The following is a 60,948-nucleotide window of genomic DNA, read 5'->3' on the forward strand; positions in this document are numbered from 1 at the left end:
CCCCTCAAAGAATAATACATTTTTAATGCTGTTATGACTAGTGTTAAGGTTAGGTGCAATACAAATAAATATATATTATATAAGATGCAACCCCCATATGCTCTTGATTGCTCGTGTAACCTCATACAAATATATCCACAAAATTCAGTGCAGCAACATTTCATACTCATATATATATTATACACACAAATGATAAATTACAACATAACAAAAGCCTTGTATTTATAACATCACACTTGTATTTTTTCTTTCATTGCACTGCATGCGGTAATTGGTTAATGCTTTCTCCAGTATGCGTTCCATTAATAACCTCTTCAAACTCATTGCAAAAAAACTCTTTATGAAATATGTTCATCTTCAGCAAACACTTGGAGCCGACCACACCACTCCAGGAGGCCGAGCTCTGGCCTGCCCTGCTGGATGAGGCTGAAGTGCTGAAGTGTGCTCGGGAAAACAGCCAGCAGGTGATGCGAGTGCTGACAGCCTACGGACAGGCATTACCATCATCATCATCATCATCAGGCCCTCGACCTTCAACACAACACTCCCCTTCCCCTTCCTCCCCACAGTGTGCGCCGCATTTGAATAATACATTCTCCTCTCCAGCAGAGACAATCCAGCCTCCTCCTAACCAGAGCTAACAAGTACAGTGTCTGCTCCACGGTACCATTCATGTTTACTACAGACCCCAGCACCAAGCACAAGGATGTCAAATGCTTTTTTCTCAGTAATGTTGACCAAGAGTATTTCATCACTTGCCATTGCCAAATGCTGCACACTTCCTGTTAAAGACTGAATGTTGTAACATTATTTTTGCAATCTTGCAAACACATACATGCAAAGGAAATAGTTGATGTGACACGCAAAATTATAGACTGTGCTACACAACACCTGCAACAGGTCTGGAAAGATCAAGAGATCACAGAACGCACTTTACAGATTACAGGGGAAAAAATTTGAGCTAAAAAATCTTTTTCTTTTTCAAAAAGACATTTTTGGAAGAAAAAAAAAATTATTATTATTATATATATATAAATATATATATATATATATATATATATATATATATATATATATATATATATATATTCTTTTTTTATTATTACTATTATTATATATTTTTTGATTTATTAAAATCTAAATAAATTTCTTACAAAATAAGATGCCATTAAATACAATGAAATACCTTAAAAGAGTCAAATGGGTTTTAAAGTGTTGAAACTAGGAAATGGTTAATTTCTTTTAACAGGAATAATCATGCAAGGAAACTTTTGCATGCAAAATTTGGGACAGATAAATTGTTTGGTTCTGGCTTTTTTTTTTTTACTATAATGAACTGAATATCTATTCAAAATATTATATCAAAATGAGGTCATAGTAGAGATGGTCAAGACCTCTGAAGTGCGACAGGTCAAAATACAGTTTGATGTTAGCTATATGTTTTCTAGTTTACTTTTATGTAACATAATACCAAAAAGACAAAAGTTTCAGTGTGTACAGTATTGATGAAGTGTCTTGAAGCTGAGAAGTCTGTCATGCGATGCTTAGTCCCCAGATCTACAGAATCAAGAACTGTTTCACTTTATTTGAATCCTTTGAACAAACATCACCCATAAGTCACCATGCCTCCATCCAAATGTTGTATTACACAGCAGGGTTAAACCAACAACCAATATTTCACTCTGTTTTACATTTTAGTGTATATTATCACACATTGTTCATGTCACACGCTGACCTTGTTTACAATCACAGAATCGAAGACAGAACTGATCGAGGTTGTATGATTGATTCAAAAAGCAGCTCTATTCATGCTGCATGAAGTCTTCAGATTTAGACAAACCACTTACAGTAACTATTGCACAAGAGGAAATACAATCAATTATAATTTATATATTACTTCAACACATCTAAATATGAAAAATATGAATACCCTGAGTTTAAGAGAAATGTGTACCCAAGGTCACCAAAATAGAAAGAGAAAGCCATGATAATATAACGGTTTCATTTTATTATTATTATTATTATTACATTTAATGAATATAGTTTTAATAAAATTGCTATTGATATTTTTAAAAAAATGAACAGTAAACATCAGTTTACATATGGTGGATTTATAAAAATAATTTAAGTGCCACAGGCCTGTATTTTAAACCTTTTCTTTTTGTTTTCTTTTTTGTATAGGGTTCTTTTTTAAACAATAATATGGCCAAATAAAAAGTTCTTCTTAATTTTTCTGGTAATCAGATAAAGGCATAAAACAGTAATTTAATTGATATTAATAAAATGAAAAACCCTTTTCTTTTTTGGCAAACAAAGTGCTGCACAACAGAGGTTTAAACAGTGAGTTTCACCATCCACCATTCATTCATTGCGGATATTATGCCCCCTTTACGCGTGATATCAAATGCTTCCACAGATTTGTAGTATTACTATAGAATTTTACCTGAGCATTGCCAATCACGCAAATTGTCGACAGTATCTCCGCCAACACTGAATAAATGAGTGACAGACTTTATGTTGTAACATTGCGCAAGGTTAATAAGGATGACATCTAGTGGAGAAGACTAATGAAAAGTTTCACAATAATCAGATCTTCTTTCAAATGTTTGCTGAAATAAACACCAGAAAAGATCAATTTGCGGCTTTTGATAATCAATTTTGTTAGCCTATCTAGTTGAACCTGGTTGAACCCACTACATGCAGCGCTGCTACGTTGTTCATCAAATATATTGGGGAAACAAAAGCATCAGTGTAGAGAAGATTAAATTAAATTTAAATTAAATGTAGAAAATTTTAAATTTAGAAGCTGTTGTTTATTTCAAAATTGAAACCAAGCCTTTCACACAGAACGCATATTTATCCCATTTTCGAGAGGGACGTCTATGTTTAGAAACCCATGTCAAATCAATGCAAGTTACATTTAAAAAAAAACATGTCTCAAGACTTTATGGCAGTTTTTCCAAACCCCCTGTATCTCATGTTTTTAAATAAAGAAAGTAGCCTATACTCTTTCAGTCCTTTGTATTAAACTATACAAACAAGCATGGTGCTGTTTTTTTAACAGTTTAAGAAACTTTATTAATTATACATGGTTTATAAACATTATTTTAAAGATTATGCACTTTTTTCAAAGATAGTTGTGTTATTTTATTACAATTATAATATTTTGCTCGTTGCGCCCTCTTGTGGCCTCAGGAGAGAAGCCAAAAGCTTTTTTGAAATTATGCCTTTTAAATTCTAAAATAAGTAGAAAATTCAAACTTAGTTTTTCAGTCATTTTAGCTGCCCTAATCCATGACACTTTTTCTTTTTACATTAGATATTTTTTCATCAACCCCTTTCTTTTCATATTTGAGAGTCAGATGTGGCTTTTTCTTTGAAGTGTCATCTAAAGGGCCAGTGTCTGAGAACGTTCTCTGATGTGGATGAAGCGGTTGAGTGTGTGCTGTTCAATGCAGCTTCCAGTTGTGCACCTGTGAGCAGTCAGTCTTTCAAACTTCAGACTTTATACTCATTCTCTTGTTGTGCAACTAAGCCAACCATATTTATTTCTGTGCTGGTTAGATCAAGACTGTGTTCCTCTTTTGTATGGAACAGACTTAATCTCTCAAAAGAACAACAAACTGATGCGTTTCTAAAGAAACGTGTTTCTGTTTAGTCATTTTTCAAACCTAAATTTGAGTTGCACGTGACTTGCAAGAAACTCAATATTTCATCTGAAGAAAAAAAAAAACATTGTACTGCAATTTCCATGCTTCATTAAGCCACATTTTCAACTGTGATGATAGTAAAAAAGGTTTCTCCAGAACCAAATGAGCACATTAGAATGATTAGAGTGAAAAGGTTTGCTAGTAACCTGGAGTAATGGATGCTGAAGATGATGGGGTTTTGTCATCACAGTCAAAATTAGAATTTTAAAATACAAGAACACACAATTCTAAAATGTATAAAGAAAAGAGTTATTTCAAATAGTAAGAATAATTCAGAATAATTCAGAATTTACTATATCTTTTTTGAGAGGTATCGATTCGATCAATTAAATGTTACCTTGGTGAACAGAAGAACTTAAGACATAAAAATCTCCAATTTCAAACTCTAGCAAGTAAAAAAAGGCAATTTATAGTGTTAAGCAACTGAATATTAGCATAAGAACAACAGTATTTAAAAAAAGTTGTCAGAAATAAATGTGACCAGAAATGTAAATATGTATTGTATTGATATAATACATTCAAAAATGAATGATAGCATCAGCAAAATAAGGACAGAGTCAGTTACCACATCCAAAAAAATAAAAACTCTACAGAAGCCATGACAAAGCTCAACTTAGCAATGACAGAGCTTCTCATCGACTGACTGTACGACACAATTTCACCATCCAGCTAGATTCATAAACAATTATCCCATCAAGTTTGGTCAGAAATCTTGGAGTAATCTTTGATAACCAGCTGACCTACAAAGACCAGATTGCAAAGACAGTCTGCACTGCACGATATCAGGAAGATCATGCCCTTCCTAATGAAGCATGCTGCACAACTTCGCATCTAGGACCTTGTCAGAGCTGTTCTGGCTGTACTTCAATTAAATGCAATGATACGTCTACATATGATTCAGAACGCAGCCGCATTAATTCTTCAACAACTCAAGAGAGCCCACATTACACCTCTATTTAACCCTCTCTGCACTGGCTATAGGTCGCAGCTCAGGACATTAATGCTTGCATACAGAACAACCAACACTCTCCTACTTTCACTCGCTTTTCCAAGTTTACATTCTCTCTAGAGTTCATAAAGTGAGCCATGCCTTGTTTATACAATCTCAGAAATGCACAGTTGCATTCCAGAAAGTCACTCACTGTTCCTTGCTAGCAGAAAGATCTTCACACACTTAGTCTGGAATGCCATGCAGCTGAAAAACAATTCCTCTACATGCTTTCACTTTTTCTTTAAAGGTGCCACAGAATGCATTGATACAATTTTCAATTGTTCTCTGCTCTGCACAGAGTGTGTTTGCAAAGTTTTATCTTAAAATACCGCACAGATCATTTTTATAGCTTTTTGAAATTGCCACTTTTAGGGTATATCAAAATGCTGTTTATGTGTATGTCCCCTTTAAATGAGCTGGCCCTCCCGCCTCCCTTCCTGTGTTGCCAAGTCCACAGTTTTCCTGATGAATTGTGCTTGTTTAACACTGTTGCCATGGGTAGCGTTTTATGTCCACGTAAGGATTTTGTAATGCTCCCTTCTCAGAATATAATAATAATAATAACAAACTTTATTTTCTATATAAACTTAATTTCTTCTTTAAATGTAGATCTCAAAGCGCAAATACTACTGTTACTGTATAAAATAATACAACAAGCAAAAATATGAAAAGAAATACAAATCAAAACAACAACAAATAAAACAATTTTAAAAATAAATAACACAAATGTTTAATAAAAATCTACCCTAAAAAAATGCGAAGAGTTTAAGCTTGCCTTATATCAAAAGGTTATGGCCAGAGTGCCTTAATAGCACTTCTTGTATTTATTGCCTATTTATGATGAAAAATCGCTTCGTGTATTCCTCATTTTTAAGACACATCGGACAAAGCTTCTGCTAAATGAATAAACATGTATGTAAGTGTTCTGGCCACATAAAATCTAAAAGTTCTTATACTTGCATTTCTCACATGAAATCTTGTAAATAATGATATCATTGTCCTTAAATGCCATACATCCCACATTTTATTGTAATATCACATATGATGCAAAAATGGTCAGAAGCAGCCTTGACTGAAGGTTATGATACATGGGGATTAACTTTTTAAGCAACCTGCCTGACATCATTGACTGGAATATGATGACATGCTGCATTGTGAAATGTGTGCAATATGCTAAGTGTTTCTCAGCATTCATTTTATTCAGTCTAAACATAACACACACACACACACACAATTTAACAACTGCAGTGTTAAAATCTTATGTAAAACCTCACTGTGCCCCCCTAAACACCTTCACAGATCATCTAGCTGCGCAAACATCTGAATCTTTAACAGCTGGCTCTTTCCCACAGAGCAGTCTGCTCAAGGGTCATGGGAGAAATCAAGGGTAAATTAAAAACCAAACAAATGCTGTCATTTAAGTAACACATAAAACGGATTGACGCATCAATGAATGTCCTTCCCAGTTCTAACGGTCAATATACTGCAGCGATGCTGACCTAAAAGATACAGCTGTATTATATGTGCAGCATCCAATCAAGTGGCCTAGTTTGTAAACAGGCTTGTTGACTCAGCAGCAGAGGGTTATGAACACATCAGCAGAACACAAGACATAATCACTGTTTTCATTATATCGTGCTGCATCACTTTTTTTTATTCTTGTGAAATTTAAATATTGCTTGAGGCTTAGGGTTTCAGATCATTGTTTAGCCCTTCACAGTGCTCCTCATGAAAGCTTAGCTATCTGTAACTAGGAATTAATTATTTATTAGCTTTTTGTCTTTTACATGATACATCACAGGGTTGGCAAAAGGTCATGTCTGTGATACATATGGAACACAGGCCTCAGATAGATAAACAATAGTTCTTACAGAATATATATATATATATATATATATATCATGCACTGAACACACTGCTTCCATTCACTTGAAACAACCTTGGCTGTAAGGAGTTGCAATCAGAACTAAAATGGGCAATATGTCAATCATCATTAAAAATCATAAGACAAATTAATTGTCTATTTACTGTCTGGAAGTAGGTCTAAGCGCTAAACAATAAAGGCCAGATGTTTCCAGTTTATTCATTGTTGTTTCACAATAGAAAAATCTATTCTATATTAACAAATTAACATTTAAATCAACTAATAAATAAATTGTTGAGAATATGCAGGTGTTATAGCTATGTGAACGTTACAGAACTTCCTCTGTCGAAAGGCCATGGTCAAACCATGTTTTTGTTACCTGTCAGGTGCTTTTTGGTCTTGTTTCTTCGATCTTCCTGTTGATTTTAGGTTTGTTTAAGCCATTGTAAGGAGATGTTAAATTGATAACACGTTAGTTTGACAAATGCACACTCACTAACAAAAGCCGCTTCATCTTCATTTGTCGCGCTCTAAACTTCCGTTTTCCCATATATGGACTGGGAACGCGCAAAATGATTGACAGGCGCCTAACACAAAAAAAAGAAAAGAAAAACACAGTCGTTTTTTATTTCAAAAGAGTTTAAAAGTGATATCTTTCAGGTAAAGACTAAATATTAAAGTTAACTTTCAAAAAAGTTACATAAAACAGATCATTATATTTCTGCATAAATAATTATAATTCATTTATAAACATTATTTCATATTGTGTGTACACCAATTACCGATTGCAATGAAATGACATGAAAGGAATGCTTTCTGAAGCGGAACGTTATTTATATTTTGTATGTCCAGCCGAACTTTAAAACCGGGTGCTATATTTAACTGTTTGCACTACTGGCTTTGGCTTAAATACTTTTCTTTTTACGTTAGTTGCGCATTTCTTACGTAATTAACGTTAGCTGTTTACCTTTGTCTTTAAACTATGTCTATTATACATTGAAAGTTGAAACTAACATGACTTTTATTGTACATCAGTTCTGTTAGTACCATGAGCACTGGCTGTGTTTCTCCTCTACTGTGTTCACTTCTCACCAGATCACCCATCAAATATCAATTACAAGTGATCTGAACAAGTTTATTCTGCTCATAGCTCCAGTTTGAATTGATGTTCGAGCTGTTTTGCCCTCGACAGTCTGTGACTTCCCGCTTCACTTCAGCAAGAAGATTGAATTGAGTGTGTTGAGGCTTCTGGAGCTGGCCAGAGATCAGCTGATGGTCGAGCTTCTGCTGAAAGAGCTCAGGGGATCACAGATTACTCCTGGGAGAAGCTCAACAGTCAACACTGGGGCATGGAGAGATGGAGAGATGTAGACAAGGACTGGACGAGAGTCTACTCCTGTGGCTGCTTATTCAAAGTCTTAAGTTTGTGTCATGGAAATCCAAATATCCAGGAGGCCATTAAAACATGTGACATGGGATTGTTAATGGGAGCAGGCATCGTGGACAACATTTTGCAGAGGCTTGTTGGTGTCTTAAGAAATAAAGTGTAATGAAGAGTCCAAACGAAGCAGAGAGGAGTGAAGGACCCTGTTCATCTCTCAAGAGCATGAAGGATTTGTCAATTATGTTTTTGTAAATACGTTGAAGTAGCTTTCTAATTTTAGTTTTAAGGAAATTTATGTTTATTTGTATATATCGTTTTTATATTTATATTTAGCTTTGAATTTTTCATTGTAGTAATTGTATATTTGGGGTGTGTGCATATTTCCCACCCGATTCAGAAAAGTCAACTTTTCACTGAAGAAATCAATATTGTCGATTGATCAGTATTACGGATTAATCCATTTTAGCCATCTTTTCATCTTTAAGTTAAAAATTAATTTGTTACAAAGACAAACCTTTAGACTACCTACATTACTTGTGATGTTTAAACTCTCATTCTGATGGCACCCATTCGCTGCAGATCCATTGAAAAGGTAGTGATGAAAGTCTAAAATGTCCACAAAACTGTTCCAAGTGTAGAAACAAACAAATCTGTGTAAAGGAAGTTTTCATTTATGGCTGCACTATTTCTTTCATACTCTCACTATGACTGTTAAAAGTGCACTCAGTCATTTTAAATTTGCGCTAAAGCAGTCTTCTTAGATTTGGAAATATACTAATGGATGTTGCATCATGCAAAACCAGTAGCAGTCACGCTAGCTGTTATTCATGATAGGTTCCAGTGCTGAAAGAAGATATTCGCATCCCAGACTATTGCGGTCTTGGAGAGGGAGATGAGGATGACATTACAATTAATGCCTGGTTTGGGCCTGGAGGGATCGTGTCTCCTCTCCATCAGGATCCTCAACAGAATGTTTTGGCACAGGTAAACAAGAAACAAATGGTTCATTTGGCATTTGAAAGGCAAAGGCTTTTGTTCCCGCTGTTTCATAGGGTTCTGGTTTTGTTTTTTGGACATCAGGTGGGTGGAAGGAAATACATCAGGCTTTAAAGCCCAGATGAAACAAAAAATCTCTATCCACATCAATCACAGCTACTGCCAGGTAGAAGAGAAACCTCATTTATGACAGCAAGTTTCTTGTTCTTAAATAGTTTTGAAATAATAATAAAAAATAAATAATCTAAGTTGTATCGTATCTTATAAAAAAATAACAATTGGTAAAAATTGTTTTACCACCAACAGGTGGAGGTTGAGAATCCAGACTTGGTGGCGTTCCCAGACTTCTCTAAAACCTCATATCAGGAGTGTGTTCTCTGGTCTAGAGATGTCCTCTTCAGACCTCAACAGCACTGGCATTATTAGAGCTCACACTGTAAAAAATGACTGTGATTTTAACGGTAAAAAACTGTGAAAATGCTACAGTAAAAACCTGTTTACTTGTTAACGGCAATTTCCTGTAAACTTTACAGGGAAAAACCATAAACTTACGTTCCCAGAATTCTCTGCGTTGCATTTTTTAATTTGATGTTTTTTCTTTGAAATAACTATGTTTCTTCTTAATTTTTTCTCATCTGTTATGTTTATTAGGTTTGTATGTTATATAAAATGTTGTTAAACTAATGTTTATTGCATATTTCAGTTAAATGAGTCTCACCATGATGGTGTTTAGTGCTTGTATTACCAGTGTAATAGAAAGGTACAAAACAGATTTCAGTGCTTCAGTAAGTTCCTATATTAATATTATATCAGTTAAATTATGGTATTAAACTGTATAAAGTATAATATAAAGTAAAACCGTTAAACCTACAACAGTGTAACTGTATTTTAAAAACATTAAACCAAAAACGGTTTTACCGTATTTTTTACGGTATAATTCTGGCAACCACAGCTGCCGTTTTTTTACCGTATATTTTACGGAATATTTTTAACAGTGCAGCTTTTCTGTCCGTTTTTGGTGGTCCTGATTTGTACAGAATAAAACATCTCGTGCTGCCAAATCTTGTATTGACTTAATTTGTATAAATGCCAAACTTTTTAATTTTAGGTTCTTTGTTATACACACATATCAATGTAATACTTACTGTAAATGATTGGGGTTTTTTAGCATTAGCATGATTTAAAAAATGTGAAGAAAAAAAAACGTGAAAATGCTACAGTACAAACCTGTTAAATGGTTAACGGTAATTCCTGTAAAATTTACAGGGAAAAACCATGACGTTCCCAGAATTCTCTGCATTGCATTTCAAATTTTGTTTGAATTTTATGTTTTTTCTTTGAAAAAAATAGGTTTCTTCTTATTTTTTTCTTGTCTGTTATGTTTATTAGGGTTGTATGTTACATATAACGTTCTTAAATTAATGTTTATTGTATATTTCACTTTAATGAGTCTCACCATGATGGTGTTAAGTGTCTGTGTGAATGACTCTCTGCACCTTCTATGTATCTTATTATTTAAAAGCTGCTTGTGTTTCATCGTGTGACTTTCTCATCACCCCCTGCTTTTGGTGGTTACCAGTGTATTACAAATGTACAAAACAGATTTCAGTACTTCAATAAGCTAGTATATTAATATTATATCATTTAAATTACGATATTAAACTGTACATATAAGGTAAAACCATTAAACCTAAAATGGTATTACCGTATTTTTTACAGTATAAAACCATTAAACCTAAAACAGTGTTACCGTAATTTTATGATATTATTCTTCCAACCACAGCTGCCAGTTTTTTTTACCATATATTTTCTGGATTATTTTTTACAGTGTATATTTCTTACATCTTTGCTTTTGTTACAATTTAATTGTAAAGGCATCCCCAATCTAACCCGGTTTCTTATATTTAAATAATTTAATTTTATAGTTATTGCTTTTATTGTAAAAAATTTCTACATGTACTGCATTATACTAACCTATACTTGTCACAGCACTGACATAATGTTGCTCTTTTGTTGGTTTGATTGCTTCTTCTTTCATCATTTGCAAGTCACTTTGGTTAAACGCATCTACTAAATTAAAGGGGTCATATGATGCGATTTAAATTTTTACTTTCTCTTTGGAGTGTTAAAAGCTATTGGTGCATGAAGTAGATCTGTAAAGCTGCTAAGACTAAAGTTTCAAACTCAAAGAGATATTCTTATAAAAGTTAAGACTCTGCCAGGCCCCCCTAAGGCCCCCCTAAAACAGCTTGTTCTAACACGCCCCCACATCTCTTTGTCACTATGTGGGAAGATTTCCATAAAATCGCCCACATGTTCAATCTAAGAAAGGAGTAACCTTTGATTCTCGCTGTAGAATTGTTGCTGTCGCTGTCACCATGTTGTTGAGATGTTGTGTGTTTCATTGTGATAGCGAATGGTTTTCGAAAAGAAGACACAACTAGAAATCAGTGGTTAAGTTGTATTTACAACACTGTTTCAGAACAGTTCAACCCAGATATTCAGATGTGTGCAGCGATTGATCCTGGGAAGGCTGTGCACAAAGGCTGTTTCTATAAAGTGGGGCAATTTTAACTTTGCAAGGACAATCTGGCACTTCTGACTCAGTCTGTATGTACATTTACATATGTAAAGAATTTGCCACTGATGATTCAAACGTGAGTTTTGAGCAGCGTAGAGTAGCACTTGTTGTTTGTAGTTTCTCTGATTACAAATGCAGACATGGTTTTATGTTTACACAGCACAATAAACAATGTGAAAAAGACAGTGTAAGTCATTATAATCAACAATTTAATAATCCTTTTAAAAAAAAGCATGACTTTTTTTAACATCTGTTCAGATATTTTATCCAAAGCAGCAATGTATCCAAGCTATATATTAAACAGTACATGTATTTCTGTATAACTTGTGGTCTTGGTTTGCTATTTGCATTTTCTATCAGGTCATCTACAGGAACAGTATGTAGGGAACTAAATTAAATGGTAAACCACATTCAGTTGCAACACTTTGAACTTTGCTTATAACTTGAAGTAATATTTGTATTTATTTTTTAAGATTTCACTGTTTTGAACAGTGCGCTTCCCTAATCTTAGCAAGTGTACAATTCTACAGAGACAGCAAATGTTTCCATATAAGAGCAAATACATTTCCATTAAAGGGCAAATCAATTTTGTTTGCTCTTGAATTAGAATTCCAACAAAAATAATATGTAACTGAGAAACAACCAACTCAATAACAATTCTTTATTAATAGAAAATTGTTTACAAAAACATCCTCATTAATGGTCAAACGGCCAGCTGCAGCGATGAATCAACAGGTTGTGAGATTACCTTAGGGAGCAATGTTCTCTTTGGATGATGAAGGCAGATTTTGTGAACTCCGTTATACTGGGAATGCTGCATTTCTGCAAATGACAAAAAGAAAATAGGAAAACATTCGAATCTAAAACATTTTGAAGTACACAAATAGTATATCTAAAATCTTAAATCAGTGGAGCGATGTTAAAGAAAAACAGTTCACCCGGAATCTCGTGAGGCCAAAAATCATTGCATGTAGGGCAACGAAGGTCACTGCGTGCTCCAAAATATCTAGCAACACACGGGAGGTGCATCATGATTCAACAGGCTGAGGTTTCACACATCTGCCACTAAATGTCAAATAAAAGTTCTTGTTTGCAGTCTGCTCTGTTTGAAAATTCTATCAGGTAACCCCTATCATAAATTCTATTATAGAAATACAATTTCAATAAATGTAAATTCAACTATTCAAGTACTGATGACTTTTTGGTCACCGAGTTGTTCCTTTAAAATGACTTCAAATTAAACCATATGACGGTTCAAATTAAATAATGGAAACCTAAAGGCTGGATTTCCTGAATAAATTAAACTTCTCAACTTTTACTCGTGTTCATGTCTTTACCTGCAGGGCAGTGTTGTGGCACACATGGCACAATTTGATGAGGTCGTGGTAGATTGTGCGCATATACTCTTCCATCTCTACAATGCAGCGCACACTTTATGTATTCTTTCTAAAGCAGCAAAACAAAATAAAAAATTAAAGTATCTAATTGCTTTGGGAGGTAGCGAGTGAGTTTTTTATAATAGCTTTGTAACTTTGATAAAAGACAACACAAGTTTTACAAATTGTGACAGTGGATATTTCCTCCCATTGGCCTGGCACATCAACAGTAGCTCTGTGGCCGATGACATTTCAACCACACCTTCTGCCTTTGGTCAGGTTGAAGCCACCCTCATTCACATATATGAAGTTGTGAGACGGTTCTCTTGACTCCAAATTCACGTTGCATTGCAAGAGAAGATATTCGTTGTGATGTAAAGGAGAATCTGTGGGCAGACAGACTTGCACATCAGGAGGTGTAGACAGACTGCATTACAATTCCTCATAAGGTCCTGCACGCAAAAACAAAGTTCTGTCTTAGTTTCCTGTGTTTGCCTTTATAATTTTGTATTTTTGCTATATCACAATGATGTTGTAATGTTTTTTTTTTTTTTTTCTCAGAACACTAGCAAAGTGTAACTGTGAATCCTATCCCGTCTTTTTCTATCAATATACCACATACAGTAATTTGTACTTTTTAAATGGACATATGGCATACATAAGAAGTGCAGCCTTCTGCAATTCAATACAGTAACTGTATTGTGTAATGTGAGTGCACTGTTATATTGACAACATGACTTAGCAGTTGACTATCTTGTTTGTGAACAATGACTCAAGGAATATTCATTCTGATGGAACTGATATGTTCACTGGCATAAATATTTTTGAGAGATGAGCTAAAGATTTTGATTAAGTTACAGGCTTTTGCAGGTAAACCATTGTGTGGTGCTGTTTGTACGATTTGTTTTGAGAAATGCATATACTTTTTTGCAAATATTAAGGATGATTCGGGAAATGCCCCAAAGCCACTGAGAAAAACTGTAAAATGAATAGCATGCCTCTTTTAACCATTTGTCCTGGACAAATTTGTTTAAGACAAGCTTTCTTTCTTCTTCGGTTTCTTTGTTCCTGAGACTGTCGGCACAATTTAAGACATCGGTGGATGAGGCAGTGTCTGCAGTCTCAGATTCTGCAATCAGATCCATCTGAACACAGAGACAAAATGTGGAGTGATGAAAACAAAACATTATTTGCCCAAAACCAAAATGAGAATAATTTTTACATTCTCATTTTAATTCTCAGGACAAATAGGAGGCATGCCTTTTCCAGCTCAAGAGGACAAAGTCCCGAACAATGTGAAATTATTAATATAAATGTGACAAATAATAATTATTTATATTATTAACAAATTAATAATATACACTGTAAAAAAATCTTTTGTTGACTTAACTCATTATTTTTTGTTATCTTTTTGCATTGGTTTTTTTGAGTTAACCTAACTAATTTGGAAAAGTTTACCTGACAAATTTGGAAAGGTTGACCCGACAAGTTATAAAGTACAATGAACTGATTTAAGTAAACTTAGAACTTAACTTAAGTTCAGCCAACTAAAGTTAAGTCATCTAAACTACATCCAGTAAGTTCAGCCAACATTTAAAACAAATGTATTGCAATAAACTCCTTAAAACCCAAACCTCATTGAAAGGAGTTTTACACCTGTCTCAATGCACGTTTTGTGGATTAATCTGTTATATAACATTAAACAAGATCACCCCACAGCATTCAATATAGAAACATCCTTCATTCCAATAGAAAATGTTTAAACATTGTTAAACGGATTATAGATATATGAATTGGCTTAATGCCATTTTAATATAAACTAAGTTATCAATTATTTATGCTCTCAAGCCTCAAATTCATCAATTAAACTAAACACTTTAAAATGCCATTCCCATATAGATACATATAGAAATATCCTGTACACTACATTCCTTTCAAAAAGAAACTCTGAAAAGCATTAAGACATTAAAAGATATATGAATTGGTTTCATACCACTTTAATCTCAACTTAGCTGATGCTTTAACAAATTCATCAATTAAACTTAAAAAAAAAAAAAAAAAGGAAATGGCATTGTTGCAGGCACTTCACCGCATTAGTTTGTTTTTAGTCCATGAACTTTTGCGGAGCAGCTTTTCCCATCAATGTTCATGAAGATCCACTAGATCACATCAAAGGTGTATCGCAGCTCTTTGGGATAGTTGATGGTTAAAGCGTAAAGCAGTCCAAACAATGTGACGAAGGCATTTGGAATGTCTTGGAGATACACAATGAAAATTTCCCCTTCCAGTATCACAGCCATATTCACAAAGTCGTCTGGGAAGGCACAATCTTGTCTGGTGTCTTCGCTGATTGACAAGATGCCCAACTTGACACTCTGAACAACATTGATCTCATTGTCAGTCGGCTGAAAAAAAGAGAGAAAAAGATTAAAGATTTAGCGGTAGACTAGAACTTTCATTACCAATTAAACAAACATTTTAATTTTAAGTAATAACGAAAACCGTGACATTTCAAACCACAGATATATTAATTGTCATTTCTATCACCCATATCGATTAAATTTGACAGTTAACGTTACTTTTTTAATACAAATATTGTGGTGAAAACTTACCTATATCCGGCGCTCTGAAGTGACGGTAAAAAGGTGAGGTAAAAATCCGGTTTGGTCCAGTTGGTGAATGAATAGCTTTTAATCAACTTGACTGAACCTGTGAGTCAACAACAGGAAGTAAAATGAGCGAGTCTTCTATGTCAAAACGCTTATTATGAACTAAAGACTTAAAACAATCCACTAGCATAATATAAAATGACACACTTACTCTGTATCACTCTATTTCTTCTGAGACACGTGTGGTCCAACATGGAAAATCCAGTTTCCGCTGGCTTCTCTCGACAATTCTCAGAGAAAAAAAATAGGCGCGTTCGACTTGAAGCAGCGCTGTATGACATCTAAGTACCGCGAGAGCGATAAGAGAACACACGGATCCAATGCATTCGAATCGCTCTCGCGGTACTTTGATGTCACAGTGATCAATTGATTCAGCGAATCATCTTGAACAGTTCATTTTTATAAATCGCTCAATTCCAATGCCAATGATAAATTGGAATCTGACCATGAATAAAAACTGAAGCAGCTAGACAAATTGTAGGTGTAATTTAATTTAATCTGTGCTCATAACTGTAAATTACAGGAATGTTTTTAATGTACACACTAAAATAAAATACATTGTAATTAATATATATATATATATATACACCACAGTAGTGATAACTACAAGACAACCATTCACATTGGCTTGAAAAAACCGGAGCAGAAAGTTTGAAATAGATTTAATGTTGTAAAGCTTGAAGATTTATGTTTAAAGCGGTTTTAAAAGCTTGGAATTCAGGGTTTAAGATCATGCAATTTACCAGACAGCAATTAGAGAGGTAAATTAAGTGTAGTTTACTAAGTTTAGTTTACACAATAAATTAAGTTAAGTTTACTGCAATTAAAGCATTAGAATTTATGTAAAACCTTCTGCAAATTGTGTGCAGTTGTTTCAACTTACATTTATTAGTTAAAACAACAGTTATACTTGTTAACTCAACAGAAAATCTATTTAAGTTATTAAATTTTTTAGTTAAAACAACAATTTTACTTGTTCATTCAACTTTCAGTTTAGTTGAGGACAAGAAAACATAAAATTTCTTGTTGTCTGGACAATCTAGTTATCTCTACACAAAAAAAAAAAAAAAACAAGTTGAAATAACTAAACTGCGGAAATATTTTTTACAGTAAAAGACAGACTTCAACTAACCAAGGAGACATGCCTTTCCTGATGCGCATGAAAAAGGGCTGAAGTTGAGTGTTGATGACATTAATGAAATCATCCAATCTGTCTGTATAGTGTTCTAGAAAGGCAAGATAGATGCATAATTTAAATAGGACATATACAGCTAATATACAATTTCCAGGTCTGACACATAGAAATCATAAATAAGAACGAATAGTTCTGCTTCAGTTTTTCAAATTTTGCCTTTAGTGCAAAATGAATACTAACATAAACAACTGATCGATCAGAATTGAGCTAAACTGCACTCCGTGGGTTTTCTTCATACCTCCATGGCTCTCACAGTGTTTGTGTAATGCTAGGGCCTCAGATGCACTGATGATGCCGCTGCTCATTATGGTCTGCAAAAAGCACTTGTGACTGTCTCCCATTGTTTAGGACATGCTGTAGAAGATATTTCTTAATAAAATTCCTCAAATTTCCCAATACTGAGAAGGCAGGTAACTTAGTTGCTTTTTAATACAAACCTTTTTTTGGCCAGACTACGATGTCGGTCTTTGAATGCTCGGTCAAACGCACACTTAATTTGATGTTGCATGTTGAATTGAGGATATTGTGCAACTTAGTGGCTTGCTGTATTTTTGTTCATTGGTCCGGTAATACAACCACAAGTTTGCATGTACACTGAGTAACACTGAGTATGATGTACTTGAAAGAAACTAGGAAACAGTTTTCGACCAGAAATAGCTAGTAAAGTTCACACATAATAAATAAAGTTCAAAGGAAAGTGACACATTGAATTAAACGTGAAACGTAAACCAACATTTTTACATTATTTTCTTGTAAAACGAGAATTGTTTTACAGTGTATATTACCACAGTCCCTTATCCTGGCCAAAAAGGCTGTAGTTCTTTATAGACGAACATCTACCAATGTAAACATCCGGTTAAAGCTACAAGCAGGGTCATGAGAAAAGTCTCATCTGAGTCAACCAGGTCTTAAAGCTGCGGTAGGTAACTTTTGACGCTCTAGCGGTTAATAAACAGAACTGCTTGCGTCTTGCGGAAGAACATCATAGCCAGAACTACTTCTCTCTGTTTATGTCTATGAAGAATCACAAAGGTACTGGGTTACTCCGTCGCAGTATCCCTGAAGCCATCTAAAATAGTCTGAATATAAACACTTATTATAGGTGCACCCTAGTGATTCAGGACAAGCCAAAAACATGGTTTGGAAAATGGATTCATGGTGTACTCGCTTATTATATACATTTTTCTACATTTTGAACACAAACCAAGTTACGGACCGCAGCTCTGATTGGTTATTTTTTACCGGGAGCGATGGAGTTTCTGCAAATGGCAATAGGACCACTGGGAGGAGCCAGAGGAGCTTGATTTTTTTCACAGATTATCTGTCTCATATTCTACTGTCAGGACATAATGACAGGTTTAACAAATATGTAAAAAATATTTTTTTACAAAAGTTCCCTACAGCACCTTTAAACACATATTGTTGTAAAGTGTTGCTTTCAATGTACCGCCACTTCGTGCAACATTCATGTATTCCCACTAGAAAACATTACTTCAGGTCACGTGCTTTGCTCCATTCAGAAGGTTCTTCTTCTTCTGTGGGTTTAATAGCAAGTTGCACACAGGTGCACTTTTAGGTGCATATCGACACCTCGTGTTGGAGTGTGAAGTGATTTCAGTCTAGACGTACATGACAAAATCTATTCTGTTCTCAAGATCAGTGCTTGAAGTGGAAAAAAAGGAGTGCCGGTTTCTCTACATTAGCGCTGTTTTGTACAACTGTTTGAATTCGCTTTATTGGTTTACATTAACGACCAAAAACCTGCTTCATTTCATTTTTAAGGTACTGTTTTCATTATAATGTACTTATTCTAATTATTATCATTCTACTTCTCCTGACATGTACCTCACATAATTTGGCTGAAAGGTAAACAGTAGTCTAATGTAACAGGACCACGCCCAAATTTCCTCATATTCCTGGAAAATGAATATATTTTCTCCATCTTTCTAAAGAAGTTGACGCAAACATATGGCTTTATCATTGTTTTGCTATGGTTTAATTTATTGTTAATGGTAATGTTGCTGTTTGAGCATAAAACAATATCTGCAAAGTTACGATGCTGAAGGTTCAATGCAAACCTAAATATCGTCTTTTAAAATTCTGGAAGTTTAATGCCTACAAAAACAGTTTGTAGGGACTACAATGAATTACTTCCCGAGTTTGTGACATCACAAACCCAGAAATTTACATACACCCCGTCCCCATGAACATGCAACAAAGGGGGGGGGGGCATGTTGTGCTGTTTTTACAGAGAAGAGGAAGAGCCATCAAACTTGGGGTGCACGAAAACATCTATTCATATATAAATCGTGATATGCCTTCTAACGATTCTAATGGATTCACAAGTTTCAAAATCAATGTTTAAAGCAGTGGTTCTTAATCCTCACTTGCAGGCCCATGCACAGGGGGGTGACCCGGAGGCTAGAGCCACTGCGCCTTTGCCCTCATCAGCTGAGGTGCCCCTTTCACCAATCCCCCCCCATCACCCCTGCTCAAAACTATCTGTCACAGCACCGTTAAAGATCCGCTGATTCTGCTAATCCACTCTGTAGCATCACTCACAATCTGTGCCCGCTCTCTGGAGAGTGGAGACCACTGTCCTCGAAATTCGTTCCATTACCAGGTAGATGCATTACAATCCACATTAGTCAGTGGTTGATTTGCTGAATAAGTGACTGGTTGGTAGTTTGTTTGTTTTTGATTTTTTGTCAGTAATGGCTCAGCCTTCTAAAAGTGCTAAAACAAATTAGCAAAAAAACAAAAAACAAAGCCTTCACAAAAAAGAAGACAGAGAGAGAGGAGCAAAGGGAGGCTGCTAAAGACAGTTCAACATTGCAAACATGAATGCAAAGCTCAAGCAAGCGAGCAGTTAAATCATCATATAGAGTATTAAACAGTTTGTCACACTTAAATTCTTGTACTTAAGTATATTTCCCATTATAATCACTCGTCCTGATACTAGTAAACTAAAACACTTCATATTTTATTAAAACCAAATTAATGGTAAGATGGTATAAATGTTATAAATTAGTTATTAGTTCTAAATTAATGTTTATTTATTATGCTGTAAAATATCAAATTTAATGTCTAATACTTATAGGGAGTGGGGTAAGAACGATTAGCCACTTTTATACTTAGCCTAAGTGGTCCTCAAGATAAGGGAAAATGACGCAGAAGTACAGTACAATAAATGATCAAAATGTATCTATGACAAAGGATTAAAAAAATATGTTTTCTTATAAAAAAGTGTTCCCATGGCTCAGTTTGCCCCAGGTTTGGGGTAAGTTGACCCGAGTTGAGTCAATGGGTAAGATTCACCATGGGTGTAAAATGACCATCTGACCAAATAATAATAACTATTACAGTCATATTTTCTTTTCTTAAAGTTAACTTTAACAACATAAAACCAACCAACTGAAGTTTTAATTTCAATATTGAATTGTTTGTTTCTGAAACAATATGTTTAACACCAAAGCTGTAGCCTTCCTAAAAACAAACTAAACAGAGAGTTTGTTAGCCATTAGTGACTAGAGTTGGAAAGATATATGTATTTATTTATTTTTATTTGTTTTCATAGCAACATTTGGCAACAGTGCCAGAACTTAAACTGATAGTAATCAAAAGAGCAAACAGACATGTTATTGCTGACAGGAAACCAAATACGGTAAGGCAAATGCAAATAAAAAAATAAAAAATAAAATAAAAAATAGAAACGTTATCAACGTTATCAAAACCATAGCATATAACACTGGTGATTTTTAGATCTTTAGAACAAGTATGTTACGTCTATGCTATTTCATATTACATTTTCAAAAAGTGGTGCCAACAACATTCATAAGGGCACTAGACAAAGTTATCATCTATATAGCAATGGTTATTAATGAAAACTATAACAGTAATAGGCCTATATTTATTGCTGAATAATATAAAAAAAATTACTGAAAAAATTATATACCCCAACCTGAAGTAATACTGCAATGTGATATCATTTAGCAATGCTCATTCCTCCAAAAAAAAAAAAAAAAAACACCTACATATCTGTCTCTTTTAAAGTGTTTAGCGTATATGATGAGTGGGGTTATTATAGCACAGTTCCCACCCAGACCACAAAAATTTTCAAACCCTGGCTACAGCCGTGGTGTCTTCCATTTCCCCAATGTGTTTCTCCTTTTCACAGTCTGGCAGAAATGATTCATGCTTGCAAAATACACGGTCACATGACACCTAAACTGTACAGTAGCCAAGATGCAGGGGGTGGGTCAACTTACCCACTGGCTCACCTTACCCCACTTGCCCCTACTTAGAGTGACCATATGAGCCATTTTCCCAGGACACGTCCTTGCCAGGATTTTTATATTGCCTAAAATATCCAGATTTTGGCTGTTTGTGATGTGCAGATTGATCATTGTATGACATTCATAAGAGCTATAGAGAGCAAAGCAGATGGCTCCTTATGCATTCAAATCACTCTCCTGGTACTTTTTGATGTCATACAATGATCGGTGCGCAGCGACGCTTCAAGTTGAATGAACGAACAAACACCTAACATGTATGTGTATGCATTGCCTTGAACCTTCTCTGTAGATCTCACCTTCTCACATGCCACGATTGGTTGATTATTTAACATACCTGCATTTTATTGGAAAAGCTACTTTGGATGTTTTAGGCAATATATAGAAATCCTGGCAAGTACGCGACCTGGGAAAATGGCTCATATGATCACCCTACTAGGGTCTTCCACTGAAGACGAAGGCAGAGGGAGAGGGAGAGCCCACTCCTATCAAAACATCTACAATAAAGTCAGTTATTACAGAGTGGCTTGGCTTTTCATTTAACTGTATTTGTAACAACTGGATAATTCATAATAAAAAGAACCCACTCTCCTTGTGCCAATTTCTTTGGTTTGGGCCACTGCCCCGCAAAATATCTGTGCATGGCCCTGCTCACATGACGTTCCCCTTCTCTGCACATGCTCTGAATCTTTGAAACATGCTATGAATTTTTTTGAAAATCATGAAAACACAATTGTGGATTTTTTTTTTTTTTGTTGTTGTTGTTGTTGTTGTTTTTTTTTTTTTGCCATTTGTGCAAATGGGAATACACAAAAATATATTTGAAGTACTCTCCCATTCACTGAAATCAACCCAGCTATGACGACATCCGCAGCTTCGAAACCCAGAAACGTGAAAAGGGTTTTTTCGCTTGGATAGTGCCCGGAGGCCATGCCACATCCTGTGAACTCGTCGTGCGACTTTATAGTCATGACTTGTCTCTGTTGTAATGGCATAAATAAAGCCACTCATAAATGTGCGTGCGTCCATTATTCACTTTGAGTCTAAAACCATCTCATACAAGTGGTCACCAAAGCAGAACCCGAGCGAAATGGAAGTTGGAAGTTAGCTTTTTTTCCCCAGCGACGGTTCACACACACAGACAGACCATACGCGTATGGCTCACTCTCCTTTCAAAATAAACTTATGTCTGTCTATGCTGGAGAATTGTACTAATAAATAATATAGCATTTTAATATATTTTCAGTTTCAGATTGAGGTAGGTTATTAATATTGAAAAAAGAGTAGGCTAAAGTTAAAGGACTTGAAATTGCATACAACGTTTATCAGTTTGCAGTCTCATTTTGCTCTTCCTTTTTTGGTCCTTGCATAATGACTTCCTTTGAGTTTGGCTGTCTCATACATACGACTGATCTTGCTTGATTATGTCTGACGTGGGATCTGGTGACGGGGTTCCGTGGAATTCTTCTGTGTTAGAGCAGGAGATCAGGGTGAGCGCGGCGTTTCTGTTGTAGCGGGAGTCCGTGGAACTGCACAGCTGCAACGTGAGTTCCAGGAAACTTCTAAACGCCCCTTTTGGCATCTTTCATGTTGCAAATAGGGAAGCATATGTCAGATGTAACCTGTATTTGTTTGTGACTGAACCCGTGTTTAACCACTGGGTACTGGGTGGTTAGTAAACTCGTTTTTTTGTTGTTTTTTACTTTGTGAAAGAGGCACGAAAGGTATGAAAACGTAACATTTTGGCTATATTTTGCGAGGAATCTTTTTTTTTTTTTTTTTACATTTATAAATAGCTTGTAACGTGTAATTGCCTGAAGCTGTATGAGGTAATATTTCTTTTTTCATGGGACGTACAGGATGTTTTCCACATTTATTAAGTGTCAGATCATCATCGCATTCATCTGCAATGGATTTAGTTACGGTAAGCGTTTGTTGTTTCGATAACATATTTTTTCCCCTCCTTTGTATACTTGGAAATAAAATCTCCGTAGTTATATGCTTATGTCTCTCTCACAGTTGTGCTAAATGTTGCTCTATACACTGTTCTTCTCAGTAGAAGTACCGTAAAAAGTGTTCAAACTTCCCAGTCGGTTTAAACGTGTTTTGTGTTTGTTTAAAACATGTTAATGAAAAGCTGATGTGGGTGTTTTATAACAAATTAAAGAAGAGTGTGCTGATTGGACGACACCAGATGTCAAATGTTTACCTTTACTTTCATAGCTTAAAATGTTGCCATGTCCTCGCTCCTTTTTCACACTATTTACTTAACTACTTTTATTTACTACAAAACATCTGTTTACTTTGATCATGTGTGATATTATTTTCAATTTATTTTTATTTTAAATCTTTAAAACCACTGTAGAGCCCACAGAGGAGAACTTGAAGTGTTTTAATGACTATGACACAGAGATGAAATGCAGTCTCTCCACTGACCGACTCAAAAGCTGCTCTGGATACAAGCTCAACATCAAACATAATGTGTTCAATATGTGAGTGTTTGTACAGGCCTGTAGTTCCTCTATAACTGAATGCATTGTTGTTTATTTAGCAACCAGTTGACATAAATATCTCTTAAATTGCAGGAATCAAAATAAACCGTGTATCTTTGAGAAAAGTCATCCCAGTGACAAATGTGAGTGCAAAATTAAAGTGCAAGGGTTTGTCATAACAGAGATCTACACTGCTACACTTCTGGAAGGAACGGATGTTTTATACAGCAAAAAATTAAGGACTGAAGACTTCAGTGAGTATAAATGTTGTATACAATTTACTGTTAATCCCTTTCTATTAGATTTGTAGAATTCACATGATTTTTAGTTCTAAAATTGTGATTTTAATGAGTTAAAAAGTTTAATCCAATCTTATCTCGCATATTTGCATATGTGTTTGGCGTTTTCTGTAGTCAAACCGAAAACTCCAGTCTTATCAGTGCAGAAGACTGAAAATGGAAACTTTAATGTAACTTGGGATGCCCAGTATAGTGATTCTGTAGCAAGAAATTTCTTGGAAACCTTAACAATAAACCTGTCCTATGGCATCAAAGGAGGAATTGAAAAGGTAAGGAAGATGATATATGATAAATAGATCATATGAACCCTAATACACACATTCACACATTAATTTATTATAAAGAACTAAAAAGAAAAACGTTGTTCATACAGATATCCAAGACGGTGCAGAACACTGTGGGATCCTTTGAAATTGTGGGCAAAAATCTCCAGCAGAATACCGACTACGTTCTGACAGCAACAATGAGCACAGGCTATAATGGCCATAGTATATCTAGTGACCAGAGCGCACCAGTTGAGTTCACCGCACGTAAGTCTATCTGTATTTGTCTCAAAGTCATTATTGCGTCTGTGTTAATAGTCTTTGATAATCCAGGTCAATTTATACATGTTCTACAGCCTCATCCCCAAATGAAATAGCCAAATTGGTGATTCCAACTCTCTGTTTTGGTTTAATCATCATCATTTTTATTATCTTCTTCTGTATTTTGAGGTGAGTTGTCTGTTTTGTGTTTTTCCATCATTCGATAACAAAACTTCTCACAGTTGTATTATTCCTTCGCACATCCTTGACAAAGTCAGTTCTTACACACTTTATTTCTTCATTGCAGAATGAAGATGAATTGGTGGGACAAAATCTCCAAGCCAAAAATAGATGCCAATCTTGGAGAGGAGAAGGTGGGAGAAAAATCCTACCAAAAAAAAAAAAATCACTAATGTTAATAATTCATCATAATGATGATCAAAATACATCCCTTAATTTTTCTCTCATGTTTAACAGGGTCATATTTTGCCTCTATCTGTTATGAAGTTCTCTGCAATCCATGTAGAGATCCCAACACTGGACCCTCATGAGAATAAGAAATTGTATGTTGTTTTGTTTGTTCGCAAAAGCAACAACTTCAGAAAACATGTGGCAGACTAGAGTCATTCTAGCTCTGATTAATAATGCTTGAACATGTTTGTCTCCCTACAGGATCTCAGCATTATCAGTAGATACAAACAATGAGAAAAGTTCCCACAGTGTTGAGTCGGCACAAGTGGATTATGGCCAAGCTTGCACTAGTAGCCCCGAAGAGAACATCTGCACCATTGACGTCGCATCACATGTCAAGCGTGCATTGGATGACCTGTTTAGTTTACATCCAACCCCAAACAAACCATCATCGTTATCCCCCTACAATCAGGTTACCATGAGCAGGTCAAACAAGAGTGTTAATGGTATCAGCTTCTCAAGAGAACCCAACCGTGCAAACCGAGATTCGGGCAATTGCTCCGGCTCATCAGTTTTCAGCAATATGTCATATTTGGAAACAGCCACAGATGATTCTTTATTCCTGGATCAGCTGAGCCCTGATCGTTCCTGTCAGTCCAACAAGAGGGACGTTTCAGACTTGGATGCAAGAGATAGCCAGTTTAACTTTCCCACTAATGATACTATGGAAGACGGCTATCGATGCTTCAGCAGTGTTTTAGAACAGGGAAACGATGCAGATATTTGTCTTTCAGATGATGTTGATGAGAAGTGCATTATGAAAAATCTCATCGCCAGCACAAATCCACTCTATCCTACTCTTATTCTGGATGATGACAGTGTCACACCAACTGATGAAGGATATCAGGCTTTTCAAGGCTTAACAAAGAGCACAGAAGGACAGTTGAGCTCGAGCGTCAGTACTGAACAAGCACTAAATGCATGTGGAGCATTGAAATTCCCCCAGAGCACCGGCAAAGATCCCACATCTTTCCAGCAGAGTTCTTTGCATTTCTCACCCAGTATTCAAATAGACAATTTATATCAGTGTGTTTAACCCTTCTCTAAAAGCAAATGATAAGTACATGGCTAAAACATTGGAATTCATTTTTGCATGTAATGTCAGCAATTACTATGAATAATTCATTTGAAAATGTGTTCAGTAATAATAAGAACCATGCAAACTCTGTCCATTGTTTGTTCAGACTCAAAGCCAATGCCTTGAATTGAGTTTGTTCCAGCTTTTTCTACAGTAAGATGTTAAAAAAAAGTGCCTTAAAAGGATATTGCACACATTGAAATGATCTCATGTCATCCCAAATGACATTCATTCTTCTATGAAACCCAAACAAAGCTTTTTAGAGGAGTGATCCAGCTCCATCAGTCTATAAAATGCAAGTTTATCTTGGTAAATGATGATGAGAAAATATTAGGTTTTTTTTGTTGTTGTTGGAGTGTCACTTTACATGCCTGTAGGGATCATGTACAGTAACTATTATTGTTATTCATACTTCTTTATTGCTCTGTTATGTTACACAAAACGGCAAATGTGAAACTTAGTCAAATTTGCAAATGCAAATTATAAAGGCATGATAACAAGACTTCAGATTCTGTTTAACTACAGTACGCTGTAATAACAAATAATGTTTAAAGTATTACCATCAATAAGAAACTTTGAAGGATTCAACAGAAGGAGTTATTCACAGCGACTTACTCTAATTAGGGAGTAATGTATTATTTTTCTTGGCATTCACATTTTTATTATATTATGTTTCATTATAATGGCATTATTACAGGGTCTGTGGCTTCATTACAGGGTCTCAGTCTGTAAATTGAACTTGTATGTTTATAGTAAGATGTTTCAACAAAAAGGAATAGATGTTTGTATATAGGATGCATGTCTAGATGTAGATGACACTGTAATGTTTTTTTGTTTTGCTATCATCAACAGGACAATGGCCTGCTCTTCAAAAGGTCAGTTCGTAGACAGTTCGTGTCAGCCTGCGTACAGTAACTGCGCTGTCAAACAGATGATTGCCGTGTGTGTAAAAAACAAAACAAAAAAACATTTCATTATTTTTTTATGTAATCTCTAGTTGTTCCACCACTATGGTATTCACTTCTCAGTTAAGAGCAATGTTAAAACAGCCTTTGCTTCTACATTTCTAAAATAAAACCTCAGAGTGTTGAAACAGAGTCTGAGTCATCCGGGTGAATTTCATACAGCTTCCACAGAGCTTTTGTTTTATGCTGCCTACTGTAAAGCAGGAAGCAGAATTGTTTTTCTGTGGAAGGCACATACAGTGAAGTGCGTGTTGAGAATTTGCACTCAATAAATGAAAGAGACTTTACAAAAGCATGTGATCAAGGGACACGTGTTCTGTAGAAAGTGGTATTGTAATCCAATGCTATATGAATATTGTCAATTATATATAACAATAGACTATGAAAACTAAAGTATGTTATTATTGAAAAGTGTCTTGAGATAAAATATGATCTTACACTTGGCATCTGCCTATAAAGTTCATGCGACAGAAAATTTTTAGAATAGTTGGACTGTTATTGTATTGTAAGTGGTATTGTAATCCAATGCTATATGAATATGCGACTGAATTTTTTTTAGAAGAGCTAGTTGGACTGTTGAAGCCCTTGGTGGCATTAGAAATGTGCAGTTCAAAAACGGCCTCATCTTTTTTGATTAATTTAGGTGTGGATGACACCTTTATTTCTGTTTAAGTATTAAATATCGTTGATATTTATAGATTAGTCAATTGGATGATCGCAGCGTCACCTGCAGGGCGTTTACGTGAAGTACACAAACACTGTGAGCAAAAGTCTTCCTAAGTGAAGTGAACATACAACCAAGTATGGTGACCCATACTTATAATTCTTGCTCTGCATTTTAACCCAACTAAAGTGCACACACACAGCAATGGACAAACAAACAAACACACCATGAACACACACCCGGAGCAGTGGGCAGCCATTTATGGTGCGGCGCCTGGGGAGCAGTTTCATTTAGCTGTCTGTACAATGCTCAAAAAAGGTAGTATAAATGCAATTGTACAGTAATAACAACATTGATACTTTCATACTGAGCTGTGAGCAGGCATATTTTGTCTGTTCTTCAACAACATTTTGAGCATGCACAAAGCAGCCTTAACTCATAGCTCACAGTCCTACATACTGTATGTAGAAGATTTGTATTAATTAAAATATGAGTATAATCACTGTGAGTAAAGCCATTTGTGTATCAAGTTATTCTACTATTATCTAAAAAGCCCTCTAAAACTCGTATACTCTATTCATTTTCTAACTGCATGTTTTCTTTATTAGAAAGGCCTCTAACACCAGTTTTTTTCTGTTCTGCTTCTAATCTATCTACTTTGTTTTTTTTATTATTATTATTGTTAAAAAGAAAACTAATAGGCTACTGTTTCCTTTTCTTTTTATAGTCTAGCCTCTACTCTAAACATACACACACACACACACCTTGCTTCATGTGTTAAGCTAACCGAACACTTGCATATTATTATTATTATAGTCTCTTTGGATAAAACAACTAAAAATGACATAAGACTTTTCTACTGGTTTTCAACAATATCACAATTACACATTCATGATTTTTCCCCCTCCTCTCACATCCCACATACTAGTTGACATGTCACTTGTTATGCTATAAAGTCCTTTACATTAAAAATAGAAAGGGAGTAAAAGACATGCAAAAGTCTAAATGTTTGTTTCATATTTCCATAATTGCCTTCGAACTCACTCGTCGTTTAGCCTTAAGCGAAACTGCGGAAGCAGCAAAAAAAAAAAAAAAAAAAGTATTGCGACACTATAACGTTACTGTAGTTCTGTTCAGACATGTTGTAATTTCGATTATGCTTTTGCAGTTAAGCAAGATAATTCTTTTGCTGACTGTCACGATCAGCGCATTAAGCCTCCACCGAGCGTTAAGTGGGAATTGTCTGTGATTGTGAGGTGAGGTGAAACCGTTTGATTAACTAGAAAAGCTTTACGTTGTAAACTGTTTACTTGGTACAGCTTTGACCGCGTAACATACTTCTTCGAAATAAATAGTAATATTTGTTGTTTGTTTTACAGCTCGTTGACAATGGTTCCCACTGTTCTTCTGAGTCAGATCATCCTCACACTCTTCTGTCAGGCATTTTGTTTTGGTAAGTTTCATACTTTTGTGTAGAACAAATGCATAGGCTAATTTACATTTAATCATTTAGAAGACGCTTTTATCCATAGCAACTTACAAATGAGAACCATAGAAGACCAACGAGAGAACAACAACAGTACACAAGTGACATGACAAGTATTAGTTAGTCGCAGTACACATAGCTAGTTTTTTTTTTTTTTAATAGAATAGAATAGAATAGAATAGAATAGAATAGAAAAAAAATTAAGTGCTAGTATTAGTTTATCAAGTCCTGGCTAAAAAGATGGGTCTTTAGATATTTTTTTTTAGATATTAGATAAAAGAAAGTTTCTAAACATAGTGTGTTGTGTCAAATGTAGCTCTGTGCTTTTTTATGTGTAGCTTCATGTTTATGGCGCCCATTGGTGTAAATGTTGTGAAATATTATATACCAAATCAAACGAGAAAAACTGATGATTGAGATACCACTAGTCATTTAAAATCCATGAATATATCTCAAATTATTATTTAGACATGAATTGTTGTGCTGCAAAAAATATATATATATATTTATACTTTTTAGAGTGTTTTACAGTTCAATTTTTTTACTTTCCAAAGCAACTTCTGTTGTGGTCATCTGTGATAGTGATATCACAGACTATAGAATACCCAAGATATGTCACTCTTATAGTTTTGAATGGAGTTGAAAAATGCAACACTTAATAGAGTGGTGGAACTATGACGTCACTCTGTAGGCAAAAACTGGGAAGTGAGTCATTTCCATCATCCCAGTGTCAGTGGGTTTTTTGAATGAGAGTTTGAAAAAACTAAAATAAGGTCCGTAATTCACACAAGCTCAAGATACTTTCACATTTTATTCTACGACATAAAACACCAGTTACTTCCCACTCATGATTTTTTAAAACTGTTACGTTTCTTTAAACAGATAATTGCTAACAAGTTGCGAAATGGGACTACAGGCAATGACGGAGAAATTAAACGTTTTCAACAGTTTATTAATTTACAGTATTTTCCAATTGTAGTATATAATTTATAGTATAATTCATTGTAGAATAACCAATTTATAGTTTCCTGCGTTTATATTGTTGTTTGACCAATTTTTTTTTTTGTTTGCCCGGAAATTTTAAAACGTTAAATTAAATATTTATGGCCACATGAAGCTTTTAAAAAGCTGATAGATTGAGGATTTTCTAGAAGCAAGGATAAAATACCCACCTAAAGAAAGCTGAAATGTGGTAGGGCCTACTTTATTCACTAAAATAAGTTTAAACTTTAAAGCGGTCATGTGATGCTTTTTTAAAGATCATTATTTTGTGTATTTCGAGTAACATACTTGACATGGTTTAATGTTCAAAAAATATTATTTTTCAAATACTGTTCATTATTGTAGGTCCACTATGCCCCGTCTCTCTCTAACACATTGTTTTCTACAAAGTCCCTCCTTTTTACAAGCGCAGTCTGCTCTGATTGGCCAACTGACCCAGTGGATTATGATTGGCCGATCACAGTAAGCACTCTTTGGAAATATAACGCTCATAGTCGCGAGCTTCATCTTTCAAAATAAGTGTAAAGATAGTTAATAATGTCCTTAGTTTTACCATCAGTTCAAGCCCAAAAGGGGAAAAGAGTCGCTTGACAGATGCAGTGATGAAGCTCGTATGTGTTTGCAGTACACAAGCCACGGACAGTTAAGACAGCTGACTCCACTGTGTGACCGTCTCTCTCTCTCTCTCTCTGTCTCTCACACACACACACCCGTATGCATGCGAACACACATGCGACGCGAAAAAACGCATTTGAACAGTCAATAGCAAATACTTAAACTGATAACATACTTCCAGTAGCTGATTCAGAAGCGCCAGATTGTTGTAGCAAAGTCAGAATTACCTCCTCTACAAGGTTCATGAAATGATAGTCCATAAAATGTGTTCCTGTTGTAAGTAATCTTAAAAGGATTTCACTATGTTCTTCTTTCAACTTAAACAAGTTGATCTGTAGCCTACCTCTCTGTACCTCTCTGTCTCTGTCTATACGAGTAGGTATGGTGAGTATTATTTTGTGTCACCATACTTACTCATATAACTACTCATGCAACCGTCTTTAAAGCGGGGGTGAAATGCTATTTCATGCATACTGAGTTTTTTACACTGTTAAAGAGTTGGATTCCCATGCTAAACATGGACAAAGTTTCAAAAATTAAGTTGTACATTTGAAGGAGTATTTTTGTTCCCAAAATACTCTTTCCGGTTTGTCACAAGTTTCGGAAAGTTTTTTTCGAGTATGGCTCTGTGTGACGTTAGATGGAGCGGAATTTCCTTATATGGGTCCTGAGGCACTTCTGCCGGAAGAGCGCGCGCTCCGTATAGCGAGGCTGAGCAACACAGACATTTCACTGATCAGAGCGAGAGCGTCGCGAAAAGTCACAAAAGAAGTGTGTTTTTGGTTCCCAGGGCAAGACAACCCTGCACAGATTACCAAAAAAAAACAGCATTAAGGGACCAGTGGATGGAGTTTATTTTTACAGAGCATCAACGGAGTTGTGCAAGTGTTTTTGTTTGTTCCCTGCATTTCGAAGATGCTTGTTCACAAGGCCCAGTTTGACGATGGATTTGCGTATCGTTTATTTCTTAAGGATGATGCAATCCCAAGGAAAAAGGGTCACGATCATGTGTTGTCTTTGCGTGAACATTTGGGCGGCATTACACAAATATTTCCACAGTGATGTAGATATGTGGGGGTGTGTTTTAAAGAGGCGTTTTAGGAGGGCATGGACAAGTCTTGACTTTGATAAAGTATATCTCTTTGGATTTGAGACTTAAGTCTTTGAAACTTTACAGATCTTCTTCATGCACCAAGAGAAAGGAAAAATAGAAATCACATCATATGTACCCTTAATATTTAATCTTACTGCTGTTATTTGGTAGATTGAACGAAACCACGCCAACAAAACAAAAGAGCCAATCGATAATCGGTAAAATCAGTGCATCACTGCAACTGCCGTTAGAAGTCCTGGTTGCAAACAGTCAACGCTCTGAGAAGTGCGCCACTGTGCACTGGCTAATCTAGCCTGAAAAATATGCCTTTTAACACCATTTGTGTAAAATAAACAACATTTATGATAAAGTTGTCAGATTTCATTGGTGATTTCAAATAAGAAATTTAATAGTAAGTTTAGTGAACACTTTTGAAGAATTTGATGTTTCCCCATTCAAAGTGAAAGGAGCTGCACTTAAATGCCTGAGGGGTGTTTCAAAGATGGCTGCCTAGTGACATGACTTGCCTTAAAGGGACTTTGATCTCACCCAGTCTTTTATTTTACAATCACTGTAGAGCCCACTGAGAAGGACTTGAAGTGTTTTAATGACTATGAGAAAGAGATTAAATGCAGTCTCTCCACTGACCGACTCAAAAACTGCTCTGGATACAAGCTCAACATCACACATAATATGTGAGTGTTTGTACAGGCCTGTAGTTCCTCTATAACTGAATGCATTGTTGTCCATTTAGCAATCAGTTGACATAAATATCTCTTAAATTGCAGGTTTCAAAAATACAATGCATGTATCTTTGAGAGAAGTCATCTCAGTGACAAATGTGAGTGCAAAATTCAAGTGCGAGAGTTTGTCAAAGCAGAATTCTACAATACTACACTTCTGGAAGGAATGGATGTTTTATTAAACAAAACATTAATGACTGAAGACTTCAGTGAGTATAAATGTTGTATACAAGTTATTGTTAATCCCTTTCTATTTGATTTGTAGAATTCACATGATTTTTAGTTCTAAAATGATTTTAATGAGTTAAAAAGTTGAATCCAATCTTATCTCGCATATTTGCATATGTGTTTGTTGTTTTCTGTAGTCAAACCGAAAACTCCAGTCTTATCAGTGCAGAAGACTGAAAATGGAAACTTTAATGTAACTTGGGATGACCAGTATAGTGATTCTGTAGCAAGTTTCTTGGAATCCTTGACAATAAACCTGTCCTATGGCATCAAAGGAGGAATTGAAAAGGTAAGGAAGATGATATATGATAAAAAGATCATATGAACCCTAATACACACATTCACACATTAATTTATTATAAAGAACTAAAAAGAAAAACGTTGTTCATACAGATATCCAAGACGGTGCAGAACACTGTGGGATCCTTTGAAATTGTGGGCAAAAATCTCCAGCAGAATACCGACTACGTTCTGACAGCAACAATGAGCACAGGCTATAATGGCCATAGTATATCTAGTGACCAGAGCGCACCAGTTGAGTTCACCGCACGTAAGTCTATCTGTATTTGTCTCAAAGTCATTATTGCGTCTGTGTTAATAGTCTTTGATAATCCAGGTCAATTTATACATGTTCTACAGCCTCATCCCCAAATGAAATAGCCAAATTGGTGATTCCAACTCTCTGTTTTGGTTTAATCGTCATCATTTTTGTTATCTTCTTCTGTATTTTGAGGTGAGTTGTCTGGTTTGTGTTTTTCCATCATTCGATAACAAAACTTCTCACATTTTTATTATTCCTTAACGCATCCTTGACAAATTCAGTTCTTACACACTTTATTTTTTTCATTACAGAATGAAGATGAATTGGTGGGACAAAATCCCCAAGCCAAATATAGATGCCAATCTTGGAGAGGAGAAGGTGGGAGAAAAATCCTACCAAAAAAAAATATTAATAAAATGGGTCAAAATACATCTTATTTTTTCTCTCATATTTAACAGGGTCATATTTTGCCACCATCTGTTATGAAGTTCTCCCAAATCCATGAAGAGATCCCAACACTGGACCTTCATGAGGATATGAAATTGTATCAGTCCCTCAATGTTTCGGAAAAGGGAAATGATGAAGATGTCTGTTTGAGTCTTTCAAATGATGTTGATGCTGATGAGAAATGTATCATGAAAAATCTCATCGCCTTCACAAATCCACTCTATCCTACTGTTATTCTGGATGATGGCAGTGTCACACCAACTGATGAAGGATATCAGGCTTTTCCAGGTTTAACAAAGAGCACAGAAGGACAGTTGAGCTCGAGCGTCAGTACTGAACAAGCACTAAATGCATCTGGAGCATTGAAATTCCCCCAGAGCACTGGCCAAGATCCCACATATGTCCAGCAGAGTTCTTTGCATTTCTCACCCAGTATTCAAATAGACAGTTCATATCAGTGTGTTTAACCGTGCTGTAAAAGCAAATGATATATATATATTTTTTTTTGGTAATCTTCAGTTGTTCCATTTTGAGTGGAATACGTTGAACAATTCAGACCAGCAAGAGCAATAAGAGCTCTTTTAAAATAGATATTTTAAACACTGATTCTTTCTTTAGACTCCAAAACCTTGAATTTGAAAGTTACATTTTGAACAGTAAGAGGTTGTATGGTTTCTCATGTATATATATATATAGTCAGTCAGTTAGTTAGAAATGCCTCCAGTCTCACTTAATAGTTTTTAGATTATTTCATGATCTCTGTCAGTTATTAATGTGAGTTTGCCTCCTCCTCCCTTCTTACTCGTCCTCTTCCACAGGTGTTTCCTGTTTTTCCTACATATGACGTGTTTTGTCTGTTCTTTGTCTTCTTTGATCCCCTCCTTGTCTCCCTCCTCCTATCTGTGTTTTCTCTCTCTATGCTTTAGTCTTATGTCTCTTTACCCATGCGCAGATGATACCTAAAGGTGAATCGGTGAAGATTGGTGGGGGGACCTTTTAGGCCCAGGTTGATGAGTTAAGTCTATACTTTACATAAAGTTGAAAGGCTCAGTGCCAGTATTATTCCTTATATGTCCAGTTATTCCTGATCACATTTATGTTACATATAACTTGTTGTTTTGGCTTATATCCAACACATACAGTATGTAATCCATATCTCATTGGTCGAAAAAGATCATACCACCTTTGTTTTTTCCTATATAAACTCAGTATAAAACAATAAAGATTTGAAGTGAAGTTATACTCAGAACTTGTGTCTGTTGTGCCTTTTCTTCCCACGGTCGTGAACACTTCTGAAGGACTGAGAAAACATTTGGGGCGAAGACATAGAACGGGACCATTTTCACATTTTACCAAATTTAACAATAGCTATAATTGAAATTCGTCTGAAAGCTGCAGTGGCCCTGAAAAACAATAGATGTTTAAATACAGAGGCATCAAAATGTAAGTCGAAGAAAGAAAAAAAGTACTGGAAATCCCATGATTTTATTGATATTTTGATGATTTTTCTTTACTCACAAATTCCTTTTCATACTAAGCCAAGCCCTAAAATTAGAATGTGGACAGATAAAAGATTTAGTAAATGTAATGTACTACATATTGATGATCAGTGAAAAGGTCATTGTAAATGAAAATATATAGATATTAACGTTTAATTTATACGATATGTACACATTATAATACCAATAATAATAAATCTTTATTGAAATGCATTGAAGCATGAAATAAAACCCAGAAGGTTAGAACATTTCATATTGATTGTCAATTACAAATTCAAAAATCAAATGTCACAATGAGGATTAAATCTGAACACAAATATTTACAATATGACACATAAATTATTCTAATGTGTAGCAGGGGTGTAGTACAAATTGAAATTACACATTAAAACCAAATGCATACCAAATGAACTACATCATGTATTATGCATAACAAGATATTTAGGTAATGTTAAGCGCATTTTATGCAATGTAAAATGTAATGTAAAGTTTGCTTCATTTATTATTTTGCTTCCTTATATGCAATTGAATCTTACAAAAGGGAGAGCTGTTGTTTCAAATAAACACTGGTTTACAACAAACAGCACTTTTGTGATTTGTGATGTATGACCACATTAAATAGCCTAGAAGACTTGTGTCTTCAAGACACTTGTCATGAAGACGACCTTTGTGTAAACATTATTTAAACCCGTCTTGTGACAGAGTCCTCATGACATCACTGTCTGGCTGTCTAATACTTTCAATATCTGAATAAGTTTAACTGGTATGACTTTAACAACTTTAAAATGGTTCACAATCAAGAACACAGAGTGTATATAGAGTATCCTTTTAGAAAAGAAATCTGAAAGTGAACTGGCATGCCATTAGCCTTTTAGAGTTGAAGATCCTAATAAAATCCTTAAATTATTTAGCAGGACCCTGAGAGAAATGGTTTCTTAACTGAAATGATACAGCTCCACTTTGTGTAGACAATTACATTTTCTTCTATATATAAGAAAAGAGACTTCTTTCAAAAATATGGTACACCTTAATGATTCCAAACTAATGAGTAGAAATTGTATGGTGTATAATGGTGTACATATATTTCAGTTTAGAGTGTAATTACTGAGCCAACATCTGACTGTCACCAACATCCTTTTACACAAGGTGCAGTATTTTTTCCTCATTGTGTATTTGTTTAAGCACATAATACACATAAAGAGATGGATAATACTTCATAAAATCCGTTTAAAAGCTCACATAAGAATAAGGCTCCAGTCGTATCAGAAGCATAATAAAAGCTGTAATATTTTACATGGAGCAGGTCCAATCATGGGAGCAGACATGAAATCACATGACCAGCTAAATATTAGGTTTTATTTTGCTAACCCAGCTCTAATCTGACACTTTCACTCATGGAATAAATAAGTCAAGCAAAATACCAAATTTGCTTTTGCATGATGCTGTAACTAAGTCATAAGGTGTAAGTGAGTATAAGATGACTGTCACATCAGTCAACACAACATGAGCATATCCAAACCAAGTGCACCTGTGTAATATCATTTGAAATATCAAATTTAACGTAAAACAATCACATTAAAGATAGAACGTTGTAATGCAGCTCCAACTAATAATTTTCTATCATGGAATGTAAATAAAAAAAATAATCATTGTAATCCCACCTGTATATTAAAGTCCCAAAGTCCAACAAAAACAAAGGCACTTTCGCACAAGTCACGTGTAGTGTTTTATACAAACAACATTATTTTACATCAGATTTACTCAAATGTGTCCTGAGAAAGACTCCAACCTAATACTCCTGTGTGTCAGCTGACATATTCTGCATCCTCTCCACCATGAAAAAACACAGCGTTCCCGTAAATCCCATGACGACCATCACGAGGAGCTGCCAGGTCAGCAGAATATAACCACTGTAGAAGAACGCCACAGCTGCAAAAATAGACTGAGAGAGGGAGCGTTTTATTGAAACACTGTATCCCATTCATATCCAATACACTTGACTTTCTTTATTGGCCACTGAAACTTTAACTGTATTTTATTCATTAAGAAGGCATTGGGTATACTTTATCTGCTAAACTTAAGGTAAAAATAAAAAGCTGCAGCTCCATGTAAGTAGCCTATAATGCAGGAATATTGGCTATGCAATACCGCCCCCAACACCACCCCCGTCACAGATGATTCTTGAGACTTGCCTTCAAGAGAGTGGCTTATCCTTCCATTTGGACTGTCCCTATCTCCTTGCACTTTTACGAAGTTCATAGTTGTGGCTCTTTCCCCAGTGAGGCAGAAATACCTCAATGACTGGCTCATTCTGGCCCAGTGGGAGGACAAGCTCTGATTCCACAGGTGATCAGCCGAGTCGGGGATCAGAGATGAATGGTTCTGTTGATTGCCCCACTCTGGAGGAACCAGCACTGGTTTGCAAAGCTGTGCTGGCTGTTCTCGGAAAGCCCCGTGGCCCATTCCCCTGAGACAGGCAAATGGAACGATATGACACCCCCAGCCCGAACTGTGGGCTCTGCACCTTTGGCCTTTCGATGGGAGCTTGCAAACCTCCCAGAAAACACGGTAAACACAATCTCTAAGGCTAGAGAGCACTGTCTACAAGACGCCTCTATGCCCTTATATGGTCGTCTTCTCCTCCTGATGTACAGCCTGCTGTGCAGACCAAATCTCATGCAACATCTCTGTATATCTCTGATATTGTCCTTCCTGGAACAACAGTTGGATAAGGGCCATTCCCCTTCCATGCTAAAGGTCTATGTAGCAGCCTTAGCAGTCTCTCACGCTCCTATAGCTGGCCAATCAGTGGGCAGGAACAACTTGGTTGTTCATTTTCTAGAAGGCTCAACCGGCCTTGCCCCATCACTGTCCCTATATGGGATCAGCCCATGGTGTTGAAGGCTCTGAAATGATGTCCACTGACCTCCTTCCCCTGACACTTAAGACTGCTCTGCAACTAGCATTAGCATCGGTAAAGTGTATGGGAAATGAGTGAGCCCCACCTGCTTCATACTTGGGCGCTATTACTAAAAAAAAGGTTGCCTTCCACATTTGCCATATTCTATAGTCTGGGCATCCCAGCCTTAGAGGCTCGGGTCCTTTCTACATAGCAGTGCACTCTTTCGTAGGACAACCAGTGCTTGCTGTTTGCCTCCTTCATGTACACTCTTGGCCCTCAGTGAGGGCTGTACTGAATTATTTCAGGATGATTATACAAGTCTGGTCTGACCTTTTGCAGGCCTTCCCTCTGGGCCCCTGGGTTGCCTTGGGTGCTTAATATAAGTTCAAGTATTAGTCGTTCCTCTAGGATAGACGGTGGGACTATACTGGTTCCCCAAAGTGTCTTAAACAGATGCAGTACTAGTGAAGTATCGATAGGGAATGTACTCGGTTACTAACATAACCTTGGTTCCCTGAGATACGGAAAGAGTACTGAATACTTTGACATGCTATGTAGCTGCCCGACTCAGTCGTCGCTTTAGTCAAAGTAGCCTGAGGATCCTATGGTGTTGTGCTGCTTATATAGCCAGATGACCCAGCCCATTTTGGGGGGCTTTTTGTGGGATACGCTGCCGAGAAAAATAAGTTTTTCCCCAAAGCATCTAAGACAGATGCAGTACTTGTTCTGTGTGTCAGGGAACCGATGATACGTTAGTAACTGAGTATGTTTTCTATTGCAATAGATTTTAAAATGTAATTTATTCCTTGGATGTCAAAGCTAAATTTTTGCATCATTACTCCAGTCTGAAGTGTCACACGATCCTTCAGAAATCATTCTAATATGATTTGTTGCTCAATTTCTTATTATTATCAATGTTAAAAACAGTTATGGTGATTAATATTTGTTTGAAAACTGACACATTTTTCAGGGCTGAATAGTTTGATGAATAGAATGTTTAAAAGAACAGCATTTATTTGAAAGAAATCTTTTGTAACATTATAAGTGTCTTTACTGTTTACTTTTTATCAAGATCTTGTAAATAAATAAATTAATGAATTAAAAAATCTTTCTTACACAGTTCCTATTGCCCAATATTTTATGACACAGTATCATGCAAGCACACTGGCCTGTGCCTTCTTTGATTAAATAACAGCAGGCTTGTTGATCTCAAGTAAAATCCAAATGTAAATAAATGCAGACTGTGGTTACCTGTATGAATTTGAATATAGCAAAGGCTGGAGCGCTCTGCTCAGCAAACATCCGGCCCAGAATGCTGTAGAGTTGAGTGTTGAAACAGCTGTCCCCAAGACCAAGCAGGAAGCTGCACAGCAGAGCAATCGACACGCTACAAGAGTGAATAAATGAAGACAGCAAGATCAACAGTGCAACACTGCACTCTTCAGGAAACACAATTTAGCACAACAGATTATCCAATACAGCTTAAACTGGATTCAGTGTATCCAGTTATCAGGTAATACATTCCCTTCCAGTTTTTGTGTTTTGTTTTAAATTATTACCTTGGTATCAGATATGGCTTATGCTGTGAGCTTGTTTGGAAAACCACAGGTGCATCATCTGGTATGTTGAGGAATATCAAGTAGAAGGCCACAAAGTGCACAACCATGCCTAAAAAGACAACTGAAGTGCGCCTGAAACGGTTATTCTTCAATACAAGGCCAAACAATCCTCCCCCTGCAAACAAGAGACAACATCTAATCAGAATCCAGTCCTATTAAAGAATCTGCTCAGCTTGTCTTTAGATGACCATAATACCAAGAGCAATCAAGGCAGATGCTTCTGCATACTGAAAGTGCACTGACCAACTATTTCTCCGATTCCCACCACAATGCCTGAAATGCCGATTAAGCCTTTTGCTGCATCTCCAAAGTGTGTTGTAGCTCCAATGCAGGTTCCATAAACACCACTGTAAAATGACAGCTCCAAGCCTTCAACGAGACGGCAGCAATCAAAACATGCTCATCATGCTCAAATGCCCGTGGAATCAATGGCTGTTGCATTTAGTCAAAGTCAAAGTCACTTACCACTGTATGCCATGCAGAAACTTAATAACAATATGGCTTTTGTTTTGAAGATTTCCAAAATTGTTTCTGAAGGGGGGACAAGGTAAAAAAAAATGTTTTTTAATAAGTGTATGAATAAAATAAAATCAAAAATATCTGAGATGAAGCACTAGAACAGATGTCCACATTGGCAATTTGTGTAATAATTATTTGATACATTTCTAATTTTATTCAAAACAGAAGATCATGTTACAAATGTGAAAATTAAGCCAAATTAACTTACTAAACTCGGTTTTAGCTTCCATCACAGCAGATGTTGCTCTCTGTTTATATCTAAAATAACATTACACAAAAATGTATATCAGCTACCAATGAGAAATCAAACAATAAGTATCAGTAAGTAACAATCAACACGTTTTCCAACAAAAGTTTATGAATTTATAGTTGGGGTTATCATGGTTATCATTTACAGTAATTATTGGACATTAAAAACAAATTCAAATTATTTGTTGCATTGTTATCTATTTATTTATTTACTCGTCTATTAAAATAAAGAAAATAAAATCACACAAGAATATTTTTCTTTTTCTGTGCTGGTACATTAAAAATATCGGATGGCCAAGTATTGAATCAGAAAAACCTTATTGTTGGATCTGTGAAAAGAAATGCTTTTATTGCAAAGTGGAAACTCTCATTCACCATCATGATTCACTAAATGAATGAGTGAATTTACTTCAATCTCGTTGATAACAGAGACTGGCCCTCCTCTTCAGAGAGAACCTCTTCCTGCTGACAGACCTTCCTCAATGCAAGAAAACTCAGTGTCCCGAGTGCTGAGATAACCAGCAGAGCAATAAACATGACCTTTCTGTCTCTATCTGTGGAGGAGAAAATTGTGACAGAATAGAAAAAAATAAATTTATGCTTAAGTTTTTAATATTTTTGTCATTTGAGAGTTATTATATATTAGGTTAGCAGAGGTTAAATACGTGCTGATTAACTTAAGTTAAATAAAAGAGTGAACACAATCAAGCTTTAATCAACACACAATTTCCAAACCGTCATGTTACCTGAAATTTCAGTTTTTCCTTTCCAATCAAAATAAACGTATAGATTTCCAAACAACATACTGGAAAGAAAACACAAATAGAACTTTTCATACAGAAATCATGGACAGTTTTAGTTAGTTAGAACATAGCTCTTGATGGTTTTACTGATTTGGTTGGTAACTTTGCTTAAAGCTGCAGTAGGTAACTTTTGTAAAAAAAATATTTTTTACATATTTGTTAAACCTGTCATTATATCCTGACAGTAGAATATGAGACAGATAATCTGTGAAAAAATCAAGCTCCTCTGGCTCCTCCCAGTGGTCCTATTGCCATTTGCAGAAATCCATCCGCTCCTTGTAAGAAATAACCAATCAGAGCTGCGGTCCGTAACTTTGTTTGTGTTCAAAATGTAGAAGAATGTATATAATAAGTGAGTACACCATGAATCCATTTTCCAAACCGTGTTTTTAGCTTGTCCTGAATCACTAGGGAGCACCTATAATAAGTGTTTATATTCAGACTATTTTAGATTGCTTCGGGGGTACCGCGGCGGAGTAACCCAGTACCTTTGTGATTCTTCATAGACATAAACAGAGAGAAGTAGTTCCGGCTAAGATGTTCTTCCCCAACCGCAAGCAGTTCTGTTTATTAACCCCTAGAGTGTCAAAAGTTACCGACTGCAACTTTAACTCCTCCAATAAGACTTATTTTCTTCAGTAAAACACAAAAGTAAGGTTTAGGTGGAATGTCCAAGCTGCCATATTCCATTCAATTAAGTAAATATTAATTAATATAAACATTAAATTAAACTAAAACTAAAACCACACGAAAAAAGTTACATCCCTTTAATTACATTACATTATTTTAAAAACTTAAAACTAGCAGCTAATGCAACATGTCTTTGTAAAGAAGATTAATATGATGTGCTAAAAAAAATACAATGAATCAATGAATGAATTAAAATTATAGACATGTTAAAAAACACAATAACATTACAATATTAACAATATTAACTCAAATTAAAATGAAAAGAGAAATGTAAAAAAGAAAACCAATTCAAAATATTAATAACGCTAATTCTTAAATCTCAATTGTATTAAAAGACTAAATAAAATAACACTGTAACATACTTTTGAATATGCAGTAATATGGACTGTATTTATGATGTCCTTTCCTTATTTTTAGATCGTTTAAATTTATTTTCATTTTATATGGACGAGACAAAATTCTGTCTAATATCTCATTTTTGTGTTCTTCCACAGAAGAAAGAACTTAACATGAGTTTGGAACAACATCTGAATGAACTACAGCTTTGAGAGACAGAGTTATTCATCTGGATGCTGCTGATAATCATCTACTGCTTTAACTCCTCACATTCCATATTAGTATGCAGTTGATGATCACACATGATTAAGGCTAATATATTAAAGTGCATCTCAGATTGTTGTTGAATCTCTACAAGTGTTTGCTGCTGTCTCTTTCTGACCTGCACTGCAGTAAAGCCCAAAACAGTCCTGTGTTCCTGTTGATGGTGGAAGCATCAGAGTTCTCCACTAGAAAGTGTCCTTGAGCTGTCCAAAGCACTGTGGATGGAAAAAATGGGATGGGATTCGAATGATGATTGAAAATTAATTTAGGGCTAATATGAGCCATGCTGCACTTCTTAATTATAAATACATCTTAATAACCTTTAACTGTCATTTAAATGATTGCCTGCAATTTGTATAGACTGACTATGATGGATTCACCAGTGTAACAAAACAATGCAACTACTGTATACTACCTATGTCTGAGTCTGCCTCTATCATATTGTTTAAGTGGGTGAAGGAATTTAAGAATGTGAAACACCTACTTCTGCAGAAGTGTGTACTATACACGAAAGACTAAACACACTAACTGAGAAAATGTTGCAGTATTGCATACAAGAATTGTATTTAATGAGAAAAACATTAATTATGTGGATACAGTAATAGATTTGATATTAACTGACTGAATTCATTTCAGTTAAGTCAATGATAAGCTTGCTGGTGATGAAATATTTGATTTACTTACTGGCTGCTCCAATGCCAATTATCACCGAAGTGAAATAAAAGGACCATGTGGATGGAATGATGAAAACAGCTATATAACCACTGAAAAACACACAGAAGTGAACAATACAGACCACGGTGGCATGGTGACTACTAGAAGAACAGTCACAAAGAAATCTGGGATACTTGCCTATAAAGAACTCCACTCATGAACATTGCAAACTGCGGTCCGATTATTGCAACGATAGTGGGAGCTAACACGTTGCAGAATGAAAAAACTCCATATATTATTCCAAGGCTGTCAAAACAAAAAAAGGATATTATTGGGTATGAGATTTCATCATATCTACATCTAGACTTTCAACTGCAACACTTTCTTTTTCTGACATTAGAAAATGTGATATCACTTTTTAGCCTCTACTTCTCTCGTTATTTATTTTGCACTGTGAAATAATGCACCATTAATCTGCTGCATATGGTTTCTTTTGCATTTCTTTGTTGCAATCACTAACTAACCAGTGTTAAACTGACATAAGTTTGATACATCAAACTGAGTTCGTCACACTTTTTCAATCACTTTAATTACTCACTACAGTCGTCTAATTACAGATTAAGAAAACAGAGTTAAAGCTATGAAGTCTCAATAAATCAGGCAAAATAACATGATGTGTTGAATTAGATTGAAACAAATATGTTATAACACAATGTGGCACAAGCATTATTATTATTTTTTACCTTGCAGCATATTATATTTACATATTCATCATAAACCTCTAAATTATGAATGTGGGATATGGCAGAAAAGGTGAAGGACTGAGATCTTACCTGTGATAGCCACTCCCAGTGAAGTTAGTGCTATTCAAGCTTTTCACCACTGTTTGCTAAAATGAAATAAATAAACAAATTTTTTGCTGTTGACTCAAATAGCTCTGTAGCATGCATAACAAATATAAAATGTGAAATAAAAACTTAAAGTAGTGAATATGAACTCATAAAAACTAAATGTATTTTAAAAATTAAAATAATTATATATAAAAATAAATGCTATTTTAAAAAGTTGTACATGACGGATGTATACTGCAAGACACTGCTTGATATGTCAACTACCATTATGTCAATGTGAATATTTTAAAGATAATTTTACACTGAAATTTCAACACATAGATTAACTTTAGAGATATCTAAAGAGATATCCTTTCGTGGTTAAATTGAGTTTGTGGGTATTTGTGTGTTGGATGACTTTGAGGTTAACACGAGTCCACCCCATTTCTCCCATTAGTCCTGCAGGATAATTCATAGACTGATGGGGAAAATCAAAAACACGAGATGCGCCTGACTCAGATTTACCTCAACAATAGACTGTTTTCAGATAATCTAACTGAAAAACTTCATTGAATGTGGTTTTTCATTAAAAAAATAAATACAAAAAATAAAAACTTAAGCTGAAAAAAAAAACACTATTTACCATGCTATTTATTTTTACGGCAGTAAAACTTTGAGAATACAGTTTGGTTTTGGCTGTATTTTTGCAGAAACTATTTATTGTTAATAAAAAGTTGAAACCGCTGCAAAATTTAAAGGCTTGCACTTCTCAATTCTTGGCACAAGTACTGCTAAAATTTCAGTAAAACAAATAAAATAAAAAAACATTTCTGACATATTTTGAAACATGCCACCCTATCATACCAATCAGTCTAATAGTTTATAGCATGCCATAAGAATAGAACCCAACTTACTTCGATATTACCGCAGGTGGTGAAGGCTGTAAAAATTAGCAAAAATCCTATTCCCAAAATAACCACATTATACGTCCTAATATCCGCCATCCTCAGCTCATTCAAGTCCTCCTGTAAGATGCCAGAGTTTCAGCCAGTGTGCCTTAATCCATGTAAATAAAACCAGCATCCAGGAAAACAAACTGTGTGAAAACAAAATAAGTTAATGTAATTAGTGATCTACAGCATGTGTATTACACTGTTATTGCTTCATATCTAATACAGCAGTTAAACGTTAGCGAATACAAGTTCGTGGTCACAGACGTGCACGCGCCTCGTGACCATCAAGCATGAGATGAAAGTTACTGGAATGCAAGATCCACGTGATGGTTTCCGTGGCAGCTACTTCAGAAGAAGCATGGCTCAAAATAAAATAAAAAAAATCCCAAAATATATCAAGCTTAGAGAGAGAGAGAGAGGGAGAGAGAGAGAGAGAAAGAGAGAGAGAGTACAGTACAGAATTATCGTGTAAAATGTTGATGATGATCTCATAATATCTCTTTGTATCGTTAAGCTATTTAATACATCCGAGTTGTAGAGGTTAGCTAAAGCATTGTGCTAGTTAGTTACACATGCTTGCCGTCAATAACACTGTATCACTGCAATAACTTACCCGATTCACAGAGCCAAACTTTAACACGCAGTCGCTGTTGCATGGGTCACGCGCGATCTTTAACATCAGGCAGCAGCGATTCACTGTGTGTCTTATGAACACTAGAATGTTCGCGCAATGATCTGTATTTGTTTACAAATTGCTTTCAAATGTTGGTCGATTGTGTAAGCGCTGAAAGATCACCAGCCCCTCGAGGTAAGGTAGGGTAAGTTTACGCTTAGTTCATCCGTAGATCTATAAGCAATATCCACAGAGCGCGTGCCAATCGCTATTATGTGGAAATCATCTTTCGTTGACAGGCTACGTCACATCTGGGATCCTCGTTATGTTTACTTTTTGAATTACCTTAATTCATAAAAAAAATGCATTTCTTTTTTTTAAAGGAGATATGATGAGATCTTTCATGTACCGTGATTAATACTTGGTTTGATTTATTATTATTATTATTATTATTATTATTATTATTATTATTATTATTATATAATCCTTTTTTCTTTATTTGTTCTGTTCCTCCTTTTTTCGTCTTTCTTCTCTTCCATTAGTTCAAATGACTTTGGATGCATTGTTAATGCATTTTATGTAATGTATGCTAAGTTGTATCCCTCTGATGTCATGTTGTCAAAAAACTAATATATAATATATATATTTGAATTACAGCAAAGCATACAATTTAGAAGCAAAAAAAAATTATTCCAAGAGGGTCACAAAACATCAAATTATCATAGTAGAATCAAAAGAATCAACACATTTCTTGAAATTTACATTTATTTATGTAACATGTTGCAAGGAATAGCAATTTTTAAAAAAGCAATTAAAACGAAAAATGGCCTGTTTTCAGTCACTAAAAATTGCTAATATGGTTATGGGATAAAATCATTTTTACAAAGTTAGAAAAGTCAGTGCTTTGCAACTGGCAACAAACACTAAATGGGCATTTGTGATGAGTAAGGAGCAATTGGGTTAACTACTATATTATAAACTTTATAGTTTACTGGTGTTTATGGTGTAGCCTGTTAGGAACTTATTTTTATTTTTATTTTATTTTTGGTCAAACAAGTCAGAATTTTGTCCATTCCATATAACTGAGTTACGGTCCAAAAAAAAGTCCTCTCGTTACGTTTCATGAACCTGATTTTTAAATCGCAAAGTCACTACGGAAAGCCGCGGAGCTCATTCACTGACAGCACGCTCTTTCCCAGAAGCCTTTCCTTATATTGTACACAATCATCATGGCGGCGCAGGATGGTAGGTAGCGTGAAAATGTACATAAATGCCAATTGCACCGTTTTTGCGGTGATAATTTGCGGCGTATTACATCAGTTCCAGTTATCTGATATTTGTAGTACACCGAATAGATGCTCTTTTAACTTGTCAAGGTGAAAAAATAGCTAGATATTCTGTGATTAGCCATGTCGAAAACTTCGGCTGTGTCACAAAATCTAGAGAGCCGTCTACCTAGACCGCATTTGGAGGAATGCTGAAACGTTTGACCCTTTCTGGAACTTTCGATTAACGCTTATGGAAGCTTTCGGAACGTTCGAACGAAGGTTCCAATCGAGTCCACAGTACGTTGCCCAAAGATGCTGTCTAGATAGACAGCTTCGTGAATTTTGAGACACGGTCTTGATATGAGCTTGCGAATATTAGCACAGCGGGCTGGCTAAGTTACAACACAGGCTCTGTCGAGTCGCACATGCTTGCAGTTACTGGCCTTAGTTCAACCGTTGGGTTCAAATGACGATAAGGGAATTTACTAGAGGTTTCTGAGCCTTTGAACAGCAGCTAGTCAGTAGCTTTTAAAAGCTGTGTACTAGAGACGGTCTAGTTGGGACTATTTAAGGAGTAAAACATGAAAGTAATGGGTGTGAAACTAGATCAAATACATTAATTCAGCTTTTATCTGTCAAAATTTAGATAGTTAACTAGTTTTCCCAAAAGTGCTATCTTACTGGTTAAAATATTGTCCCGTGAACATCTGTTTGTTTTATTTGAATACTTAAATACTATAGTTTGACATTGTCATATCAGTACTCTGAAGCAGGTCAATATTTGCACCTTGAAAACTAAATGTGTTTAACAATATGATTCCTGATCTGATAATTGTTCCCACAGGAAGTGAGGTAGTAGGAATGGAGGATGAGGTAACGCAGAAGGTACCAGAAGTGTTGTGCGAAGCTGCTGGACAAGAAGATGCAGCAGGGACTGAACAAGCATCTCTTAGTGATGGTGAAAGCACATCAGCTCAGCCTGCTGCTGTCAGCAACGGAGAGGAAAGCGACGAGGGGAAAGAGATGGTGGAAGTCAAGATCATTTGGAACAAAAACAAATATGACCTTAAAATTCCTTTAGATGGCACCGGTGCTAAACTGAAAGAGAAGATTCACACTCTTACTGGTAATCCTCATGTCATGTCATTCAAACCTGTATGGCTTTGTGTTTCACACAGGTCGTACGAGGTGAGACCTTGAAGAAAATCCGTCCTCTTCTGAGGATGTTTCACCAGTTATAAAACTATTTCAATTCCAGCTGTAAAGCAGGTTTGCGGAGGCCAAAAGCGTCAATATTTAAATTAATCTCAGTCAGTAAAAGACAATCCCATGTAAAGATATATATGATCAGATGATAAAATCTGTTTCAGAAGAGTTTAGAGTCACCATGAAATCAAAATTTAAAATTCATATTTTTTAATGGAATACTGTAGTTTTTATTATAAATAATTTACCCGTGAACTTCATTGTTTTAAAAATTCCATGTGCCCTAGTAATCTTAAATCAAAAACGCTTACCTCTCCTCTCCCTCAAAATGACTCCTCTTCTCTTCTGGTCATGAGCTATGACACAAGAGCGGAGCTAGTGACGTGAGCGCTAAACAACGCTGGGATAAACAACAGAGGGAAAAACTGAAGCTGATGCTTCACTTTATAGAAATCTATGCATTGACCAAAGCCTTGAGGAGTATGCCACCCTTAAACATTTAAAGGATATTATTATATTACCACAGCATTACTTTTAGGACATTGCAAACTATTTTTATTTTTTTATTTTTTTTTATGAATATGACTTAAGGTGATGGAGGACACGCTCAGTCATTCAGTCTCTCAGAGGGTGAACTTGCATCTCATTCAGCACATCTGCTGTTTCTTCAGATATGTTTTATGTAATATAGTTTCACAAAACTTAAGTCAGACCATTTCTGTTTTTAGCTTCATATTTCAAAAGTATGCTGTCTAATTTAGATTAAAATCCACTCATGCTATTTGTATGCAGCATCTTTGTTTGGATCAAATGCAGTGGTTGCCTCCCATTTGAAATGAAAAGAGCACAGACAAAGCCTTAGTTTGTTTATATGAGGAGATGTATAACTTATGGGTTACACCACCATATTATATCAGGATTGAAATGAGCGAATACAAATGTTTTTGTGTTTTGTATGGTTATCAGGTCTTCCACCTGCTATGCAGAAAGTGATGTACAAAGGACTGCTGCCAGAGGACAAGACGCTTCGAGAAATCAAAGTTACAAATGGTGCAAAGATTATGGTTGTTGGATCTACAATAAATGATGTACTAGCTGTAAATACACCAAAAGAAGTTATTCAGCAGGAGGTTAAAGCTGAGGAGAACAAAAAGGAGCCATTGTGCAGGCAAAAGGTGGGTGGAAACCCTATTTACATAATGTGAACTCTAGACAGCTACGATGGAAATAATTCCTACAAATATGCCTATGTACTTATATTTTATAAATGTGCTTGTGGATGCTTTTTTTTTTTCTCAGCAACATAGAAAAGTCTTGGACAAAGGAAAACCAGAGGATGTCATGCCATCTATAAAAGGAGCCAAGGTATGCAAAACCTGCGATTAGACTGATCATTGCACACATGCCGTACAAAATTAATTTTATACATATTAGGGCTGTTAATTTAAATAAATGGTTATGGAAAAATAATGTGATAAAAAAAAAATTGAATACAGTTAACACACATTAATAACTTATTTATTTCTAAAGGTACTTTTGTTATGTCTACTTGATACTTTTCTCATTAAACACAATAATGGCTTTGTATTTTGTGGGAATTGTCACAGTCAAATTCAATTTTTGATAAGAGTAGTCAACACATTTTGCAGTTAATTACATTAAAAATGTTAATAGATTGACAGTAGGGGTGGGTGCTATACCGGTATGAAAGTGACTACCGGTATTATGTTGTTCCATGATATACCGCGGATACCGTTATATATCCATGTATTCAAAATTTGCATTTATATAGTTTAGTAAAATTTTGTACGCTTTACAAATTTGAACACAAATGACGATAAAGAGTCAAGGATGAAAATTGTTGTCCTCCGTGTGCAACGCAGTACACACAGGCATTAGTAATCAAACACATCGTAACAGACCAAATAAATAGAGCGCGAATCGCCTTCTCCAGTGGTTCCCAAACTGAGGGATAGTGTGCAGTCAGCAGATTAGAAAAGCAGTACCCGCTTGAATGCTCGTGTTATTAGGTGTAGTTGTATCAATAACAGACCACTAGATTGTACTAGAGTTCTATTTCAGGGAGCCATGTAGAGATATAAATGAAGGATGCATGGTTCTGCTCTAAGCGGCTACACCAGACGCGAGCGGCGCGATTTGACAAAAGTAAATATAACCCAGTGATGTTCCTTGCTGTGAATATAGTGCAACGCGAAAAGGCCATGACAGTGAAGTGAAACTGATGCCGCGTTCTATTTCTGACCAACTCCAGCGCTCTGACACGAAGAACAATTAAAAAAATGTATAACTAAGAGAATCGTGAAAAAAAAATGGTTTCCTCAAAAATATTAAGCAGCACAGAGGTTTACAACATTGATGATTTCAGGTCTATGTCCAATCCCTCACTTTTTCTAGTTATATAAGATAAAAATATTTTGCCTGTAGTTTTGTTTTTCCTCAAATCGCTATATAATATCGATATCGCCTGGATAGTGTAAAATATCATATCATATCGTCCAGCCGTAATATATATATGTGTGTGTGTATATATTTAGTAGTGTCAAAATTGGCGCGTCAACACATGAGATTATTTTTTCAGTTTAACGCGTTAAAAAATATTTTAAAACTACGCAATTATAATCACACATTATGTAAACAAAAACTTTTATTTTGGGTGCAATTAATAGATTGAGAGCACTAAAATATGTATATGGTTGGATGGATGGATGGATGGATAGATATACACAGATGTGTTTTACTGGACAGCATCATCATGTGAATTGTGATTTAGTGATCATGTCCTTCATTTCCCCAGCTATAAAGTTCTTATAAGGATGAAGAATAAGTTCTTTGTGTGCACTAATGAAATCTGAGTGATCTCTCTATTTGTTGAACAGGAGCGTCTGCCAACAGTGCCTTTATCAGGAATGTACAACAAATCTGGTGGAAAAGTACGACTCACGTTTAAACTGGAACAGGATCAGTTGTGGATCGGAACAAAAGGTGATTTCATCATTTAATTAAACCTTTATCCATAATACTTGGTTTTTGATTATTTTTCTTTCTGGCCTGCAGAAAGAACAGAAAAAATTCCTATGGGTTCCATCAAAAATGTTGTGACCGAGCCAATAGAGGGTCATGAGGACTATCATATGATGGTACGTGTTTATCGCAACATTTTTTACCAACTATGCATTGTACCTGTCATCCTCAAACTAAATTTTGTAAACTTAATATGCTACTGAAAACTGTGAATATATTACTTATTATTTGGTGCTGCTATAAGACATATATGTATGCTTGTTTGTTTGTCTGTCACCCTAGGCATTTCAGCTGGGTCCGACAGAAGCCTCACAATATTGGGTCTACTGGGTGCCTGCACAGTTTGTTGATGCAATCAAAGACACAGTTCTCGGAAAATGGCAGTATTTTTAACGTGCCTCTATAGACACTGCAGAATTGGGATTCAGAGAAAAAGATTGAAAACATTAACTGGAGCCAACACAATAATCTGAAGAACCGATTTTTCTGAAGTATTTCCAGAGCAAACCGAAGGATTGCTGTTGGACAAAATATTTTGGGGGTTTTAAGTGCACTAAGTGTCAGCATCCCGTTTTTCAAACTGTTTCACCACTCTCTTCTTTTTTTTTTTTTCTTTTTTTTTTTTTTTTAAAGAAATCCCAAGCATAAACAGAAAATTGTACAGAACTTGCATATACATTTCTCGTAGTTATTCTGAAAGAAATAAACATTATTTAAGGAAAATGATTCATGCAGTAGAAAGATTTTATCTAGTATATTCCTCGGTTTACCATACAATTCAAGCAATCTTGCCAAAGTCGAAAATTCACACTGTTGTTAGTTTTACAATCAGCTTTTTATCATTGCACCGATTATAGTTTACATGTAAAACAGCAACAATGTAACACTCAAATATGGTATTAATGCAGGTTAAAAGAGCATTGTTGCATTTTATGTGGTTGAAGAAAATGCTGAATTTTTTGAAGACTTTTAATAGCACATGGAGAGCTCATCTCCTTTTGTCTTGACAGCAGGAGCCTTGATGCAGAATCACAACCCAAAAGCCAAGAGAACGTTTGCTCAGTCTCTGTACTTTCAACCACATGATAGTTTGACAAAGGCAAAATGTCTTCTGAATCTTTCATGGTTAAACGCAGCAACATTTCTAGGGCCAAGTCCCTCTCAAAGCAGATGTTATATTAGGGAATACAGTGTTGATATGCCCTTAATACTCAGTCTTTTAACGAAGTTGCTGATGATTGACTTCTGATCATGCATGTTGTTTTTTCAAACATGGTGCTAACCAATGATAAGCATTTTTAATTCAATAAAACCCAAAAGAAGGAAGAATTTCTGTGACCTTTCTGTAATAAATTTGCCTGTATATATATATATATATATATATATATATATATAATTTTTCAACTATTTAGCAGCTCACAATTTAAATTCTTCCTAAATCACATATTTCAGTATATATGTATCTAGTTCAATAATAAGAGTAAGAATAATAATAGCTCATATTAAAATGAAAACCTCACCTTGAGGCCATCCAAGGTGTTGATTTAGCATTGCGTCACTTGCTCACCAATGGATCCTCTGCAAATGAATGGGTGCCGTCAGAATGAGAGTCCAAACAGCTGATAAAAACATTACAATAATCCACAAGTAATGACATTAAATTAGTTCAGTCAACATCATGAGAAGCGAAAAATTGTATGTTTGTAAGAAACATCCATTATGATATATATATGTTTTTTAACTTTATACCTTCGGTCCCAGGTAAAATACAAGTTCTCTATCCATAATATTGATTTTCTCCAGTAAAAAGGTCACTTCCTCTAAATCAGGAGAGAAATATGCATAGATCAAGTTAAAAAGTGAAAACGGTCCAAAACACTTCTAAACAAATACGTCTGTGGATGTTGAAGTGAGAGGACAACAGGGGATGCACTCGTATTTTGGCAAGAATAGATGGTTTGAATTTGAATTGCTTAATTACAAATGATGCTGGATTCGTTTAATACTAATATTTTATTTATTGTATAAAATATGCAGCTTCAATAAAAAAACTGGTTGATGGACTGAAGTCATGTGAATTACTTGTGGATTATTGTGATGTTTTATCAGCTGTTTCTGACAGCACTCATTCACTGCAGTGGATCCATATCCATATAATAGTTTATATTGTTGTTTGACGATGTGGGGTTTTTTTGCCCCCGAAATGCAGCACAAGTCTTTAGATGGAAGACGCTTGTTTTATCGCTTTCCTATACTGATGCGGATACTGTAAACTCGTATGATCATTCATGCAAACAGCACATTTAAAAAAGTGAAACTTAAACTTGTGGTTTAAGGTAAAAAAAAAAAAACAATTTATCACATACTGTACATTATTGTTTCTCCTCTATGCCCCACCCTCTGAAACGCATTTTTGACCAAGCTCATCGTTCTGAAAAGCAAGGTGTGCTCTGATTGGCCAGCTATCCAGTGCGTTGTGATTGGCCGAATGCCTCAAGCGTGTGATGGAAATGATACCATCATGTGTCCAGGTCAGAACACCGGATTTGTTGCATCAATCTAGGACATAATTACGGATTATAATGACTTCTACTGTGTTTTTATGTGTTGTGGTAGGATGCAGCCATTTGAGGAGCACCCAGAAACATACTAGATAAAAAAAACAAAATCAAAGCAGTGTCCAAAGCGTTCAAACCTTCAAATCTATCCTGTGATCAATACTTTAATATATAACATTATGTGATAAAAAAGTTATATTAGTACACCAGCATCAGTCTGATAAATATTAGAACCTGCTTGTGTAAGAAATAAAGAGGGAATATGATGGGAAGTCTGTTGTCTAAACCTCTAATTGCTTTAAGTTCAATCATCAATATCCAGATACAACTCAAATTAGAATTGTTTAATTTTATTAATCATTTTAGTGCATTTTTTCATTAAAACATAATTATGTGGGCTAGCTGATTAATTTAGCAGTAAATAGGTAAAGTACCACATATCCTCAAAAGCGGAACAAAAAGGTCTATGTATTGCATTATAGCCTAAATTATACAAACACTATATATATATATATATGGCAATAAACTATTTTAAACTAAGACACTTGTTAGAGGTAGAATTACGTTGTAGGCCTACATTTATTTGAATTCATGTTACATACAGCGCAGTCGGCAAAGACTTTAGAAAAACCTTCAAATCGATCCTGTGATCAATGCCTTAAAATATAGTAAATATTAAAAGATGACAAAAAGATAAGAGGGAACAGTGGAACGAGCACACACGCATGCTCTGTATGCTGGTTGCGTAGCGGGAATGCTTAACAGTGTTGCCAACATTTAGCAACTTTATATTCCAAAAGCATCTCCTGCAGCAACAAATGTTAAAATTCTTTAAACTGATTTGGCATTTTTTGATAAGTGATTCAAATGATAAAAGGGGCACAATTTACCGTTTTAATTACACAAAACGAGGAAACCAAAGATGCCTAGTACATGCATCACAGGAATGAAGTTAGCTGCTATGTGCAAGTTTAATTTAATAGTAATAATAATAATTGAAAACTATTATTTTTCATTTACGAGACACTTTGTTAGCTTGTACATGAGATAGTTGATGAGTTAGTACACTGTAAAAAAAAAAAAAATGGGGAAAAAAATGGAAAAGGTGCTAGTAATTTTCCAAGACATTATCTGTTGCAACCCTGTAACCCAAAAACCCCAAATACAATGCGATTAAAATTACACTGGGGAAAAATCAATAGGTCTACAGAAAATTCCTTCATATTAACATATTTTGCATTTTTGAACACAGATGTGAAAGTGCACTATCCAGACTTACATTTTTATAATTCATGAATGAAAACATTTTGTAACATATTGATGTACCATTTTCATGGTAATGCAATGTCTGATTTTAAGTTTTGGATTGATCTATAATTTCTGATGATTTCTAAAGTGTGATCGAGAAAAAGGCAACGAAGAAGACTTTTTGTGACAGAGGTCAGAACTGCTATTGTAATGTTGATTTTTTGAGGTGCACTAAATTAATCTGTAACTTTTCCTTCATATTTTTTAACAAAAAACAGTGATAAGGTATCTATTTATTAGTCTTAGATGTTTCCAATGATATATAGTTTTCGATAATTGTATTAAAAAATTGTTACGAACAAATCTAAATTAACATATATTAAATATGTTTTTGCTGAGATTTGACACAATTTTGCACCGGGATTACGTAATGACGTCATCACGCAATGACATCACAGCATCATTTAGCAACTTTAACCAACAAATCAACCTTCCTTGAGCAACTTCTCTTGAAAATGAGTTGACAACACTGTAGAGGAAACACAGGAGGAACAGACCTCGCCACAATTCCAGCAACTTAACAGCGTGCCCAAACAAAACCCCAGCCTGAGTCCTGGTATAGTAGCCTTTTTCATAGGCAGCTCATATAATAATTAGTCAGGCTTCCTGGGGACAAACCTTTTTCTGATGTTCAAGCACATACTTTCACAAAATATAGTTTGTTTTTCTGTTTGCATATTAGATACATTATCTCCAAATGACAAAAACACAACTCATGAATATAAATTAGGTGAGCAAACAGTCCACTAAGGCTTTTAATTATTGAGGTATTGTTCTATTCTATTGTTCTATTTTTAACTTTTACATTCTCTTGGAGTTATGGATCTATGAAGTAGAAGATCTCCAGCAGATCTTTGTTTGCTTCATGAGACTAAAGTATTTTTTTTTTTCGTTCTGGTGCAGCACTTATAATATTTGCCAAGTAAACTGATGGAACAAACAAAAACTGCATTACATATGGAGAATATACAGGGCCTTTAAGTGTGAAAAGCATATACATATTTATTTGTATAATATTTCTCTACATCAGTTTGATTACAGAAAATATAATTGAGAATAATTGCACTGTTTATACGTAAATCTAATGTTATAAAGATTCCTTCACAATTGTGATACAATTATAAAAATAAAAAAAAGAGTTAGTTTTTGGTCAAATCACAGTTTTTAAATTGAATAGACAAGTATGTTAAGATATGTGTGTGTGTGCGTGTGCGCGTGTGCGCGCATACATTTGAATATGTGTGTGTCGGTGCAACAGATATTGAATTAACTCTTGCTAAAAAGATGAATTGACTGTAACGTTTCCCCATTATAAACACAGAGTGGTATGTTACACAACTCATTCATATATTCTGCAGCTGCTTCAGATTCTCTTGTGGACTCCTAAAACGCTGCTGCAGTTCGGACAGTGGTGTATCACATCCTTCAGGCTGTCCACGCAGAAGGGAATCAGGCAGCAGCCGTAGATACAACTAGAACATGAGAGACATGAACCGAACAATCAGAGCAATGTCTCTCTGTCAAAGAAGAAAACCTTATGAGTGTTTGTTATGTAATGTTTCATCTTACCCAAAGATGGCCAGGCCTGCACAAGAGAGCCAAGCTAATGCTCCTGATGTATACTCCAGGCGAGTTATAACGTTCAGTGAGCACACTGGGCAATGTGCCTGCACCGGGACACTCCCAAACACCAGCCCAGGCTGAACATACACGGTCTGCACAGATACTTCGGTCCAAAAACAAGAACACTTAGATATCCTGTTCTGCATAGGATTTCTTAATCATGAACTGTTTTGAATATCAGGGTCTTAACAAAAAAGGATGTGCAGGAATAAATGGGCCTCATTAAAGAAACGTGTGTAAATAGTGTGTGAAGTCATTTGTGTGTAAAACAGATCTTCACGAAAACTTTCCTCCGGATTCACAAACTCTGTTAACATTGTGCACGGTCATTCACAATTAGCATAATACCCACCTATGAATTAGCCTACATCTACGCAAATTGCGTGTCCAGGAACGCAGTGGAATATTCTGGTCTATTTTCTCAGGTTTGGCTTCAGTATGTTGCATAAATGCAAAAAAGACTAGGCCATACGCCTAACAATGAATACTCAGTAATGATTGACAACCAAAGAGTTCTTAGCCAGCTGGAAAAATGCCAGGCGCTCTTCTTAAACCGACCAGACGGTGGCGCTTGAGAACGCTTTGGAGGCACAGCGTTTTTCCAGCTGAGACGCTTTAGTTGCAATGGTTTGGATCTATGGAATATTAACGGCGGGAATGTAGCTATTAGCCTACTAATATCTCATTTTTAAGAATTTTACTAAATATAATAAAGCAGTCATATTGCTTCATTATATTAGCTGGGGTTTGTGAAGCCGGGACCTGTTTGACTTTTTTTTTTTTTTTTTTATGTTCATTATATTTGTGCTATTTACACAGTGTTTAATTTTTTAAAGTTTGTAGGTGTCCAGGTACAGAAACCGAATAATCAAATGTAAAATAGCACTGCGTAGTCTTCACTGTAAAAATTAAATATACAGCCAAACCAAAATATGCAGTAATATTGACTTCTCCATTGTTGCAGGCAGTCTTGTACAAGCAGGATGTTTAGGTATTTGTCCTGCCCCTCCTCTATTTACGGTTGGCTAAACAGTGACAGTAAACAGCGCTGCCTTTTACAGTTAACAACTCCGCTGCAAAATTACAAAATAAAAAATTAATTACAATTTTAAAAATTTAAAATAATAAAATTCAAAAAGAGGGCAAATAACTTGTAATGGCAGTGAATCAAAATTCTGTTTGCCAAAAAGAACACAGAACGTTTTACGCTCCATTCACATGTGGTGGGGAGCAGGTGTACATTGTACATCATCAACTAACATTGTGAAAATATGAAAATTTTCATAAACTCAAAAGTTTACGTCAGAACTGCTTTACAATTGATTTACACAAAAATTTGTTCTACTCGTGTTTCATGAATGAGGCCCAATCTGTGTAGATTTTAGTCAAAGGAATTGCTTTGTTTACAAAATGTTTACCAAGGAATTTTTTTTTTTTTTTATTAACATGGTTAATAGCTATAAGGCTTAAAATATTTTTTATTGAATGTAATTCTGTTACGATATGTAATGTATGATCTACCTTACAGAATATGTTTTATTTAAATATAATTTGTTATATAAAAACTAATTGCCTGAATGTAAACAACTTGTATATAAAATTAAATATTAAACATTTAAGAACTGTTTAAACTATGAATAAAATAATAAATATATATAGAAAAGTAAAGACAAAATCACTGCAAAAATCAGAGTGCATTGTAATAATTGTAATGATATCAAACACTCATATAAATGTTTCATTTACAGGTTTGCTCATTTTTTTTCAGTTAGTTCCTGTTCAGAGTGAACCTGTCTATTACTGTAACAACTGTCAAGTGTTTTTACTGTATAGTTTTAAAGAAAAATAAAAGGCAAATTCATCCCAATCGTAAAATATTTTCTATTAGCATTTTCATTTCATGTCCCATTTTCAAACACTAATAGAAAATATTTTCTTTATAGGTTTGCTCATTCTTTCAATTGATTCCTGTTCACAGAGACCCTGACTATTACTGTATTCATTTTTAAGTCATTGTACTTTATAGTTTTGGAGAATATTAAAGGCTAATTCAAAGGATTGTTTAAATTATGAATACATTTATTAAAAAAAAAAATCTTGACATTATTTCTTATCTTTTGAGTGATGTATACAACCTTTTATTTTATTTTAATTTTAATTTTATTATTTTGTAAACACTAGTTAGAGTTTGAAACGTGTGATCGTAAAAAGGTCATGGTGGATTTAAAGTCATTACCAACAGGACTGGTGATGGGTTGACCTTGTTGAGCTGGTGGTGGTGGATACATGGGACAGTAGGGTTGTGCGGGATACGGAGGCACAGATGTTTTCATGTCTGGAGCAGGAGCAGGAGCGTAGGGCATTGGTGGGTACTGCGGGTTTGATCCCAGTGCCTCCTCATACGAGGGAGGAGGAGGGTGTCCCACAAGAGTGGATGACTCCAGCGGGGGTGCGCTTGCCATGGCCTTGATGGGTGCTCTTAAAACAGAACAGAACCATAGCTTCTTAGTAATTATACGTTTATTATACTGTACCTTTATTCACAGTCTTGCCCAATTCGTGACGGTACTTTACTTTATCTGAGACAATCTGAGGCGCGCTTTCGAAATACACGCAAACTACAAAAACCACGAGAAATGAAAGTTTTCAGAGTCGGTAAGGCTTTAAACGACAAGGCGACGCTCGTTCAAAACAAAACCAAACAAAAATAGCTTGAAAGAATCACACTTACGTGTTTTGACGCTTTCTTGGGAACACACTCAAGAAGGACCTGGAAAAAAAACGTTTCCTGTTTCTTTATTTTGTTACGCACTCGCTATGTGTCCGCAGCAGAGATGGGCGGGGCTCTCTCATGATCAGACAACACTGGACACGTTACACCAGTAGAGCTGTACACAACCTCAGTGTGTGTATCTCGATAGATTTACTAAATAGCGATTGAGACGGGGTTTTTTTTGTTTGTTTGTTTCTTATAAATGGGCGACAGGCGTCCCAAGTTCCGTGTTTGGTCACATGATGAACAGGACTGCGGTCAAGACAGCCGCACTTTTATTTGTCTTCTTTATTTTTCTGGCAGAGTAGACACTTCTAGGCACTTTTCTTTGTCATGCGCGTCTGATCGTGAACTTACGGTATGGGTGCTGGGAGCGGTCAAAATAGATGGAAAGATGTGGCGTTTTCTTTATACTTCTGCTGCTATTTTCAAGATTGCTTTTCACTGTGACAACGAATATTAATGTACTTTAAACCTAAAAAGACCATAAAGCGACATCAGAATGTTTAATCACTGTTTTAAATCAGGTCATAAATAATAAAATTTCAGGACGTTTTTATGACTTGAACATTTTGTACATTAATATTTCTATTGTACATTTATATATATATATATATATATATATATATATATATATATATATATATATATATATATATATATATATATATATATATATATATATATATGGGTAGCTGAAAAATAGGCAGTAAAAAAAATGTTTTGTAAAATTTCCCCTACTGCAATAGGCTCAAATCTTTTTTTAAAGATATTTCGAGATAAAAACAAATCTTTGGTTCTTTTGTCACACCAAAAGACATTTTGTAACACTAATGGACAGAAATGGTAGTTATTCTTTTATAGATAAGACGTGAAGTATTACATTGCAGTATTTTTATTTAACTTTGATCATGTCAAAGTAGAAAGTTTAGTTTTGCTACAAACAATATCAAAATGTTTTTTAACAAAACAAAATAATTTTCTTCAACAAAAATCAGTCACTTAGTCAATCAGTATGTTACTGAAACTCTTCTAGAACCTCCCCACTGCATGTGCACAGCTATATATCGTTGATATTCATAGTTAAACTATATCTAACTATAACTAGTCAAACTATCATTTAGATGTGAATACATTTTTTAAAGTATATGGCTGCACTTTTTAAAAGGATAGTTCACCCAGAAATAAAAATTCTGTCATTAATTACTCACATTCACGTCGTTCCAAACCTGTAAGACCTTCGTTCATTTTAAGGAGGGGTTGAAAAACTAACGTTTTTTTGGTGGAGCAAAAACAATATCTGCAAAGGCAAAATCTGAAAGTTCAGTGCAATCAAAGTGAAAGTGAAGTGACACAGCCAAGTGACCCACACTCAGAATTTGTGCTCTGCATTTAACCCCTCCAAAGTGCACACACACACTGTGAACACACACCCGGAGCAGTGGGCAGCCATTTATGCTGCGGCGCCCAGGGAGCAGTTGGGGGTTCAGTGCCTTGCTGAAGGGCACCTCAGTCGTGGTATTGAGGGTGGAG

General features: G+C 35.3%; 5 protein-coding genes and 1 pseudogene across 7 annotated transcripts; 4 read left to right on the forward strand and 2 right to left on the reverse strand.

The window, feature by feature from the left end:
- Positions 1 to 7,470: 7,470 nt before the first annotated feature.
- LOC113071535 (lysine-specific demethylase 8-like) lies at positions 7,471 to 9,393 on the forward strand (annotated as a pseudogene).
- A 13,082-nt stretch (positions 9,394 to 22,475) lies between these two features.
- On the forward strand, positions 22,476 to 27,019 carry LOC113071524 (uncharacterized). 2 transcript variants are annotated; one of them, XM_026244874.1, is made up of 10 exons: positions 22,476 to 22,602; positions 22,918 to 22,982; positions 23,424 to 23,550; positions 23,644 to 23,804; positions 23,964 to 24,118; positions 24,223 to 24,379; positions 24,469 to 24,562; positions 24,681 to 24,747; positions 24,851 to 24,936; positions 25,046 to 27,019. In XM_026244874.1, exons 2-10 carry the CDS (start codon positions 22,919 to 22,921, stop codon positions 25,878 to 25,880), a joined length of 1,746 nt encoding a protein of 581 aa, XP_026100659.1. In that variant the 5' UTR covers positions 22,476 to 22,602; position 22,918; the 3' UTR covers positions 25,881 to 27,019. The 2 variants fall into 2 exon arrangements, with proteins under 2 accessions (XP_026100659.1, XP_026100658.1); XM_026244873.1 differs by lacking the exon at positions 22,476 to 22,602 and adding an exon at positions 22,623 to 22,782.
- Positions 27,020 to 28,639: 1,620 nt separating this feature from the next.
- Positions 28,640 to 34,955, forward strand: LOC113071526 (uncharacterized). Its single transcript, XM_026244877.1, has 9 exons — positions 28,640 to 28,807; positions 28,931 to 29,004; positions 32,325 to 32,442; positions 32,536 to 32,699; positions 32,856 to 33,007; positions 33,112 to 33,268; positions 33,358 to 33,451; positions 33,571 to 33,637; positions 33,718 to 34,955. Exons 2-9 carry the CDS (start codon positions 28,941 to 28,943, stop codon positions 34,171 to 34,173), a joined length of 1,272 nt encoding a protein of 423 aa, XP_026100662.1. The 5' UTR covers positions 28,640 to 28,807; positions 28,931 to 28,940; the 3' UTR covers positions 34,174 to 34,955.
- A 217-nt stretch (positions 34,956 to 35,172) lies between these two features.
- LOC113071525 (UNC93-like protein MFSD11) lies at positions 35,173 to 45,933 on the reverse strand. Its single transcript, XM_026244876.1, has 14 exons — positions 45,638 to 45,933; positions 44,986 to 45,167; positions 44,075 to 44,130; positions 43,440 to 43,547; positions 43,272 to 43,351; positions 42,706 to 42,802; positions 41,241 to 41,299; positions 40,904 to 41,048; positions 40,454 to 40,503; positions 40,192 to 40,257; positions 39,970 to 40,095; positions 39,667 to 39,841; positions 39,359 to 39,494; positions 35,173 to 37,147 (listed from the first exon to the last, which is right to left on the reverse strand). Exons 2-14 carry the CDS (start codon positions 45,073 to 45,075, stop codon positions 36,995 to 36,997), a joined length of 1,341 nt encoding a protein of 446 aa, XP_026100661.1. The 5' UTR covers positions 45,076 to 45,167; positions 45,638 to 45,933; the 3' UTR covers positions 35,173 to 36,994.
- Positions 45,934 to 46,774: 841 nt separating this feature from the next.
- LOC113071527 (ubiquitin domain-containing protein UBFD1-like) lies at positions 46,775 to 51,796 on the forward strand. 2 transcript variants are annotated; one of them, XM_026244878.1, is made up of 7 exons: positions 46,775 to 46,882; positions 47,750 to 48,031; positions 49,078 to 49,286; positions 49,411 to 49,476; positions 51,009 to 51,114; positions 51,187 to 51,269; positions 51,436 to 51,796. In XM_026244878.1, the coding sequence occupies exons 1-7, from the start codon at positions 46,867 to 46,869 to the stop codon at positions 51,544 to 51,546; spliced, it is 873 nt and encodes a 290-aa protein (XP_026100663.1). In that variant the 5' UTR covers positions 46,775 to 46,866; the 3' UTR covers positions 51,547 to 51,796. The 2 variants fall into 2 exon arrangements, with proteins under 2 accessions (XP_026100663.1, XP_026100664.1); XM_026244879.1 differs by lacking the exon at positions 46,775 to 46,882 and adding an exon at positions 46,899 to 47,013.
- Positions 51,797 to 55,977: 4,181 nt separating this feature from the next.
- LOC113071528 (lipopolysaccharide-induced tumor necrosis factor-alpha factor homolog) lies at positions 55,978 to 59,597 on the reverse strand. Its single transcript, XM_026244880.1, has 4 exons — positions 59,374 to 59,597; positions 58,879 to 59,120; positions 56,589 to 56,745; positions 55,978 to 56,491 (listed from the first exon to the last, which is right to left on the reverse strand). Exons 2-4 carry the CDS (start codon positions 59,102 to 59,104, stop codon positions 56,383 to 56,385), a joined length of 492 nt encoding a protein of 163 aa, XP_026100665.1. The 5' UTR covers positions 59,105 to 59,120; positions 59,374 to 59,597; the 3' UTR covers positions 55,978 to 56,382.
- Positions 59,598 to 60,948: the final 1,351 nt, after the last annotated feature.

The sequence above is a fragment of the Carassius auratus genome, unplaced genomic scaffold, assembly GCF_003368295.1.
Source record: "Carassius auratus strain Wakin unplaced genomic scaffold, ASM336829v1 scaf_tig00007487, whole genome shotgun sequence".
NCBI lineage: Eukaryota > Metazoa > Chordata > Actinopteri > Cypriniformes > Cyprinidae > Carassius > Carassius auratus.

Excerpts from the sequence above, each read along its gene's own strand:
- LOC113071528 (XM_026244880.1), bottom strand. The coding sequence starts at position 59,104 with ATGGCAAGCGCACCCCCGCTGGAGTCATCCACTCTTGTGGGACACCCT. Across the intron at positions 56,746-58,878 it reads ACCCATCACCAGTCCTGTTG|TATCTGTGCAGACCGTGTAT; the intron begins GTAATGACTTTA and ends TTTGGACCGAAG. Across the intron at positions 56,492-56,588 it reads GCAGGCCTGGCCATCTTTGG|TTGTATCTACGGCTGCTGCC; the intron begins GTAAGATGAAAC and ends CTCATGTTCTAG.
- LOC113071527 (XM_026244878.1), top strand. Across the intron at positions 49,287-49,410 it reads AGCCATTGTGCAGGCAAAAG|CAACATAGAAAAGTCTTGGA; the intron begins GTGGGTGGAAAC and ends TTTTTTTCTCAG. Across the intron at positions 51,115-51,186 it reads GTTGTGGATCGGAACAAAAG|AAAGAACAGAAAAAATTCCT; the intron begins GTGATTTCATCA and ends TCTGGCCTGCAG.
- LOC113071525 (XM_026244876.1), bottom strand. The coding sequence starts at position 45,075 with ATGGCGGATATTAGGACGTATAATGTGGTTATTTTGGGAATAGGATTT. Across the intron at positions 43,548-44,074 it reads ACTGGGAGTGGCTATCACAG|CCTTGGAATAATATATGGAG; the intron begins GTAAGATCTCAG and ends TTGTTTTGACAG. Across the intron at positions 41,049-41,240 it reads AGGAAAAACTGAAATTTCAG|ATAGAGACAGAAAGGTCATG; the intron begins GTAACATGACGG and ends TCTCCTCCACAG.
- LOC113071526 (XM_026244877.1), top strand. The coding sequence starts at position 28,941 with ATGGTTCCCACTGTTCTTCTGAGTCAGATCATCCTCACACTCTTCTGT. Across the intron at positions 32,700-32,855 it reads ATTAATGACTGAAGACTTCA|TCAAACCGAAAACTCCAGTC; the intron begins GTGAGTATAAAT and ends TGTTTTCTGTAG. Across the intron at positions 33,269-33,357 it reads ACCAGTTGAGTTCACCGCAC|CCTCATCCCCAAATGAAATA; the intron begins GTAAGTCTATCT and ends CATGTTCTACAG.
- LOC113071524 (XM_026244874.1), top strand. The coding sequence starts at position 22,919 with ATGTTTTCCACATTTATTAAGTGTCAGATCATCATCGCATTCATCTGC. Across the intron at positions 24,563-24,680 it reads ATCTTCTTCTGTATTTTGAG|AATGAAGATGAATTGGTGGG; the intron begins GTGAGTTGTCTG and ends TCTTCATTGCAG. Across the intron at positions 24,748-24,850 it reads CCAATCTTGGAGAGGAGAAG|GGTCATATTTTGCCTCTATC; the intron begins GTGGGAGAAAAA and ends CATGTTTAACAG.